Source organism: Chiloscyllium plagiosum, unplaced genomic scaffold (genome assembly GCF_037043375.1).
Source record: "Chiloscyllium plagiosum isolate Xiang-an unplaced genomic scaffold, Cpla_swu_hap1 HiC_scaffold_31, whole genome shotgun sequence".
Classification (NCBI taxonomy): Eukaryota; Metazoa; Chordata; class Chondrichthyes; order Orectolobiformes; family Hemiscylliidae; genus Chiloscyllium; species Chiloscyllium plagiosum.
This window is the reverse complement of record NW_028270169.1, coordinates 78,016,054-78,077,309: the sequence shown is the minus strand read 5'-3', so window position 1 is coordinate 78,077,309 and position 61,256 is coordinate 78,016,054. Positions and strand designations below refer to the sequence as shown.

Here is a 61,256-nt window from a genome sequence, read left to right as displayed (position 1 = left end):
ATCTTCTCTCTCTTCTCCTCTCTCTTCTCTCTCTCACGCACTCTCTCTCTCTTCTCTCTTCTCTCTCTCTCTGCTGTCTCTTTTTTCTCTCTTCTCTCTCACTTCTCTCTCTCTTCTCTCTCTTCTTCTCTCTCTCTTCTCTCTCCTCTCTCTCCTCTCTCTCCTCTCTATTCTTCTCTCCCTTCTTCTCTCCTTCTCTCTCTCTGCACTCTTCTCTCTCTCTTCTTTCTCTATTCTCTCTCTCTTCTCTCTCTCTTCTCTCTCTCTTCTAACTCTCTCTTCTCTCTATCTCTCTCTCCTCTCTTCTCCATCTCTTCTCTCTCTTCTTCTCTCTCTTCTTCTCTCTCTTCTTCTCTCTCTTCTTCTCTCTCTTCTTCTCTCACTCTTCTCTCTCTCTTCTCTCTCTCTTCTCTCTCTTTTCTCTCTCTCTGATATACTCTGTCTCCCTGGTCCTTTCTTCTCCCTCTGACCCAGAGTCTGGGAGTGTTTGATGTTGAGGCTGCGTGGGCGGGTGTGGGGGGTTAGGTGTTGGAGGTGAGGAAAATGAGGCAGAGATGTAATTGTGGGTGGGAGACAGCGATTGCATGAGAAAGAGAGAGAGGGGGAGAGGGAAGAGTGGAGGCTGTTGGAGAAACCGGGGTTGGAGTGTGTGTGTGAGAGAGAGAGAAGGGGATGAGGGAGAGGTTTGAGAAAAAGAGTGTGTGCTGAAAGAGAGAGAGAGAGGGAGAGAATTGAGGAGAAAGAGTAGGAGAGAGGTAACGGGAGGCCAGGTTGGAGTCGGGGTGACAGAGGAAGTTAACCCCAGCTCCTGAGCTCAGTGCACGGTCCTGGTCCCCTTTCTCTGAGGACCAGGACTTGGGGCTGAATCTGTCTCTCTCCAGCTCAGCCTCTCCAACACAAAGACACACAACAACATCGGTCACTCTGATGCTTGGCACGCTTTAATCTACATTTTCATTGTTCACAAATGGCAGTGATGGATACAGTCAGTGGGATGGTGCCTTTTCTCACCGGTCCCTGAGTTGTGAGAAACACTGAAATGTTTCCCTGTAACCTCCCTGTGGGAAAAGGATGGACAAACCAGCGCTACCCTCAGTCTGTTACCATATCGACAGGCTGCCCCATCGCTGGAACACTGAACTGAAATGAGAAAATCCCGGATGGATTGATTAATGAGGGAATTTGATTGATTGATGGTTTTGGGGGAAGGGATATTTCAGCACATTCTTCAGCTGCTGCCTGAACTTAGTCTGGGTCACGGCATAAATCGCGGTGTTTGTGCAGCAACTGAGGAGCTGCAGCATGAAGCCCAATTCCCGCACAAAGGGATGGAGATACACAGAGTCATACCCAATCCACCATATCCGTCTCCATAAAGAATACAGCATTAACATTGACCATAACAGGATGACATTGGCCGAGATCACACACAGTAAAATGATGGGTTTTTTTCGGTTTCTCATTTCAGTGTCAGACTGAGCGTCTCCATTGGTGTGAGCGCGGAGTCTCCTGCGGGCTCTGCTGGTCACTAAAATGTGTCTGACGGTGAGAACATTGAGCAGCAGAATCAGGAGAAATGGGACACACGGGGTTAGAATGTGGTGGAGGGACTCGATTGTGACCCAGACAATGGAGAATCGAACAGCGTCTGTTCCATCACAAAACCAGAAGGGGTTCCACAGCCAATACCGAGCCGTGAGCATAAAATACCAGAACATGTTCTTTAAACAGCTCAGCACAGTCACTGCTCCCAGAACCACAGCCGCCGTTTTCTCACTGCAATATTTACTTTTCAGCTTCTGGCAACAAATGGCCACAAACCGATCAAAGGTGAAAGTGACAGTGAACCAGACAGAGCAGTCAGTGGCTGCATAAAGCAGGACGGCGTGGATATTACACACGGGGACGGAGACCCTCAGGAAATAAAACTGTTCCCGATAAACAATGGGAATGTGTCTCAGGATCAGGTCTAGGATAATGACCAGGAGATCCGCCGCTGCCATGGCCCCCAGGTAACGTCTGACACATGGAGACAATCCACAATCTTTATAAAGCAGGACGTAGATGGTCACTACGTTAACTGTGAGGAAGGAAAACAAACCCATTATCCATCAGCCTGGAGGCAAAGGGTCCCGTTTGATTGGGGACCCAGTGAGATTTCCAAATGTCTCCCTGTATTCATGGATTTATTAAAATAATTGGAACTGGAATAACAAACGGGAAAGTCGGAATTACTGACAAAAATGGGCCATAAACCACAAGAATCCCTCCCTCCCCAAACACACAGAGACACATCCATAAGAACAGATGGTTTCTAGAACATTCCCACACACTCGATCACTCGAGAGCAGACACAGGTCACTCCTTCCCAGTTCCTAATACGGAGGGTGGGAACGTTGCTGTCCTGAAGGATTCTTTCCCAGTTTCCTGAAGACAAACGGAGTTTGGGAATTTCGGTATTTTGGTCTACATTGTGGTCGATCCTGTGTCGTGGAGAAATGTGAACGCAGGGAAAACGTATTCACCCCTTTAACTGCCTGAGGGGCCTTCGGAACAGTGTCTCCTTCTCCCTGGAACGGGATCTCTTCCCTCGGGATCTTATCATTTGTTCAATTCACTGACGTCTGGCCGTTCACAAACAATGTCAGGGACAGAACGTTCCGGGGAACGTCAGGGACAGAATGTTGGGAACAGAACGTTCCGGGGAATGTCAGTTATCGAATGTCAGGGACTGAACGTTCCGGGGAATGTCAGTTATAGAATGTCGGGGACAGAACATTCTGGGGAATGTCAGTTATAGAATGTTGGGGACAGAACATTCCGGGGAATGTCAGTTGTAGAATTTCAGGGACAGAACTTGCCGTGGAACTCCTTGACCTGTCCATCACCTTTCCCCCTACCCACCCCACCAACATGATGTTCTGTGCATGGGCACACTGTAACATTAATGGGGTGAGAGACGGAGGGTCCAATCACAGGAATGGGAATTAAAGGCATTGCCAGATTAGCTGAAAGTGTTAGGTATACTACATTCTCAATCCAACGCACAAAACCAGCCCAGAAACCATCAACACAGAGGAGATATCTGTTTACCGTGGAACACTGTGTAGACCAGGCCAGTGTACTGCTCAGTACAACCCAGCAATCTGTCCAGATTCATCCATTACACTGATCAATGCAATCCAGCGATCGTCCAGAGTGGAGTACTGTGCAGACGACAGCAGTGATTTGATCTATAAACCCAGACCATGTATCTGTCCAGCACTGGGAGCTGTGCAGACCACATCAGTGCATTGATCTATAAACCCGGACTAGATATCTGTCCAGTACTGGGAGCTGTGCAGAACACATCAGTGCATTGATCTATAAACCCGGATTAGATATCTGTCCAATACTGGGAGCTGTGCAGACCACAGCAGGGCACCAATGTGTGAACCTGAAACAAATGTCCATCCAGCATGGGGAGCTGCACAGACCATATCATTGCAGTATCTATAAACCTCAACCAGAATGACTGACCAGCACAGCGACCTGTGCAGTGATTACCCGTGAATTAATTTGCAAACCAGGAACAGTTACCCTCCCAGCATGTAGGGCTGTGTACCCCACCCCAGTGCATTGATCTGTAAACCAGGAGCAGTTACCCTTCTTGCATGCAGGACTGTGTACGCCACCCCAGTGCAATGCTCAGTAACACTGTGTTAGATCACTGCCCAGCGTGGGGAAACTTGCAACCCAGGCTGGAAGTGACAGGATGTGCAGCTCCTATCCATTTACAGCTCCATCTCTCCATTGTTGCCCTGACAAGGGGGTGCTGTGGATGTGAACATCACTGCCAGAGAGAGATGGCGGGGGAATCAGTTTAAATATGACCACATGGGAGGGGTTTGGGAAATAGACAGAGACGGGGAGACTGAGAGACAGTATCATGGAAGGATGTGTTCCCAGGTTGCAGAATGCTGAAATGTAGACACTTCGATCGCATCCTGTAACATGAGCCTGTCTTCCCAGGAAAGATGGGAAAAAGTGATATTGGTGTGAGGTCAGATGATGGAGAGTTTTGGATGAGCATTTGTTCTACAGCTTTGTAAAAGGAGTCTTTCATGAATGGAGCTACACACCATCACCCAGATGCCCCTGGATATTCCGTGATCCCTGACACTGATGTCATCTTTAAAAGCCCAATGGGCAACGATTGAGTTTTCTCTATTTGGAGCTACCCTGCACAGTTTACCCCGAGCATGGCAGATAAGGGACAATTACACCACGGTTTGACAACAGTGGCACGGAGGTCCTGGTGGATGGGCTCTTACAGAGGGGGACCATTCTCTTCCCAGAGGGGGCGACACCACCAGACCCACCGAGCATAGTCTGAGCTCCCCACCCAGCTCAGTGCAGTATCTGCGGTCTGAAGAAATGCCGCAACAATACAGGACAAGCATCAATAACCTTCCCCGCTCTTTCAGGATACGTGTAACCGTATTCTCTTTGCTCCCTCACAGTGACTGTATTTATGTTACAGCACCGACCCCCGAACAAGGCTCATGGTCCAACACTCTCACTGCTGCATGTTGCAACTTCTCTCTCTGTCTCTGTCTCTCTCTCTCTCCCTCTCTCTCCCCCCTCTCTCCACTTCACCCCACACTAATAACACTGTATGGATACAACACTGTGGACTGACTCCATTTGGACACCTCACCATGACCCCCTCCCCACCTACACGAACACTAACAGCAGGACCACCCACTCCCACCCTCACTCCCTCCCCCCACTTCTCCCATTTCAGAAGAAACAGCCTGGAATAGGACAGGAAGGGCCTATCCGGGTGGTGGAGAGCCCGATATCCGTTACCTCACCCCCTCCCTCTGCCATGTGTGGAGGACCCTGGTACGAGCCGGAGAGGACCGTGACGCCTCGTGTGGAGATTCTGAAACATCCACGTCCCACCGACCGAGTAAGAAGCAATGTTCAGTGAAGGGCAATTCTCACTTTAAACCCACTGGCAGCTCCGTTTCCCCCCGGCACAACTTAGAAGCCGTGGCCCTGATGCCATCTCCCTTTTGTGTCGAGCTGGTACAAATTGTATCCCCACGGTCTTGGTGGGCAGGAGGGTGGGCTCACATCACATCGTCACCACCACCTCCCAGGAAAGGAGCACCGAGACTCCCTCCTACACCTCCCCCTGTAAACAGCTCAGATACTGAAACTAATCTGTGATAGTTACTGCTCTCCCCACCTGTCCTGACATCTTCAACAATCTGTGCTCATATACACCCAGCGCTCTCTGGTCCTGCAGCCCCATTGTAATGGCACAGCCTGTTTTAAACTGTCTTTTATTGTCTTTCCTACCAAAGTGTATTATCTCACACTGCTCTGCACTGATCCCCATCTGCCTTACACCTGAACACTACACCAATGTGTGACTGTCCTGTTAGAGTTCCACACTCTCCTCCATAAACTTCACAATTCTTCCAGGTTTGGTGCCATCTACAAACATTGAGATTGCCATAGCTTCACAGTTCCCATGAAACAACTGAAATCCTGCCCCACTCATGAGTGTGAGCAAGTGAAATACTGCTATATTCCCAATACTGCTATGTTTAGTTTAAATTACCAGATGAGCTCTGGTAATTGTTGTGTCCTAACAATTGCTGTGTGTGTATCTGTGTGTCTGTGTGTGGGGCAGGTCTGGCAGTCTCTGTGGTGCTTAAAGTGATGCAATGTCACCCTCTGCTGGCCTTCACACGCCACTGCACAGGCATTGGCAGAGGGTGAAAACCGACAGGGATTCATTCAGAGAGGGAGTGGGAGAGGGCAGCTGCTCACAGCACCATCCAAACTGATGTCTTATCCATGTACTGATCTAAATGTCCTTTAAACGTTGTAGCTGTCCCTGCTTTCACCACTTCCTCTGGAAGTTCATTCCACACCCAAGCCAGCTTCTGTCTGAAATAATTACCGCTCATGACTTTTGTAAATCTTTTTCCTCGCACCTTAAAATATCCCTCAGTTTTGAATCCCCAACTCTAGGGAAAAGACATCAGCCCTTCAGCTTATCTGTACCCCTCATTATTTTGTAAACCTCTGTAAAGTTGCCCCTTAATCTCATCCTCTTCAGTGAAAAGAGTCTCAGCCTATCCAGCCTCTCGTTATCGATCACTTCCTCCATTCCCAGCAACATCCAGATTACTCTCCTCTGAACCCTCTCCAGCTTAATAATATCAAGGTCAATAGCATTAACGTGAAAAGTCAATGCATTTTATAAGTGTAGGGGAGACCGAGACTAGAGGGCATAGCTTTAAGGTGAGAGGGAAACATTTAAAAGTTACCTAAGGGGCAGCTTTTTCACCCAGAGGGTGATGTGCCTATAGAATGAGCGGGCAGGATGACCAGACTGGACACAGTATTCCAGAAGTGGTGTCATCAATGTCCTGTACAACCACAACATGACGTCCCAATTCCAATACTCAAAGGTCTGACCAATAAAGACAAGTGTGTTAAACACCTTCTTAACCACACTATCTGTATGAGATGCAAATTTTAAAGGACTGTGCCTGACGGCCTAGATCTCTGTTCTGCAACACTACCAAAGGCCCTGCTTTTAATTGTATAGGTCCTGCTCTTGTTTGACTTACCAAATCCAATAGCTCGCATTAATCAAACTAAATTCCACTTGCCACTCTTCAACCCAGTGAGTGATGTTACCACGTACTCACCTTCCCCGTTAAATTTTAAAATTCCTTCCCCTCTGCAGGATGCCTTGATTCCGGCCTTGATTTTCACAAAGACCCTGAGCTTGGGTTGCTTTGTGTTGTTCGGGGGATGAGGGCCTGATTGTAGACACAGTCAGTGGGGAGGAGAGGCTGGACAGTAATCAGCTGCCTTGTATCATTTCATGGTTTGAGGAAGAGGGCAGTCACACATGAGAGGTGGGTAATACTGATCCGTATTTTGTGGCCAAAAATTATGGTCTTTCTCTGTCTCTGTCTATTCAAGACCCTTCATTGTGCAGAGTGTGCCTGCAGGATTTCGTTCCCTAATATTGCAGACTACAGATAATAAACGATTAAAGATGGTCATAGTTAAATTTCTAGTGCACGGCACGTGTACTCAACATCCTACAGTTAAGACAAATACCTTGCATTTGTTTAACAACACAAAGTGTTTTGTGTAGTTCAATAATGGTAACCTAATTATAATAAATCCATACAAAGCTGAATGCTGTTACATAAAATTTGTGTATGGTAGTGTAGTGGGTAGTGTCTGTGCCTCTGAGCTAGCGCTCGGCATTTTATTCCAGTACCTGAACTTGTATGGTACTGTTCCTCGCTCTGAACTCGAAGATCTGGATTCAAGTCCTGCCTGTTGCAGAGGTATGTCACATCATGTCAGAACAGGCTGATGAACAAATACACAGGAGAATAATGTTACAGCTTTATGGGTATTGCTGAGTGATGCTCGTGTCCCTACCTCCAGGCACAAAGGTCTAGGTGTAAATCCCACAGAAGTGCCTCATGATACATCTGAACAAACTGATTAAAATGGATTTAGAATTGTGACCAGATGGAGAAGGAAGAGGTGTCAGTATTGCATTTCAGAATTTAGGTCCAGGATGACTGAAAGTACAGCCATTCGTGTTGATTGGGGTCACATTTCCCAGCAGTAGCGGTTTATAATATCCGAATAGTTATGGATAGGGTGAGTAGTCAGGGGTTTTCCTCAGGTTAGGGGCATCCAAAACGAGAGGACATTGGTTGAAAGTGAGAGGGGAAAGGTTTTGATGAGGCCCAAAGGGCACCTTTTCACACAGAGGGTGGTGTGCATATGGAATGAGCTGCCAGAGGAAGTGGTGGAGGCTGGTACAAATACAGCATGTCAAAGGCATCTGGGTACTGACAGGCCTGCCGAGCTTTTCCAGCAATTTCTGCATTTCTTTCAAAATGCATTCATTTTAACACAGGCATTCTGAAAAAATTAAAGATTTTATTTTTTAATAACGCAGAGCCATGTAAACATATTTCAAATTGACCGAGACCATTTTCTGCTAAGGGTATGGCTCTGTGTATGACAGCAGCAATGATGCACCTACGTGGAGCAGGGAATGTGATGGAGACATAGTTTGGACAATGTACAAGGAGACCTCACATGGTCCAGTTTGGGAGAGGATGACATTACTGTGTGATTCAACTCAGAGAGGGATAAAATGTAATCTGCCCGAGAAGGAATGGCCTATTGCACTCTCTCTCCTTCATTGTTCCTCATCACAACAATGTGTGCGAGCTAAAAAAAACCTCTAAAGTCATCGTTACCATTCGTATTTTTATAGAATCCCTGCAGAGTTGAAACAGGCCCTTCGGCCCAACAAGTCCACACCAAACTTCCCAACCCATTCCCCTATATTTACCCCTGACTAATGCACCTAACCTAGAAATCCCTGGACACTATACTCAATTTAGTATGATCAAATCACCGAACCTACACAGTTTGAGCTGTGGGAGGAAACAGGATCACCCATTAGAAGCTCACACAGACAAGGGGAGAATGTGCAAACTCCACAGAGACAGTCACCCAAGGTTCGAATCGAACCCAAGTCCATGGTGCTGTGAGACAGCAGTGCTAACCACCGTGCTTCCCTTTGGGTGATCCCTGACCAGAATTCACTGGAATCGACTCACTGCCTAAAGCAAAGGGAATTCAGCCAAATCCAAGTCTCCCAAGATGGAACCCCATTGCTAGCAGCTATGTGAGTGCAATATCTTCAGAATCACAATAACGTTTTGGACAATCTCAATTTTTACTTTCGTCATGAATTCCAGTAAGATCTGGACAAAGTTTTTTCATGTTAAAAATGCAGAGATTTTGTTAACCTGTTTGTTTGTGTGTGTGTATGTGAGTCGCAGTGTTCTAAACAGGAAAATATCGATTATATATTTGCAATACCCAAACACTTTTCCATTCATCTTTCCATCATAGCTTGAGTAACATTGCTGTGGATCATAAACGTGTTAAAGAAACAAGCCTGAGTTGTTGCTAAAACTGACCCTGACCCAGTCTGAGATGGATATCATCGACCATATCACCAACCTGGTTCCATTTGATATTTTTTGTGAACAGTGGAGGAGTGGGACTAAAAAGGAAACAGTGACCCCAAAGCCAGGGAACTATAGACCGGTGAGCCTGATGTCAGTGGTGGGTAAGTTGTTGGAGGGGATTCTGAAGGACAGGATTGACATACATTTGGGAAGGCAAGGGCTGATCAGGATAGTCAACGTGGCTTTCTGCATGGGAAATCATGGGTCATTAATTTGGTTTAGTGTTATGAAGTTGTGACAAAGAAGATTGATGAAGGCTGTGTGTTAGATATTGTCTACTTGGACCTCAGCCAGGTGTTCATAACATTCTGATTAGCAGACAGATTAGTAAGGTTCAGTCACTTGGGATACAGGGGAATCTAGTCACAATTGGCTTGAAGGAAGAGGGGTATTTTTCAGATTGGAGGCTTCCGAGAAGCAGTGTGCTGCAAGAATCAACACTGAGTTCACTACATTTTATCATTTATATCAATGATTTGGATGTCAACACTGGGGCCATAGTTAGTAAGTTTACAGATTACATCAGAAAGGTGGTCTAGAAGATTATCTCAGAGTACAACGAGACCACAATTAGATGGGGCAAAGAAGCAATGCGTGAGAGATGAAGTTTAATTTAGATAAATACGAGGTTTTGCAGTTTGGGAAGGTAAATCATGGAGAAATTATATACTTAATGGTAAGGTCATATACTTCACCCAGACATGGCTCACAACTCCTCTGGTCTCCCTGACTGCAACATTCAGTAATTTGCACATTCATGAAAATAACACCCCCTAACATTCCAATAACAGAATGTGAGAACATCAGAAACAGGGGCAGGTCGTTCATTCCCCAAGCCTGCCTTTCCTTTCACTAAAATTATGGCTGATCTGCTCTTGGTCTCAAATCCTCTTTCATTCCCAATTCTTCATCGCCCTCAACTCTCTGTCAGGTCAATATCCATCTACCCCCTCTTCAAATCCTTTCAGTCACCTAGCTCCCCGAACAGTCTTGAGAGCAGAAATCCTGATATTCAATCCCAACTGTTTGAAGAAAACACTTGCTGCTCCTATACCATGGCTTATTGATGTGAACAAAAGAGGCTGATACAAGGGTTCAGGTAAAAATGACTGACCCCGATATCAAGGCAGTGTTTGCCTTCTGTTGACATCAAGAAGTTCATTCAGCAGCTCACGCTGGTTTCACAGGAATATGAGGAAGCCATTCAGCCAATTGACATTATTGGAGAAGAACAGGGACAGCCCATTCAGTGCCTCCCGCCTATTACTCAGGAAGGGAAGGAGTCCAGTGTGATGGACCACGCCAGAGCCCTTCGAAAATATTTGAGGGCGGTAGCCTAGACTCTAATATTTTTATATTTAAAAGGAAACGTATACTGTCTGTTCCAGATGCAACGTGAATGGTCAAACTACTTGGTGTGAAGCAAAACACCATTTATTTAAACACGGAAGATAAAATGAAACCAAAGAAAGAGGGAATTAGAATAATTTAATTTTATTGGACAATTTAACAGAATAATAGATCTAGGAACTATTACTGATGAACTGTTCCAGTATAGGGAAATCCCATAAACACAGCCCATGGCAAAAAGGAATATTTAGACACAGATAGTCACAAACGTTTCTCCAATCCAGGAATTTAAAACAACATCAAGAGAAAATTCAGAGAGAGTAGTAGCCAGGAGATAGTCACTGAAGATTCCAACTCTGTGTAGACCCCAATAGTTTCTGATGTTACTGAGAAACCAAAGCCCAGAGATCCTAATCTGTCAGAGCTGGCCACACCCATTCAGGCTGCATTAAAATAAACCTAAGCCCTCCCTAGCTGTTACTCAAGTGGTCTTAACTAGCCAGCTTGGTAACTATCGCTCAATCTCTCTCTTTAAAGAAACCAGGACAAATAACCTCTTAAAGCTGCAGCATTGTCATACTTGCCAGCATATCGAACCAGGGGTAACCCAGTCAGGCCCTTGGCACTTTCCAATGGGACGAGGAAGAAGCCAGTCAGTCTGTTGAGTCACTGACACAACAATAGGATGAGGCCATTCAGCCCCTTGAGCCACTTATACAGGAACAGCAGGAGGCCATTCCCCCTCAACGCACTTACATAGAGACAGAATGAGGTAATTGATGCTGATTCCTGATGAATGGCTTATGCCCGAAACATCAATTCTCCTGCTTCTCGGATGCTGCCTGACCTGCTGTGTTTTTCCAGCAATCACTTCTCTACTCCAATCTCCAGCATCGGCAGTCCTCGCTGTCTCCTAATTGATGCTCTAACGTGATGAGTAAGTGGAGCAGAGGCTGCACAGATAGACTACTCTACGTTGTTCCTCTTGGCTCTGTTGCTTAGGATACACAAATGGGACTTTAACATGGTTTTCTAGTGGTGGGCAGGGAAGCCATCTGTCTTGTGTGAAGTCTCAAGAAGGCATCTTTCATCTCCGAGAAGACAGCCTGGTGTTGTCTATGTAGGGTGGAAGCTGGTGGGAATGGCTACCTGTTTCAGATGGAAAGTGTTGTGGCTGCTGTTGGGGATTGTGAATAACCTGACGTTCAGTACAGGGTTCGCACGCCGACTGCACAATAACGTGGGGAGAGTTAATTTAGGCATATAAACTATTAGCAAAGTCACAATACACTGATGAATGGACTCTCTAAGTTCAAATAATGATGATATTATTCATGTTGATCTTGTCTAGTGCTTGTCCTGTTCAGTGTAACCTGTATGCCTTACTCTGTCCAAGCCTATTTCCACCCTATGACCTGTCTGACCATGCTAACTATGACCTGCCTTCAATGCTCATAAATAAAGTGTTTCCCTGTACTGAGATACACGTGACAATATATCAAACCAATTAATCCTGTGTAAAATATGGAATTTCTCTCCCTGCCAATGTCTCTTTTGGAAATAAGTGATCGCTGCCACTCCTCGTGTTTCAGCATCACCATTTCTTCGTCTCTCACAGCTCTACAGATTAAACACTCAGCTTATTCACTCTATCCTCATGTTACCATCACCCGTGTCTGTGGTCAGGAGATCATTCTTTACAAAGGAGATCAACTCTGTAGAGAGTGCCCCAAATGCTCTCTCAGCAAGGCTCTACAACAACAGGAAGATGGCTTTATTTATGTACTCGAATCATCTTACAGTGAAGGACAGCATACCATTGACTGCACCATTACTTACACAGGGTTTGATTCAAAGCAGAAGCGCATAGACTTGTGAGTGGGCGATCCTGCTTCCCAAATTTGTTAGAGTTCTTTGATGAAGTGACCAAGAAAGTTGACGAGGGCAGAGCGGCAGGCGTAGTCTCCATGGATTTCAGTAAGACTTTGATAAGGTTCCACATGGCAGGCTGGTCAGGAAGGTGACGTGGAATGCTGGGGGGACTGACCAATTGGATACACAGTTGGCTTAATGGTAGGAAGCAGAGGGTTTAGTGGAAGGATGTTTGTCAGACTGGAGGCTTGGTCCATTGCTGTTTGTTATCTCTGATTTGGTTGAGAATATACAAGGCATGATTAGTAAGTTTGCAGATGACTATAAAGTAATTGGGAGCATGATCATGAAGAAGTTTATCAGAAATTGCAGCAGGACCTTAATCAGGTGGGGACGTGGGCCGAGAAATGACAAATGGAATTTAATATAGATGTGTGAGGTCTTGCATTTTGGAAACACAAAACAAGGTAGGAGTTTCATGGTGAATGGAAGGGTCTTAAGTGGTGCAGTGGGCAGAGAGACCTTGGTGTTTAGGTGTACACGGTTCTCTATGAGTGGAGTCAAACGTAAACAGGGCAGTGAAGAAGGCTTTTGGCACATTGCCTTCATCAGGCAGGATATTAAGTATACAAGTTGGGAATTTATTTTGCAGTTACCCAGGACTTTGTAAAGGCTACACTTGGAGTATTGTGTTCAGTTTTGTCACCTTGTTATAGGGAGGATGTTTTTAAATTAAAAAGAGTGCAGAAGAAATTTACAAAGGCGTTGCCAGGACCCAATGGTCTGAGTTACAGGGAGAGGTTGGACAAGCTAGGAAATTTTCTTTAGCGTGTAGGAGACTGAGAGAGTCCTTATAGAGCTGTATAAGATTACGAGGACTCTGGATAGGGTGAATACTCTCAGTCTTTTTCCAAAGTGTAGAGAATCGACGACTGGATGGGATCAGTTTATGGTTAAAGGGGAAGGAATAAAAGGGAACCTGAGGGGCCATTTCTTTACACAGAGGATGGTACGTGGATGAGCTGCAAGCAGGTGGGGTTGTCGGGGGGGGGGGGTACATTAACAACATTTGAAAAAGCATTTGGATAAACATGTGGATAGGAAAGGACTGGAAGGATATGGGCCAAATGTAGGGAATTGGGGTTAGCGTGGATGGACATTTACAAGGTGGAGTCGAAACCCCTCTGTTAATTAAAACCAAACACCCAGAAAAGCTCGCCTCACCTTGTAATCTGTTAAAATATAAGTGACACAGATCTCCTACATTCCACTATTTAAACAAAAAATGTCAAGTTTTTTTTTAACTTTAATAGTGAAAACTAAACAACAACTATTCACAAATACAAGTCCCTCTTGTCTTAGCTACTTACTATCAGACTCTGTAAAAATATGCTAGTCCAACAACCCACATATTAAACATTACAATCTCAAGACCACACAGAATCCACCTTCCCCGCTATGTTCACTCTTCCAGCTGCTGATCTCCCTGGGTCATGTTTTTTTTATTGCAAGTAGCTTTAAAACGGACATGTATCTTTGATAGAAAATGTTTGAGATGGCCAGTTAGCACTCCTGCTCTACAGCAGTTACTCTGCTGTTGGGTGGCAGGAGCTATCACTCTAGTTTCAAAATGCTGGGTTTATATATTTTCCAGGTGTCCAAACAATAATATTCAAACTCTGTTGGCTTCTGGTATCCTGAGCGTTATTTAAACTCTTTGGCTGTATTTGAATTGTTGTCAAACAGCAACCAAATCTCAGGTATTCATTTCCCAGCTAATGGTGACATGTGGAACAGGCTGACCTTTAGCAGGCATCTGTGGTTGTACTTTCTATTCAGCAAAACCCATTCTGTCTGAAAGTGACTGGACATGCTTTCGGCTTCATAAGACCTCCCCCCTTCAGAAAAAAACAACATGGACCAGCAGAAAGAAAAGATGGCTTCATTTCTTTTCCTCTAATTCTTAATCCCATTATTATGAATTACGAAAGTTTTATTCTCAGCTATACCATACATATTAATTCTGCACACATATATAACACTGCAATAAGTCAAATCTTATCCAAACTTTTTCTTTTAAATCTGCGATAACACATCTTTTAGGACCTACAGGATGTACATTTTGTAAATTTAAAGTCGGTAAGATAAGACTCCAATTAAATATTCTCATATTCTGGCCTTTAAATATTCAAAAAATGCGAGGGTTTGTCGTTATCCCCAACCATCTCTGACAATTTGTTTGTCATGCATATACATTAAAATATTGTCAGGCCAGTGCGAAACTTCATCATTCTTTTTCAATAATGGAGATTTTGTATTTTTTTTGTGGTGAATATTGAGTTTTTTCGACAAGTAGCCAATTGGCCATTCAATTCCATCATCATCTTTCTGCATCAATACATCTCCGACCCCTATATCCCGAGCATCAAACACAATTTTCAAAGGGTTTCAAAATATTTGGTATAGCTATAACTGGTGCGGTGATTAATCCTGCTTTAAAATTCTCAAAAGCCTCTTGGCATTGTTCTGTCCACCACAATTCTGTGTTCTTCTTTAATAAATCCGTCAGTGGTGCCAATACGCTGCTGAAGTTTGCAACAAATCTCCGATAGAATCCACTCAGTTCCAAACATCGAAGCACCTCTTACTTCGAGGATGGTTGTGGAAATTCCTCAAAGCCCTTAGTTTTTATGTTCCATGGGGTCAACCTTCCATGGCCAATGTAATGTCCCAAGAACGTCACCTCTGCCTTCGCGAATTCTGTTTTCTTTAAGTTTATTACCAAGTTTGTTTCTTGTAATCGTTCAACATGCTCTGCCAAATGTAACACGTGAGCTTTCACTCATTTGCTAAAGATCACTACATCATACAGATAAACTGCACAATTTGCCCATCTGGTCACAACTCTGTTCCTGAGTCTTCAATGTATCTCGAGCATTATTCATTCACACGACATTCTCTAACATTTTTTATCATATCCGGTATCTTTGCCAAATAGTTTAACTGATTCAACGTTTTTTTTTATTTGAAAGGGGCCACTAAACCTGGCTTTGAAGGGGTTTTCTACCACTGGTAGCAATACTAATACTTCATCCCCACGGGAAATCGTCAAAGTTTCAGAGTTTTTAATCTGCCACCTGCATTACTCTATACTGTGCCTCTTCAGGTGCTGTTTAGCTAAATCACCTACACCATCTAATTTCTCCCTCATCTCAGATACATAATCCAAGTGTGAGATCTCCAACTTCGGTCCTGTCAATTTATATATAATTAATTTCAAAGGACCTCTCACTTCATGTACTAATATTAACTCAAAGGAAGTAAAGTGAGTAGTTTTGTTTGGGGCATCTCTAATGACAAACAATATAATGAGACGTCTTTATTCCAATCATTCAGGTAATTCTGACAGTACGCTGTTAATATTGTCTTCAGCATCTGATGCCAACTTTCCAAGGCCCCCTGGGATTAGGGATGCGATGCACTTGACTTAAACTGTTGTATGCCAAAGCTATCCATGACTTCCTTAAACAGCTGAGCGGTAAAATGAGATTCTTGGTCTGACTGAATCACACTGTGTAGCCCATAGCGAGTAAAGACAGCTAACAACTCCTCTACATCCCTTTTTGCCTTAATGAAATTATCCCTGGAAATCAGGTAGACATATCCATAATGATCAGCTGATATTGGTTTCCACTTTTATTTCAGAAAGGGGGGCTACACAACTAATCATAACCCACATGAAAGGTTCTTCGAATACAGGAATTGGCAACAACGGTGCTGGTTTTATTACTGCCAGTGACGTACCTACCATTTGGCATGGATGACATGTACAACAAAAACTAACCACGTCCTTGTGCATTCCAGACACTAGAAATGCTTTAGCCGAGTCTTCCGTGCATCAACTCCTTTGGCTTTTTCCTTTGGTTTTCCTTCCTGTTGTAACGTATGACAGTGGGATCTTGTTACTACATAGTCTGGAAAAATCCCTGGGTATTTTTATTTTAATTCCCCAGTTCCCTGACCTTACTTTTGCTTCTCCACAACAAGGGGTGCCTCTCCTATCTTGGATCCGGCTAAATCATTCTCAAGAACAAACTGTATTTCTGGAAATGAAAATCTCTCACTCACTCTCACTGTTACTTCCCTAATCTTGATTTGGCACTCCACCTAATGTTACACAAGGAAATGCTTAATTTCTGTCCCCATTTCACAAATTATCAGGCTGTTGAGTGACATGTCAGAAAGAGTGAAAATACTTCCATCTCTTTCTATTCGAGGCCGAGGGAAATTGAGGACTGCAGATGCTGGAGACCAAAGATGAAAAGTGTGGGCTGGAAAAGCATAGCAGATCGGCAGCATCCGAGGGGCAGGAGAGTTGACATTTCAGGCATTAGTCCTTCATCAGGAAAGTGGGATGCAAGGAAGGGGGAAGGGGCTGAGAATTAAATACGAGGGTGGGGGTGGAGCTGGGTGGAAGGTAGCTTGGAAGGCGATAGGTAGATGTAGGTGAGGTCTGATGGTGATAGGTCGGAGAGGAGGGTGAAGTGGATAGGTGGTAGGACAGCTGGAACCGTCAAACTATACAGCATCAACGTTGACTTCACCAATTTCCAAATCGCCCCTCCCCAACCTCATCCCAGATCCAACCGTTCAAATTAGCACTGCCCTCTTGAGCTGTTCTAACTGTCCATCTTCCTTCCCATCTTTTCACTCCACCCTCCCCTCTGACATATCACTAACACTCCCACCTACATCTTCCCGTCACGCTCCCAGTGACCCTCCTGCCAGCCCAGCTCCTACCCTTCTATTTATCTTTCAGCCCTCTTGTCCACCCGCCACATTCCTGACGATGAGTTTATGCCTGATATGTCGATTAACCTGGTCTTCGGATGCTGCCTGATCTGCTGGGCCTTTCCGGCTCCTTGCTTCTCAACTATTAGATACTGATCAGATCCCATTTCTTGCAAAATTATAGCTTCTTGTCTTCCCCCCACCCCATTTTTTCTTAGTAAGGTTTACCTACAGAGGCAAATTCTTTATAGCGATCAGGCACTGACTCCATACACAGCCCCTGCAGCTCCTCGGCTCTACTTAGGGTCTCCTGTACCAGGTTCACTAATACCACTGGCTTAAACGCTTTTACAGCATCTTTTCCCAAAGTGTCTTCCAGCACGGTGTGTCCCAGTTTCCTGCAGTGAAAACAGTTTTCCCAGTGCCCTTCTTAAACCATCGGTACTGTAATTTTATGTGTTCCACTGCGTTATAGTGAGACTTGAGGCCTTTCACTTCCTTTCAACCACTTTGTGCTTTTCTCCACCCGTGTTAAACCATTGCCAGTGTGCTTTTCTCTATGTTTTGTAGTGTAGGATCTCCCCTTCTCCCAATTTCTTTCCCTCACAGGATGAAAATCCTCTCAGAAGCTAAATTTCATCTCATGCACCAATGCATACTTAACTGCCATTCCTGCTGCGCTTCTCACTTCGTGAACTTCCTGCTCATTCACATGAAATCTTACCATCTCTGGAAGTGAGTCTTTAAACTTGTCCAACAGAATAATCTCCCATCGGGCCTCACAGGTCTTATCCATTTTTACGGCCTGCACCTATTTATCAAAATGACTGTGATTAATTCTTTGCAACTCAATATAAGTCTGACCTGGTTCCGTCTCTATATTTCTGAACCGCTGTCTATATTCTTCTAGCACCAATTCATAAGCACTCAAAATGGCCTGTTTGACATCTGCATAATCTCTTGCTCCCTCATATGACAGAACTGCACATACCTCTCAAGCTGTACCAACCATCTTAGTCTGAACTAGCATTGCCCACAGGTTCACTGGACACGCCATCTGCCCAGCCAATTTTGCAAATGAAATAAAAAGGTTTTGGCATTTTTCTCACCGAAATATGGCAATGTATTAACACAGATGTATACATCCCAACGTTCTCCCTTCATCTTAATCCTGCTAATTTAACTTTCTTATCTAATTCCAAACTTCTGAATTTCAAATTCTCCCTCTCTTCCTTTTACCCCTCTTTCTCTTTCTATATCTTCTCCCTCTCGTTTTGTCTCTCTTTATCTTCTAACTCCAGTTACCCCGCTTGCAATTTACGTTTTTTTTCCAATTCGACTGCAGTTTCCTGCTTCTCCGATACACCAAAGTACTTGACCAACTCAATTATGATTACAATTTTCCTTATGTCTCTGGTGAAACCCAATTCTAATCTACATGTTAATTCTGAAAGTGTGCCCTTCCTTTGTCTTTCTACACTTTCTTAGCAAATTTGTGAATCATCTTCAAACCTCAGAACCTCCTTAGTAATGTTAAAAACCATTTCTTTTGATTTAACCAACCACAAGGAAACAAAATTAAATGAATTTTGTCACCTGTTTTATTTGAAGATCTAGGTCACTAACTGCCAAGTGATGGAATCTACTGGGACCTTTTATAGCCAAAATCTGTTCAAATCCCATACGACAAGCCCTCAAACCGTTATGATGTCGGTGTCTAATCCTTCTGTTAATTAAGACCACCCACACAGAAAAGCTCACCTCGCCTCGTAATCTGTTAAAAGATGAATGACAGAGAAGTCCCAAATTCCACTATTAAGAGAAAGATAGCCATTTACAAGTATGTAAGTGAGCTCGCTGAGCTTGAAGGTTTGTTTTCAGATGTTTCATCACCATGACTAGGTAACATCATCAGGGAGAGTGTCTGGTGACGCATTGGTGGTATGTCCCACCTCTCTATTTATAGGTCTTGGTTTCTTAAGGTGCATGATGTTATTTCCAGTTTTTTTTTTCAAGGGAAGGTAGACAGGATCTAAATTGATGTGTTTATTGATGGACTTCTGGCTAGAATGTCATGCCTCTCAGAAGTCTCGTGCCTGGCTTTGTCCTAGGAAGTGTGTGTTGTCACAGTCAACGTGGTGTCCTTCTTTGTGATAGTGGGTCATGTCCTTTGATGGCCAGTTGGTGTTCATATGTCCTACTTGCACGACAACAGGACAGTTTGAAATGGAGGAAAAATTATTTTATATCCACTGTTTAATCAGTGTGTGTTCAGATAGGAAGATTGTTCATATGTGTACAGCACATTCTGAATGAACAATGGAGACACAGTTAATGAAAAATGATGCACATGATGTATAAAATTGATAAAATATTAAAACATGATTTGATCCTCATCTGAAGTGATAACTTCCCTTTCTCTCAACGTTCCCCCTTTTTTGGGATTCCCAACTCTAGTCTCATTCTTATCAGGATGTGTGTTATAAATTCTTGCTTCTCGTGTCCCAACTTATTTTAGTTAATCCCCTTTCTACCGGGAATTCAATACATTGGCCTGCTGGGTTATTTCCAAAGTTAGTGTCTGTCATATTATTGGAGGAAAGGTTCTGGCATCAGACCCAGCATTTGAACATATTACTCTGCTGTACGTGCACTAACAAAGGACCACAACACACAGGCATTGCCAAGCATTGAGGGATATACAGTTACTTCTTTCGATAATGCAGTTTTCTCATTTTCCACATCTGCATATCTATATCCTCTCTCTCTCGTTCTCCCTTTGCATCTAGGTAAGAAATCCATCAATTATTCTTCGTGGCCCATCTCTCAAAATTCCTCCTTCCAGTTTATATCTAATGTTCTCTTCAAGATGTAATGTGGTTATAATTAAGCAATGTAACTACAAAGACATGCAGAAGGAGCTGTCCAAAGTTAATTGGAAGGGGAGCTGAGCAGGAAAGGCCATGGAGCAGCAGTGGCAGGAGTTTCTGGGGATAATTCGGAAGATAATACCAGAAATGCAACCCCAAGAAGATGAAATATACTCATGGGAGGACAAGGCAGCCATGAGTGATAAGGCCTCAGACCAAAAGAGAAAACATACAATGTGGTGAAGATAATTGGGAATCCAGCGAATTCCTTGGCTCTGAAACTACATAAGGCTTGCATCACTGACACTACAGGGTCCAAGGAAGTTCCTGTGGAGTGAAGAGTGAGGCTTTTGCTCAGAAGTCTTTGACAAGGAGGTTGAGTGAAGTGATTACGCCACAGTTGAAGAGGGTGAAGACATGACTGCCCAGCTGGTTCAGTGCGCTACGTGCTTGATGTGGGAGGTCAATGACTCTGGTGTGTCTGTCTCGTATATGTGTGGAAAATGTGTGCACGTTCAGCTACTGACCGAGCATGTTGCAGCACAGACGAAAGAACTCGAGGACCTTAGGCTCATCTGAGAGAACGAGATCTTTCTGGGCAAGACCTTCAGTGAGGTTATTACACCGATCATACCAGAAGAGAGCAGAAGAGAGCAGACTATGAGGAAGGCAGAGAGGAGACAGGTGCAAGAGACTCCGGGGGAAGTACCTGTCAGGAACAAGTTGAATCTTTTGGAAACAGTAGAGACAGATGACACTGCCAGTCCGCCAGGCGGCCAGGTCTGTCAATCAAAGGTTGGCGTGGAGACAGAGCTGTGGTAATAGGGGACTCCACAGTGAGAGGAACTGATGGGGTTTTGTGTCAGCAGGTGGGACTTAAGGATAGTGTGTTGCCTTCCTGGTGCCAGGGTGAAAGACATCACAGACAGAGTGCAGGAAATCCTCAAGGACGAAGGTGAAGAGCCAAACGTGGTGGTACATGTTGGCACAAATGATGTTGGGAAGAAGAGGAGGAACATACTGCAGCGGGACTTCGGAGAACTAGGAAGAAGGCTGAAAAGCAGGATGTCCAGGGTGGTTATCTCCGAATTGTTTCCAGTTCCTCAGTCTGATGAGGCCAGAAACAGGGAGATAATAGACTTGAACGTGTGGCTGGGGAACTGGTGCAGGAAGCAAGGATTTAAATTCTTGGATCACTGGGGTATGTTTTGTGGTAAGCATAAATTATACAAGAGAGATAGTTTGCACCTTAATAGGTTGGAGACCAGCATTTTGGCAGGCAGGTTTGCTACTGCAACACAGCTGCGTTTAAACTAAGTGGGGGGGGGGGGGGTGGGGGGGTGGGTGGAGGGGACAAACTGGATGTTTAAGAAGGAAATTGAAGGGAAAGTTAGAACAAGGGAAGTCAAGAAAGATAACTGTATCAATGAAGCAGGAAACGCAAAAAGGGATCATACTGTAAGGTTGCGTGAAATAGGAGTTGATGAGAAGAGTGAGGGCAGTAACAAATTAAAAAAAAACTTTAAATATGAATGCACAAAGTATGAAAAATAAGATGGATGAGCTTGAGGCTCTTTTGAAAATTGGCAGATACCATATTCTAGTGATAACTGAGACGTGGCTTCAAGTGGACAGTGCTTGCAAAATGAATATTCAAGGCTAGACGTGCTATCGTAAGGACAGACTGACGGGCAGAGGGGGTGGGATGGCCCTGTTGGTAAGAGGTGACATTCAGTCCCTTGTGCGGGGGAAACCTCGAGTCAGGGGATGTAGAGTCAGTGTGGATAGAGCTGAGAAATTCTAAGCGTAAAAAGATCCTCTTGGGAGTTATCTACAGGCCCCCAAACAGTAGTCTGGATGTCGGATATAAGTGAAATCAGGAGCTGAAAATTGGTCTGTCACAAAGATATTGCTACAGTTGTTATTGGGGATTTCAACATGCAGGTAGACCGGGAGAATCAGGATTGTATTGGACCCCAAGAAAGAGACTTTGTGGAGTGTCTCAGAGATGGATTCTTAGAACAGCTGGTGCTGGAGCCGACCAGGGAGAAGGCAATGCTGGATCTGTTATTGTGCAACGAACCAGAACTGGTCCGGAACTTCGAAATGAAGGAGCCATTGGGAAGTAGTTGCCATAATCCAATAAGTTTCAATCTGCAATTTGAGAGGGAGAGAGTACAATCGGAAGTGATAATATTTCTGTTGAATAAAGGGAATAATGGAGCTATGAGGGAGGAGCTGACCAAAGTTCAATGGTGGAATACCTTAGCAGGAATGACAGTGGAGGAACAATGGCAGATACGTCAGTGTATAATGCAGAAGATGCTGGATCAGTTCATTCCAAAAAGGAAGAAAGATCCTAGGAGGAGTCATGGGTGGCCGTGGCTGACGAGGGAAGTTAAGAAACATATAAAGTTAAAACAGAAAAAGTATAACTCAGCAAAGATAAGTGGGAAAACTGAGGACTCGGAAGCTTTTAAAGAACAACAGAGGATTACTAAGAAGGAAATATGCGGAGAAAAAAAAATGAGGTACGAAGTTAACTGGTCAAAAATATAAAGGGGGATAGTAAAAGCTTTTTTAGGTATGTGAAAGGCAAAAAACAAAATGGTTAAGACTAAAATTTGGCCATTGAAGACAGAAACAGGGGAATATATTACGGGGAACAAAGAAATGGCAGAAGAATTGAATTGGTACTTCGGATCTGTGTTCACTGGGCAAGACACAAACAATCCCTGAGGTAACAGTGGCTGAAGGACCTGAACTGAAGGGAATTTATATTTGCCAGGAATTGGTGTTGGAGAGACTGTTAGGTCTGAAGGTTGATAAGTCCCCGGGGCCTGATGGTCTAGAACCCGGGTACTGAAGGAGGTGGCTCGAGAAATCGTGGATGCGTTGGTAATTGTTTTCCAGAGTTCGATAGATTAGGGATCAGTTCCTGAGGATTGAAGGGTGACGAATGTTGGACCACTTTTTAAGAAAGGTGGGAGAGAGAAAGCAGGAAATTATAAACCAGTCAGTCTGACATCAATCGTGGGAAAGATGCTGGAGTCGATTATAAAGGATGAAATTACGACACATCTGGATAGTAGTAACAGTATAGGTCAGAGTCAGCATGGATGTATGAAGGGGAAATCATGTTTGTCTAATCTTCTGGATTTTTTTGAGGATGTAACTCTGAAGATGGACATGGGAGATCCAGTAGATGTAGTGCACTTGGACTTTCAGAAAGCTTTTGATGACGTCCCACATAGGAGGTTAGTGAGCAAAATTAGGGCGCATGGTATTGGGGGCAAAGTACTAACTTGGACTGAAAGTTGGTTGGCTGACAGGAAACAAAGAGTAGTGATAAACAGCTCTATTTTGGAATGGCAGGCAGTGATCAGTGGATATCGCAGGGATCAGTGCTGGGACCGCAGCTTTTTACAATATATATTAATGATATAGAAGATGGTATTAGTAATAACATTAGCAAATTTGCTGATGATACTAAACTGGGTGGCAGGGTGAAATGTGCGGAGGATGTTAGGAGATTACAGGGTGACCTGAACAGGTTAGTTGAGTGGGCAGATGCATGGCAGATGCAGTTTAATTTGGATAAATGTATGGTTATCCACTTTGGTGGCAAGAACAGTAAGGCAGACTACTACCTCAATGGAATCAACTTAGGTAAAGGGGCAGTACAAAGAGACCTGGGTGTTCTTGTACACCAATCAATGAAGGTAAGCATGCAGGTACAGCAGGTAGTGAAGAAGGCTAATACATTGCTGGCCTTCATAAAAAGAGGGATTGAGTATAAAAGCAAAGAGGTTCTTCTGCAGCTGTACAGGGCCCTGGTGAGACCACACATGGAGTATTGTGTGCAGTTCTGGTCTCCAAATTTGAGGAAATACATTTGGGCTATTAAGGGAGTGCAGCGTAGGTTCACAAGGTCAATTCCTGGAATGCGGGACTACCTTACGCTGAAAGTCTGGAGCGACTGGGCTCGTATACTCTTGAGTTTAGAAGACTGAGAGGGGATCTGATTGAGACATGTAAGATTATTAAAGGATTGGACACTCTGGAGGCAGGACACAGCTTAAAAATATGGGGTAGACCATTTAGGACAGAGATGAGGAGAAACCTCTTCACCCAGAGAGTGGTGGCTGTGTGAAATGCTCTGCCCCAGAGGGCAGTGGCGGCCCAGTCTCCAGATTCATTTAAGAAAGAGTTGGATAGAGTTCTTAGGGATAGTGGAATCAAGGGTTATGGAGATAAGGCAGGAACAGGATACTGTTTCGGAATGATCAGCCATGATCATATTGAATGGTGGTGCAGGCTCGAAGGGCAGAATGGCATACTCCTGCACCTATGGTCTATTGTCTACAGAGATCTTAATCATGGTCAGGGAGAGAAACAGAGGAAACACATTCACTTTAAACACAGAAGATGGCATTTCTCAAGGAAAAAGATTCAGGTGAATTAAACATTTGAATTAAACATTTACATTAAGATCAGTTAAATATTTTTATGGCAAGTGTCAGATTGGAAGCAAGACCCGGGGAGACAGACCCTCAGCAGGATGAGAATTTGAAAATGGAACTATTTCCACATCAGAAACCAGGTTAGGTCACTGAGTGTAGGGCTGATGGGTGAATGGGTCTCAGTGAGAATTGGGGAACAGGCAGCAGAATTGCATTGTAGATATTGCTGCTCGAAACTGCGTATTTATGTAGTGCTGTAGACCACAGCAGCTGGAGAAGCAGACCTGCATTCAACCACAACCTGTAACTTTTTGCCAGGATGACACCTCAGTCTGTCATTACCATCAACACCATCTATGGCTCGGTGACGAGTGTGGGTGAACATATCAGAGTCAGAATCACATGAACCTTAACCTGATGCTAACTCATTAAAGCTACCGGACTTTGTGCGCGATAAGCGGCTGTCCGGCCCCATCTCCGGCACTTTTATTTCCCTTCCCAGGAACAAAGACACGGAGGAGTCTGTCCAAAACTTTTCATTCAACTTTGCAAAGTCGGGTGCTGTTCCCGCAGGTACACACACACAAGCATAGTAATCTCCACGCATTATATACACGTAAATGTGGGCTGGGTCTCCTACTGCTGTCTTGACCAATGAGTGCTAGGGTTCCCCACTGTTTTCCTTATTTGGGTTCTGGTGCCTGCGATTATTTTGTTATTCACTTGGCCAATCAGTGTTCGAGCTCCCCGTTCTTTCCTTTTATGGATGATGTTGTACGACTGTGGTTAAGGGCGGTCTCTCAACTATCGAGGAAAGCTGTTACAATTGTTTCATTCATAAAAACATGGGGGAGGTCCAGCAACAGTTTCGAGTGTCTGCTTGTGTTTACTATAAGGTAGAAAAGACTAAAATGCAGCTAACCGTTTAAAAATTACACTACCCCCGACAACTTGACCAACAGATCTGAACGAAGCCCAGCAGTTCTGCCACAGTCAGTCATAAGTGGTGATGGACAATTAAACAAATGACTGGAGGAGAGGGTTCCACAAACATCCCCATCCTAAATAATGGAACAGACCTGCACATCAGTGTAAAAGAGAAGGATGTTTTATCTGCACCATCCTCTGCCAGAAGTGTTGAGTCGATGATACACCTCACCCTCATCATGATGCCAACAAAATCACAGATGGCAGTCTTCAGCCAATTTGATTCGCTGCATGTGACATGAAGAAACAGCTGAACACAGTAGTTACGACACAGACAATGGGTCCTGACCCCATTCCTGCAATGGGACTGCAGACTTGTGCTGCACAACAAGCCGTGTCCCTGGGGAAGCTGTTTCATTCCAGCTCCAAACCTGACATCTCCCTGGCAATGTGGAAAATTATTCAGCTGTATCCTGTCCACTAAGACGGGAAATATTACAAACTGACCAATTACTACCCCCTCAGTCCCATCATAACAACCAAATTGGTGGGAGTTCTTTTTGACAGAGATGTCAAGCAGCACAGATGTAACCTGTTCAGTGTGGTTTCCGATAGATCCCCATGTGGAGATGGTGCTGTGGAAATGTCACTGGATTATTAATCCAGACCAGGCTAATACTCTGGCAGCGGGTGGAAGTTAAAAGCAATTAATAAAATATCGAGATCTAAAATCTGGTGTCAGTAACAGTGACCTTGAAGCCAATATGGATTGTAAACAGAATTTCCTTCTCCAATGTACTTTTAGGAAGTGAATCTCCCATGATTTCCTGGGCTGGCCTAAAACTGACTCCAAAGACCCTGACATGTGATAAACATTTCAATGGTCTCTGAAACGGTCAATTAAGGCACTCATTTGTATCAAACTACTCCGAGGTCTGAAAGGATGAAACCGGACAGAACACCTGGCCTCGGCATCAGTGTCGGAAAGGGAATGGGAACACAGTCCTGTCGACCCTGCAGATTCGCCCTTCCTAACATCTGAGAGCTTGTGACAACATTTACCGAGCTTTCCCACAGACTGCACAGAAACATTGGGAAAGGAGTAGGTCATACAACACTTTGAGCCTCCCCATTCTAGTTCATGAAATAAATCTCCGCAATGCACTTGCCCCACAAGATATACATATCCGTTAATGTGAGTAACCATGGGAAGCTATAAAATAGGCGGTGCAGTAGTACGTTTGGTCCATCGAGTTTGCTACCCAACTCAATATAATGATGGTTGACCTTTCATTTCCACACCGTGCTCCTGCTCTCCCACCATCCCTTTACTGTCTCTAAATCCTTATTTATAATTAGTGTCTTGGTTTCCAGGTGCGAGCGACTTCCCCAGGTTCACCAGTCAGTGAGAGCAGACATTTATTCTCATCTCAATGCAGAGTGACCTGCCTGTACCAGCCAGGGGAATTATCATCCCTGCTTCCAATCTGTCTCACCCTGTCAGACTTTTGTATATTTCACTGATTTCTCCACTCATTTTCCTAAACCCCATGGAAAACTGGCTCAGTCACCACAAACTCTGCTCCCACAACAAGCTCGCCATCCCAGATATCAGTCTGGTCATCCTTCACTGCTCTCTGCCATTGTCAGGTTTGTCCTTTATTAGGTATGGAGATGAGAACTGTCCACAATACTGCACAATGTTTGAGATGATGTCTCACCAAGTCCCTGTACAGCTACAGTAAGACACCATTTCTCCTGGACTCACATCCCCCTGAAATGAAGGTCAGCACACCATTTATCTTCTTTCCTGTTTTCTTTCCTGCAATATTGCTTTCAGTGACTGGTGTACAAGGAGATCCAGATCCTTTTCAATGTTATAGCTCCCCACTTGCTGATTGTATATTCACTGGGCAGCGTGCCAATGCCATGCCCAGTACTGACTTCTGGTTGCAGGACTCACTGAGCTGAAGGGGCCTCAGAGGTTCATGCAGAAGGAAACAACAAAAAGGAGCATACGTCCCTTTGTAAATCAACATGTTTCAACCAATCCTTTTCAAATGGTCGGCTGCCAATTTATCGTTTCCACCAAAGGGCACACCGTCACATCTATCCACATTGTTCTCTCTCTGTCACGTATTTACCCATTCACTCCACTTGTCTTAGTCTTCTCGGTGCTTTTTACATCCTCCTCACCCACTCACAATCCCACATCCGTTAGTGCTGTCAGCAGGCTGGGATATATTGTATCTGATTCCAGCAACCCAATGTTTAATGGGTATTGTGAACAGCTGGGCCCCAAGCACCGATCCCTGCGACACCTCAGCAACCTTCCTCTGTTAATTTCTATTTATTTATTTCGTGAATCTGGGTGTCACTGGCTGGGCCAGCATTTATTACCTGACCCTAGATGCCCTTGAGAAGGTGGTGGTGAGCTGCTTTGTTGAACACTGCAGTCCACCTGCTGCTGTTGACCTCCAATGCCATTAGGGAGGGAATTCCGGGATTCTGACCCAGCGACTGTGAAGGAGCGGTGATGTATTTCCAAGTCAGGATGGTGAATGGCTTGGAGGGAACCTAAAGATGATAGTACTTCCATACATCTGCAGCCCTTGTCCTTCTAGATAGACGTGGTCGTGTTTTGGGAAGATGGTCTCTGAGGATCTTTGATGAATCATTTCACTGCAGCATATAGATAGTAAAACACTGCTGCTGCTGCTGAGCGTTGATGGTGGAGCATTGTGGATATAGGGACAATCAAACTGGCTGCTTTGTCCTGGATGGTATAAAGCTTCTTGAGTGTTGTTGGGGCTGCACTCATCAAGGCAAATTGGGAGTCTTCTATCACACTTCTGACTTATGCATTGTAGATGAAGGACAGACTTTTGGAAGTCAGGATGTGAGTTAGTCGCCACAGTATTCCTAGCTCCTGACTTGCTCTTGTAGTTATTGTGTTTATGTGGTGAGACCAGTGAGTTTCTGAGAAATGATTACTCACCAGGACTTTGATACTGGGGGATTCAGTGATAGTAACACCATTGAATGCCAAGGGGCAGGTTAGATTGTATTTTATTGGTGATGGTCATGGTCTAGCATTTGTGTGGCCTGAATATTACTTGCCATTTGTCAGCCTGGATACTGTCCAGATCTTGTCGTAATTGAGCATGGACTGCTTCAGTATCTGACGAGCCACAAATGTTGCAGAACATTATACAATAATTGGCGAACATCACCACTTCTGACCTTAAAATGGAAGGAAGGTCATTGATGAAGCAGCCCTGAAGAAGTTTTCGGCCACTGCTCGAGGGACTCCTGCAGACTTGGAGCTGAGTTGACTGACCTTTATCAAAAATGACCATCTTCCTACGTGTCAGATACGATTCTAACCAGCGGGGAGTTTGCCTCTGATACCCATTGATTCCAGTTTTGTTAAGACCCCTTGATACTACACTTGGTAGAAGGCAGCCTTGACTTAAAGGGCTGTCACTCTCACCCCACCTCTGTAATTAAGCTCTTTTGTCCATGATTGAACCACGGTAATGAGGTCAGGAGCTGAGTGGCCCTGCTGGAGCCCAAACTGGTCGTCATTGAGCAGGTTATTGCTGAGCAGGTGCTGCTTAAAAGCACTGAGATCTTCCACCACTTTACTGATGATCGAGAATAGTCTGATGAAGTGGTAATTGGCCAGATTGGATTTGTTTTGCTTTTTATATACAGGAGATACTTTGGTAATTTTCTACATAATCGGGGAAAGCCATTGTTGTAACTGTATTGAAACAGTGTGGCTAGGGGAGTGGCAACTTATGGAGTACAAGTGTTCAGTACTATTGCCAGAATATTGTCAGATTATAGACCCTATGGAGGATCCAGTATCTCCAATCATTTCTGGATATCGCGTGGACTGAATCAAATTGGCTGATGACTGGTAACTGAATCGCTGTGGACAACTGGAGGATCATCCACTCAGCATTTCTGACTGAAGATTGCTGCGAATGCATCAGCCTTATCTTATACACTGCAGTGTTGGGCTCTTTCATCATGGAGGAAGGGGTTATTTGTGGAATCTCTTCCTCCAGTGAATTGTTTAATTGTCCCCAATGTTTCTCGACTAGATGTGGGACGACTGCAGATCTTAGATCTGAACCGTTGCTTGTGGGATCACTTAGCTCTGTCTATCATTTCCTGCTTATGCTGTTTGGCGCACAAGTAGTCCTGTTTGGTGGCTTCACCAGGCTGACACCTCATTGTCAGGTATGTCTGGTGCTGCTCCTGCCATCCTGCACACTCCATTGAACCAATGTTGATCCTCTGGATTGATGGTAATTGTTGCGAGGGGGATATGCCGGGCCATGAGGTTATGTGGGAGTACAATTCCACTGCTATTGATGACCCACAGCACCTTATGGACACCCAGATTTGAGCTGCTAGATCTGTTCGAAGTCTGCCCGAATAAGCACCGTGATAGGACCTGCCAAATTGGTGGAGGTTATTCTCAATGTGCAGGTGTGACTTTATCTCCACAATGACGATGCTGTGGTCACTCTTACCGATACTGTCATGGACAGATACTTCTGCAACTGGCAGATTAGTAAGGCTGTGGTCAAGTATGTATTTTCCTCTTGTTGGTTCCTTCACCAGCTGCAGCCAGTTATATCCTTTAGGACCCGGCTAGCTCGATCAGTAATGCTGTAGCTGAGAGACTGTTGGTGGTGAACATTGAAATCCCCCACCCAGAGTACATCCTGCGTACGTGCTACCCTCAGTGCTTCCTCCAAGTATTGGTCAGCATGGTGGAGTACTGAGTCATCAGTTGAGAGAGGCTGGTACATGGTAATCAGCAGGAGGTTTCCTTTCCCATGTGCAAACTAATGCCATGAGACTTCATGGGATACGGAGTCACTGTTAAGGACTCCAAGAGCATTTCCCTTCCAACTGTATCCCACTGTGCCGCCACTTCTGCTGTGTCCGTCCTGCTGATGAGACAGGAGATATCTGGGGAAGGTAATGGGGAGTCTGGGACATAGTCATACTCACCGAATCATACATTTCAGAAAATGTCAGGCTATTACTTGTCGAGTCTGTTTATTTCGATTCACTGTTTCCTGCCAGCTGACCCATTCTAGAAACATGTCCATATATTAGCCCCAATCCACTCAGATTTGATTTTGCAAATTGGGCTTGGAGCTTTACCAACATTTTTCTAAAAATCAAAATGTTTTACATCCATTGCTTCTCTTTCATTTGTCTCCCAGTTTGTTTCTCAAACATAATTCCCACTTCATAAATCTATGTTGGTGTTGTCTATGACCATTACTTTCAGCCACAATAATTTCTGCTAAACCATTTACTTGCGATGTTCTATGTTCTATGTACTCTACCACTTTCCTACACCAGACTTGGTTTTCCTTGTATTGTTAGAAAGTTTTGTGAAGACAGAACTGAAGTAGTGGCTTCATAGTTCTGCCATTTCCCTGTTCCCCATTCTCCATTCTCTGGTTTCAAACTGTAAGGAAGCTGCATTTGTTTTCTCATATTTCTCGCATTGACATAATTTAACAGGCTAATACAGTTCACACTTATAACCCTTATGAATATAACTCTTCAGAAATCCATCAATTCCTGCCTTAAACTGCTCAATAATTGACCTTCCACACCATATACTCACAGGGTCATAGACTCTGTGCCAACAGACATGCAGCAGGATCTATACTAGTCCCACTTTCCTACATCAGGCCCATAGCCTGGAATGTTATGACACTTCCAAGTGCTCGTCCAAGTACTTTTTAACGATTGTGAGGTGATCATTCCCCTCTCAGGAAGTAATCCCCGAACCCCAGACCTCGAGGTGAAAAAATGTTTAAATCATCTCTGAACCTCAAACTCTTCACTTTAGATTACATTACAGTGTGGAAACAGGCCCTTCGGCCCAACAAGTCCACACCGACCCGCCGAAGCGCAACCCACCTATACCCCTAACCTAACACTACGGGCAATTTAGTATGACCAATTCACCTAACCTGCACATCTTTAGACTGTGGGAGGAAACCCACGCAGCCACGGGGAGAATGTGTAAACTCCACACAGTCAGTCACCTGAGGCGGGAATTGAAACCGGGTCTCTGGCGCTGTGAGGCAGCAGTGCTAACCACCGTGCCGCCCACACTTTAAAAATGTGCTCCTTTGTACTTGAGCCTCTCACTAAAAGGAACAGCTGCTGCCAATCCACCCTGTTCGTGTCGCTTATAAACTTATCCTTCTGAATCACTGACTCCTCAGCTTTCGCTGCTCCAGAGTAAACAACCCGAGTTTATCCAGCCTCTCTCCATAGCTGATATGATCCATTCCAGGGAACATCCTGGTGAATCACCTCTGCAGCCTCTCCAGTACAAACACATCCTTCCTGGAATGTGGTTCCCGGAGCTACATACAGTACTCCATTTTTGCCGAACCAAAGCCCTGTATTGCTCTTATAATCTACACCCTGATTAGGAAACGCTACACCCAAGGTCCAATTCTGAACTAGTTCATTAACCTGTTCAGAAGAAAGTGAGGAATACAGATGCTGGAGATCAGAGCTTAAAAAATGTGTTGCTGGAAAAGCGCAGCAGGTCAGGCAGCATCAAAGGAGCAGGAGAATCAACGTTTTGGGCATAAGCCTTCTTCAGGAATCTGCCCGAAACATTGATTTTCCTGTTTCTTTGATGCTGCCTGACCTGCTGCGCTTTTCCAGCAACACATTTTTAAGCATTAACCTGTCCAGTCACATTCAGGGATGTGTGGAGAAGCACATTCTGAGGTTCCCAGTGTGCTGCCATTCATTGAGTCCTCCCCTGCCTGGTTCCATCTCCCAAAGTGCATCACCTCATATTTATCAGGGTTACATTCCATCTGCCATTGATTTGCCCATCTGACCATCCCATCTGCATCTTCCTGTAAACTTAAGGCCTTCCCCCTCACTGCTAACCACCCAGCCAATCTTTATGTCAAACGTACACTTACTTATTACACCTCCCCCACTCTCCACCTAGCCCCCTCCACATTCAGATCTATATTTTGTTATGAATAACACAAACAATAAGGGACACAGCACTGATCTCTGTGGGACACCAGGGAACACTGGTCTCCAGTCACACAAACAGCCTTCTCCCACCACCCTCTGTCGCCTGCTCCTAAGACAATTTCCGTTGTAACTTGCCAAGTTACCCATCATATTGTGAGATTTTACTTTATTTTTCAGTTTCCCCGGTGGAAATTTGTGAATGGCCTTCCTACAAAACTAAATAATCTACCTCCTCAAACTAATTCAATCAAATCCATTGGATGTGACTTCTCCTGATAACGTCATGATGATTATCCCTGATCAAACCTTGCAACTCTGATTGGAGTTCGATTTTCTCCTTACATATTTTATCCAGTAGTTTCCTTAACAGTGATCTAATACTCGCTCGTCTATAGTTCCCTGGTCTATCTCTCCCACCCTTACTGTGAAGTGGAATTGTATTATCAGTTGTCTAGTTCTCTGGTACCTCCCTAATGGTCAGAATCTAATTAAAATATTCAGTCAGTGTCTTTCCTCCTTTGACCCCAACAGCCGCCTGTAATACAACTCATTCAGACATGGAGATTGGTCCAAATTTGGACAGAACAAAGCCTCAAATCCCTGCTCGTATTTTACATCAATCTGTTCAAGAGCTTCCCAGTCCATCTTTTTGAATTCTCTACCTGCATCCTCCTCTCCCAAGCAAAATAGATGGGAAGGTCTCATGTAACAATCCATCAATGTTCTCCAGCTTGACACACAGATTGCCCCTTTGGTGTCTAATGGACACTAACTGTTTGCTGATTATTCTCTTCTACTTGTCCGTGTAGAATATCGTGGGATTCTCCCTTATCTCGCCTACTTGTACTTCTCCATGTCCTTCTGTTATTCAGTCCTTTCGATGTTTCTACGATTCACTACAATCACCTATCATCTTTTGAAACTCGAGATTACAGGCTGAGGTTCCCAGTCAGACAATCTTGCCATTTTACGGATTAATCTGGATAATACCTTTTGCTGTTCCTCTGTAGTCAATATGTTCTTTCTGAGATTGGGACTCCGAACGGCACACAATACTCTAACTTTAGTCTCATGAACACTCGATGCAACTGGTGCACGACATCCTCTATCTTCCAATTACATTCACATGAATGTAAACCGAATTTTTACTTTCCCATTTGCATATGTTCTTCCCAATACCTCTCGCTTTAATTTTTATTATTAACTTGCTGTGTGAGTTCTTTAAAAAAAAGCTCAGGAATATCCAACTATACGTTCTACATTGGTTGTTCATTGCCTATGTCCACAAGAATTATCTTCAAACCATTCCAAAACTATGTTTGTCACTTCTGGTTTTCCTTTCATCGGTACATTCTCACACTCCCCAGTTATGTTATTACCTTCTATATATCTCGTAGCATGTTCTTTGTAATCGAGTCCAACAGATACTTAACTGTGGATGACAAGATAACTGGTCTGTAGGTCACCACTCTCCACCTTCAGCCTTTCTTAAACTATTGGATAATATTTATAACCTTTGCCTTATGCAGTTTGGCTAAATGCCTTTCGGGAATGTGTCGGAAAATAAAGTGAAAATCCTCGATGCAATCAACATGTCTATTGTTGCTTCCTCTGAAATTCTTGTATGATGTGCATCTAGTCTGTCAGATTTATAAATACTCAATCCAGCTTTCTTTTCAAAGATAAGAATGATCTTAGACTTTAATTACACAAGTCCCAGGGTCACTTGGTATTTCTGGGAGAATTTCTGGACATTCTTACATGAAGATAGACACAAAGAAACTGTTTCTTTTCCCTGCAATTTATCTGTTCTCTGCAATAAATTATCCTGAACGCGCACCAACTGTTCCACATTTGACCTTGCTTTTATTTTTTTCATACATTGATAGACGCTTTTTAGCAGTCTTTATATTTTTCTTTCGTTTGCACGCTTTTTCTCATTTTGATTTTCTTCTCAGTTTCTTGGTCATCCTTTGCTGGGTCCTACATTTCTCTGAATCCACTGGCTGACTGCAACACTTGGCATTTTTCTAAGCTACCTCCTTTTATCTAATAGGTAGATGAAGGTGGGGTTGAAAGTGATAGTCGGAGAGGAGGGTGAACCAGATTGATAGGGAGAAAGGTGGACACATAGGAACATTCAAAAGAGCGGTGCTAACTTGGAAGTTTGGAGTAGGATAAGGTGGGATTAGAGGAAATGGAGAAATCCACTATGAGCCCCTGCGTTTGGAAGGTCCCAAGACAGAAGATGAGGCTTTCATCCTCCAGGCTTCTGGTGGCTTGGGTTTGGCGATAGAGCAGGCCCAGTGCCCTCATGTCCTTGGCAGAGTGGGAAGGGGATTTAAAGTGTTCAGCCAAAAGGCGATGGAGTTGTTCAGTCTGGCTGTCCCAGAGATGTTCGCTGAAATGATCCACAAGTTGACCTCCTGCCTCACCAATGTAGAGAAGACCACATTGGGTTTAATGATTGCAGCAGATGAGGCGTTCTGTCTCCCTTAATCACCTATCACTTTCAACCTCACCTTCATCTACCTATCGCAATCCCAGCTACCTCCCCCGTCGCACCCCCTTCTCATTTATCTCTCAGCCCCCTTGGCCCATATGCTTCTTTCCTGATGAAGGGCTTAAGCTCGAAACATCGATTTATCTACTCTTAGTATGCTGCCTGACAGTGCTTTCCCAGCACCACACTCTTCGACTCTGATCTCCAGCATCTGTAGTCCCCATTTTCTCTTCACACCTTGTTGGCTTGCATGACTCAGATTTATAACGGTTACTTCAAATAAAACAAAAACTGCCGTGTACTCAAACAGCATAAAAGAAAACCAATACATTGTGGTCACTGTTCCAAAAAGGTCCTTTCCAGTTTCAATTAGCTCTTCTGATCACTCAACACCAATTCCTAAATAACCTGATCTCGAGCTCAGTGCTCGACATAATGTTAACGCAAACGATTTCACACGGGCTCATGAAATACATTTTTCCCAGCATTAGCATTCCATTGGGTTAACACAGTTTAGATATAATGTAAATATTACATTATTACTGCAGTAGCCACAAACGTATATATTTCATTTCCTGTTTTATAACATGTCCAGCATTTGTATTGCAGCTTTCACTTTGATATATAACAGCTTTCACTTTGATATATAACTCCCATCAATGTTTGCTGCTCCTTGCTGTTTTTGCGCTCCACCTTGCTAGATTAGATTAGATTACATTACATTACAGTGTGGAAACAGGCTCTTCAGCCCAACAAGTCCACACTGCCCCGCCGAAGCGAAACCCACCCATACCCCTACATTTACCCCTTACCTAACACTACGGGCAATTTAGCATGGCCAATTCACCTGACCTACACATCGTTGGACTGTGGGAGGAAACCGGAGCACCCGGAGGAAACCCACGCAGACACGGGGAGAACGTATAAACTCCACACAGTCAATCGCCTGAGTCGGGAATTGAACCCGGGTCTCGGGGGCTGTGAGGCAGCAGTGCTAACCACTGTGCCACCGTGCCGCCCACAAGATACATTGGAATGTGAGCGACGTGGGCTCTGGGGAGATGAATGGTAGAGATCATCTCACCACATCATTTATGATCTTCTCAAACTTTAATTTCTCCAGATCTCCCATTTTGCTGATGGAGTAGAGAAGGACAATGATCTTCCAATGATGCTCTGTATTCCCCCAGAGAGCTGAGACAGCTTTGAGCTGGGTGGGAACCTTAAAGCAGGCTGGTAAAGTGTTGCTGCTGCTGTACAGGGTCTTAGTGAGATCACATCTGGAGTAGTGTGTACAGATTTAATCTCTTCAATGAAGAACGGATGTTTTAAATTGGACGCAGTGCAGAGATGGTACCCTCAACTCATTCCTGCAATGAAGGTGCTAACTTATAATGAAAGGATGATCAGGTTGACCCAGTAGGCATTGGAGTTTACAAGAATTGAAGATGATCTTATTTGAACATAAAAGACAGAAGGATTCAACATGTGAAGTGAATTACACAGATAGTGGAGGAATCCATTCCGTTCTCCAGCCTGTTACACAGGAACAACAGGAGGATATTCAGGCCTTCAAACCTGTTCCACCAAAACAGGATGAGGCTATTCAGCCCCTGGAGCCTGATATACACTGACAGAAGGAGGTCAATCAGCCACTCGAGCCTATGCTGCACCAGTATCCTGTTAAACAGCAACAGGATCAGTCCATTCAGCCTCCTCATGTCTGTAACATAGGAACTGGAAGAGGTCACACATTGGCTGGAGATTGTTACACTGGGATAACAGGAGGCCATTCAGACCCACCGAGCCTATTGCAAGGGAATTGGATATGATAAAAACTACCTGAGACTTATTTCATGAGAAAGGAAGAGGTAATTTAGACACGTGTCTGTTGTATGGGAACAAGATAAGACCAATCAATCCCTCGGTCCCATCTCCAGGATACATGAGGAGACCGTTCAGTATATCCACCTGTTATGGCGAAGTATGAGAAGACCCATCAGCCCCTCAATGTTACCCAGCAACAGGAAGATTCCAGAATCTCCCAATCCTCTAAAGCATCAACAGAATGAGGTAATTCTGGCCTTGGAGATGGCAACATGAGAACACCAGAAAGACTTCAGCCCATCGATATTGTACACCAGCAGGATGATGACTCCATTCAGTCACACATGGATCTTACACAGCAATTGGAGCAGATCTCTTAAAGCCTTGTCCCCATTAAACAGGAATTCAAAGTAAACGTAAAGGTTTTCGAAAGGGAAGAACTTGTAATAATGGCATACATTAGGGACTAAAGTGCAACAATAAACTATTGTAATTTAAGGCAAATTATTAGAATCCATTGTTCAGGACATTTGCAAACTTAAACCACAATTCGTCAGAGTCAACATGGTTTTATGAAGGCTAAATCGTGTTTCAATTATTTGGTTGAGTTATTTGAAGATGTCACAAACAAGGTGGATCATGGGAATCCTGGAGATAGAACATATCTCGTCTTCCTGAAGGCATCGGATATGTCGCTTCTCCAAAGAGTAAGTGGTAAGATGAGACAACATGGGTCTAGGAGTAATTAGTTCGCTTGGATGGAGGATTGGTTATCCAACAAAATGGAGTCAGATGGAATAGGTATGTCATATTCTTCTGGCAAATGCAATTTGTGGGGTGCCATTGATTTCAGTTCTCATGCCTCAACCATTTGCGATCGATGTTATTACTGTACTCGGTTGATGGGATAGAAAATACAATGTCACATTTTCAGATGACACTAACATTGGTGGGAAATTACTTCGGAATGATGATGCAAGAGATTTTAAAACTATATGGATAGGTTGGGTGAACGGGCCAACATTTGGCAAGGAAAATTAAAGAATAAATATGGGGCTATTCAAGTTGGCCAGTGTGATAGAAAGACAAATTATTATCTAAATGGAGAGAAAGTTCAAAGTGCTTCGGTGCAGAGGGATCTGGGTGTCTGTTTGCATATCATAGAAAACCTGCCTGCGGGTACTGCTCGTAATGAGAACTGCAAGCATAATTTCAGTGGTTATGTATAAAAGGATAGAGTAGAAAGGTAGGGAGTGTTGGTGTAGCTATGCAAGGCATTAGTGAGGCTGCAACTGGAGTACAGTTTGGGTGTCCTGCAGAATGAGGTATTTCCATTGGAGGCAATTCAGAAGAGCTTCATTAGATTGATTCCATATTTGAAGTGTTTGTCTTATGAAGAGTAATTGAACAGATATACAGGTACTGAGTTTGGTGATGTCGCTGTGGTAAGCAAGAGATTAAATTACCAAGAGAAGGTGGAAAGCCTGCAAATAGATTCAGAGAGGTAAAGGCAATAGATAATAGTTTGGCAGGTGGAATTTAACATGATATAACCTGTCATTTAATTTACAGGAATAATGGAAAGCAATATGTTACTGAAATGGAGAGGGATTACGGGACTTAATGATACTGTGTACTGTGGGGGTTCACTCAGACCCGTTCAGACATGGGAGGTTTTGCTCCATCCCTGATCGTCTGCTCCCAGACGCTGCAAGTGACCCGATTGTTCTCCGTACACATGGAATACTTTGATGTGGTTGATTGGTGGTGGCGATGGTGTTTTGAAACGTGCATCAAGGGGACGGCCTTTATCCAAGATATATTCATTCCTTTCTACGTGGAGACCCGATGACGATGGGAATGGCTGACTGCTTCTGAATGAAGAGGCCATGACTGCTGCCAGGACAGTGGGTATTCACCAATATGATGCACTGTGATGGGCACACTGTAACATTAGTAGAGAGAGAACTCCTTCAGTTCCTCTACCTCTCCCCATTGACATGGATACCCTGCAGATGCCGTGTACACCATCGGGAATTCCACTATACTGGATACACCCGGCAGCTCCCTGCTGAAGGAGAAACAATCTATATACCTCATCCACCATATATATACTCCTTCACCGACTGGTGACATTGATGTTGAGATACTGGGAAATGATGGCTATGTCACCTAGTCCTGCCTGAAAAGTTCTGGATCATAGAAGCTGAATGAAACAGTGACCCTAACAGCCACTGGCAGCACCATCCTCCCCCGGGTGTGAAGCTGCAGGTCGTGTTGAAGGAGGTGACACCGCTCTGTGACCAGCTCCTTGTTCAGTCAGGGCCCCTTACACTCTGCTCCTGAGTCAAGTGTAGCTTGGGAAGCTGTTCCTGGAAAACCCGATGTGGATACAGCAGATCCCTTTCACCACACACACTCACTCCGTGGTTTCAGAGCTTCCCCTCTCTGCAGCCTCTGCTCCATTTGTTGTTCATGTTGCAGGCTCAGATGCTGAAAATACAGTCCTCATGCTCCATCTCGAGTTGGGTCACTAAATCCTCAGGTTTCCCTGAATGTCTGAGGCAGCTCAATGCACAACCTCCAGCAAACCATCCCCAGCCACCCCACTAAATTTTTAATAACAGTCAGTCATAAACCCCTCGGCTACAAGTGTTGTGAACCAGACCAGATCCCCGCAAAATATTGTAAGAAGGCTGCTTAGACCCAAACCTTTCCTTATTTTGAATATAGATGCGAAGTGTGCTTTCCAGATATGTTGTGACTGGTCAAACTACTCGACATTAAGCAAAATATAATCTATTCAAATACTTTAGTTAAAATACAATCAAAGGAAAGAAAAATTCGGGATGCCTTATATGTTGGAACACTTACACAAACAATAGACACCATACCTTCTTGGTTTACACCGCTTGGCACAAAGATATATTCAAATGTATTTAGATGCTTACAGCAGTTTTCCAATCCAGGAGGAAACGGCATCAACAGAGATCTCAGGGAGAAAAGCAGCTAGGGATCATGTATTGACACTTCCAACACTTCTGGGATGCCCAGCAGCTTCTTAATGCTGCAGCTCAAAACAAAGCGAGAAACCCTGGTCTGGGAGAGCTGGCCACTGCCCTTCCATTGTTATCAATGTTTTAATGAAACCTAAAGGCTTTCTCACTTATTTACTTAAACTGTTTTCAGACAGTAGTTCTGCATCTTTGCCTTTAAAACCTCTCTTCAAAAAAATAACCCAAGAGAAAATCACCTTTTTACAGTGATAGTATACACACAACTCCACCATCAATAAAATGATCCATCGATATACAGAAATGGCTTCATTTTAGACCGCCTAATCTTCCACTATTAGTAGACTGGAATGAACATATATTACATTGACTCTGAGCATACAAATGTTCACAACTAGATTCGATTTCATTCATTTTACTCCTGCCACAGAATGCCTTTGTCTCTCTTCATCCAAGTCTCTACAATGTGTCAAAACTTAGGTTTTCTCGCCCTGTCAACTGTATAATTTCAAATTGAAAGGCAGCAATAATAAGCTCAATCGAAACAGACTCGTATTATTCTCCCCAAACCTCTCCAAAAACTTTAAGGGGTCACGATCAGTGGAAAAAAAATGTCTCTTGTATGTTATTCACAATTTAAATGCTGAAATGTTGTAACGCCAACGTCAAGCTCAAGGCCCCCTTCCCCATTGTGGAATAAATCTGTTGATGTTTCCACCGGACAGTCCAACGACACGTTACATAATGGATCACTTCTCATCTCTCCAATACTCCTTCTGAATGACATAATTCCTCATGTCTCAGCATGAAAGAATTATATGCTTCTGTGCCTCTTAATGCTGTAACCTCTTTGCCGGCTTCTCCTGGCCTATGCCAATAAATCTTACTCTCACAGGGATATGGTTTAAGAAGATCTTGCACATTCTTCTCAATCCCTCACAGAAACCAAACTTGGATTTCTGAACTAAATCATCATCAGCTGCCATTTCAGCTTCTAATCTTGGCATTTTAACTCTCTGCTCTTCCACACGAGTTCTAACGACTGCAGGAAGTGAATTGTTGAGCTTCTCCAAAATAAGAATCTCTCTAAGAGTGTCATTGGTTTGCTCAGTTTTTAATACCTTTACCCACCTTTCAAAATTATTATTTTTTGATTCTTTCAAAGTTAATGTGTGTTTAACCAGGGACACTTTTTTTAGATTCCTGAAACGTAGTCTGTTGGCTTCTGGCACGAGCTCGCATGCACTTCAGATGGTTTTCTACATCTCCTCATACTCCTCAGATACCTCCTCCGATAGGGATACAAATATCTATCAGCTTTGTTTGGATCAACTAAATCCACATGGTCACTGGGCACTGCATTTGTTTAGCCACTTTCTCAAATGAAATTAAAAAGGCTCCCCCATCCTTCTCATCAAATTTAGATAATGCCTGGATGTATCTAAACATATCGACATCAGGCCTTTAGGTACTATAGGGTTGCTCATCCTCACTAACCTCCTCATCCAGCCTACTGTCTACCTTCATCACCGCCTTCCATGTCCACTTTCCATTCCTAACTTTTGAAGTTGAAACTCTCTGCTTTTCTTCTCTCTTTTTCTCTCTTTCTTCTTCATTTCCTTTTCTTTTATTTCTACTTTTCATCATAATTCAAACTGTTTCAATTCCTTCTCATGTTCAAGCTGCCTCATTTGAAATTGAATTCGAGCCATTTCTAAAGAGTCTGATGGTGGTTCCACCAAATGTAGTTGCTGAGCTACAGCTGTAATTATCTCTCATTTTCTCACAGACAATCGCAACCCCAACGCCAGCTTGTCTGTCAATTCCTACAGCTTTGCCTTCATTATCTTTTGTAAAACTTTACTTCTTCCACACACAGAGAACTCTTAGTGACTGAAATATTCTTTATACATAAAACACTGTTTAAACCAACCGAATTCAACATCTGGAACCAAAGACACTGACAACTACCATACGCGTTCTTTGAGCCCAATAGCCTCCTGGTGCGTACATTCCAGTGCCTGCATGAGCTTATTCTGGATGCTCTGATTTCCTCACACAACCCAAAGACGTGCATGTCAGCTGAATTGGCCATGCTTTCAGGGTTTCATGCTTTTCATAGTTTTCAGGGATGTGTGGGTTAGATGCCTGAGTGAGGGTAAATGTGTAATAATAGTGTAGAGGAATGGGTCTGGATAGGTTACTCCTCGGAGGGTCGGATGTAGACTTGTTGGGTCAAATAACCTGTTTGCACGCTGTAGGGATTGTAATTCTAAACGCAATTACCGATTTAGAACCAGACAAGAGACCCCAGTTTGCTATAGACCAACTAGACTGCATCAAACTATTTTAAGAAGGTAGCTTGGATGCCAACCTTTCCTTAATAACAAGATAGATGGGAATTGGATGTCCCAGATGTGATTCCACTCGTCAAACCACTCACCATTAGGCAAAACACACTATATTTAAACACTCTAATGAAAATCCATACAAAATGAAGAGGAAATTAGAATAACTTAGCTATTGGAAACCTTAACTGAATTATGGACACAGAACCTGCTACAAATGAACTGTTCCAATATACTAACATCCCTAAACAGACCCCTTGGCAAAAATGAGCATTCAGACATACATTCTTGCATACAGTTCTCCAGTCCAGGAGGAAACTGTATCAAGTGAGGTTTCAGAGAGAATAACAGCTAGGGATAATTTATTAAAACTACCAACCCTTCTGGGACCCAAGCACCTGGTAACTGTTACAGCTACAAGGAAAACACTATCAATCCTGGTCTGTGCCAGCTGGCCATTGTTACTACTATTTATTAAAAAAAACATAAAAGCCTCATACGTTTTTGAGTTGAGCCGTTTTCAGTAGGCACTTTGGCCTTTAAGACCTCTTACTAAAAAAAGGAGAAAGTAACATTTTCTTTAAAAAAAAGTGAAAGCATTGCCACATAATTTAAATGACTGTTCCTTGACTCAAGGGGCTTCCTCGTGTTACTAACAGCAAGATCACCTGAGAGGGGCAAACACAGGTACAGTCCAAGTTACAAGGATGTGTCTCATAACTTCTGAAACACGCCTGTCCATGGACCATCACATGGGACATACCGGGAAGTGAACAACAGCTTGTCACACACCATTTCATTGCTTCTGAGCTACACAATGCCAGCAATCGATATACCAGGGAGCCAAAACCCGAGGTCAGGGAAAGATACAGAGGGACAGAGAGATTCACATTCAAGACAGAAACAGACAGTTAATTAACTGAAAAGATGTTGTGGAAATATAGGGAAAAAGACATGGCAGTGGGATTAACTGGAGAAGTGAGACCTTCGAAAGTAAAATTACAAGAAAGAGAACATTGCATAAAGGCATTGTCAGATCAGCGGAAACTCATTGTTTGAGAAGGAACGCACATGGAGGAAACTATTTTAAATACAAACAACTGGCAGGCTTTTTGTTAATCAACAGAGAGAACGAGAGAAGTTTCATGGACAGATGAAGTGTTTGAGAATGTTAAAATAAAGGCATGCCAGACACAACAGCAATATATATCGGCGTGCACATGGATGGGAGTTTGGTGTGAGTTCGAATGACAGATGGATGGGAGTTTGGTGTGAGTTCGAATGACAGATGGATGGGAGTTTGGTGTGAGTTCGAATCAGATTTGCTTCGGCAGGTTTGAAGCCGGGAGTGTCAGTAGCAAATTATTGACTTCATTAAGACTGTATTTCATAGCTCAAGTTTCAAAAAGCAGATGGAATAAACCAGCGAGATATATTCAGGAGTGGTGAATATTTCAAGTTAGAAATGTCCAGGGAATGGTGTGAAGAAAGAGCTCATAGTCAAAGGGATCACCCACAGTTATGACTTGTCTGCTTCAGCTGCAGATATTGGCCAGGGATGGGATGGAAACAGTGGAAGGAAGTGAAGTTTGTAACCAGAACAGTAGAGAGTGACCTCCATGCTGTTAATATTTAAATAACAAAGGCCATGATACAATAAGTTGTAGTTCTACGCTGGAGCTGAGTAGGTCAACATAGAGACCCATGAGTAACACTGTCAGAGCAGAGAGGGAGACAGTAATTAAACACGTTCATTGATGTAGTTAGTAGTGGTCTGTCGAGTGAATATCTGGATTGAGAGTTTCAGCAGGAAAATAATAGCGACAAGAAGTGTAGACTATATGAAAGAACAGTAATACAGTCATAGCTGGTTTATAGAAAAAAAAATCTGGACAGTGACATTTACCAGGAACACCAACGATAGTCTGGAAGGGATAATAAATATATTGAATAATGAGAAGAGCGTAATAGATCCGCAATGATAATGGCCACCAACAAAATGCAGAAAGATACCAAACATAATCGGATAAACTTCTGTCTATTGTTGGAACATGCCAGTCCAATGATCCCAGATTCTGATCCATTTTTGGAACATTCCAGTCTAATGTTCTCAAATTCTGATCCATTGTTGGAACATTCCAGTCTAATGTTCTCAGATTCTGATCTCTACTCCCCCTCTCTCTGGATCTGCTGCTCCCTATCAGTGCTCTCGGTGATGCTCCCGCTCATGTTATGGCATAACACATTGAACGGCGCCCATTTATCATTAAAACCCTCCACTGGGATAATTGGAATTTATGGAGATTGGCATGAATCACAGTCACTTAACAAACACTGGGAAACAGAGCAATGGGATGAATGGGCACCGCACAACAATCAACAGACAGGAGTGTTCCCGCCCAGTTGGGGAACACTTCAGTGGTCCAGGATCTTCAACCTCGGACCTTCTGGTGACCATCTTCCAAGGCGGACTTCCGGACACGTAGCAGCGAAAAGTGGCCGAGCAGAGGCTGACAGCTAATTTCGGTACCCATAGGGAGGGCCTCAACCGGGATCTTGGGTTCATGTCACATTACAGGTGACCACCATTGCACTATACACACACAGACACAGACACCACTACACGCACATATACACAGGCACTCCTATACACAAACATACACACGGGCACACATATACACAGACACGCACACAGACACTCCCACATACCCTTACAGGCACACACACTCACACAGGCATCCGCTCAGAGATTTAGACCACTCTACACTCATGCACACACATATACGCTCTCTCTTACAGACACTCACAGCCCCCACCCAGACACGCACACTGACTACCACACTCACATATGTACCCCTCACAGACTTAAGACACTCTACACCACTATACACATATACACTCCCTCTCACACTCACAACCCTCAACCCAGAAAAACACCCATACACAAACACACAAACAGACGACTTTCATGCACACATATGTTTTGTGGGGTGTATTTGGACTTGCCGAGTTACATTGTACTTTGCTCAAAAATTGCATGAATTCATGTAAAACTCTGAGTTCAAAAACTGCATGATTTCATGTAAACTCTATATTCTCACTTTTCAAATTAGAATCAATCTAAACATCATCGCATAGACAAGAGAACACAGGGGGCTAACACCTTCAATATATTGTCTAGGTAACAGTCAATACGACAGTTAACCTGAGAATGCAACTTTTTTTAAAAAAAGGGTATTGTGATTTACACAAGAAATAAGTGAAACTATTCGAACAGTCAAAAGACTGAACAGACAATCAAGGTATTTTTCAATGTATAATTTCAGTTACATTACACTGTAAATTTTTGCTATAAATTCTGTGCCTTAGAATTGTACCCTCCACTATCACCTGATGAAGGAGCAGCGCTCCGAAAGCTCCTGTGCTTCCAATTAAACCTGCTGGACTATAACCTGGTGTTGTGTGATTTTTAACTTTGTACACCCCCAGTCCAACACCGGCATCTCCAAATCATGACTGAACAAACAGCTCAGTTAACCAGTTCCACACATCACTTTTCATATCAGTATAAAAGGGAACATTTACTGGGTTTGGATGGAATGGGTGAGGGTTGCTGAGGGATAGACCATAAATCTTTAAAATCTTTTTGTACTTTGTATATGACAGTATTAACAGAACACTGCAGTTATCTATATATGTTCCACTCTGTTTATGAAAAGAGGCAGTTATAAAATGACAGATCTGTTGCATAAAAAAAGTCGAGTGGGCAAGTTTCAAGATACCTTAACACAAAGGTATTGACCAGTGTGAGGCTCCTCCTGGTTTAAGTGCCCTAATATCAAATCCTTTCATAACCTTGAGACAGAGCATTGAGATTGCTGCTCAGCAACAGGCCGAAGCAATTCTGTCCCTGTGGGCCTCTGACAGAGGGAGAAGAGAAGGCCATTTAGCCCATATTCGGCTGGTTCTACTTGAAAAGGTGGAAATCTAGAATATTGGTACATTTTGCCAACAGAATCATTCAACACAAAGAGATGTGTCGCTGCAGCTGTATGAGGTGTTACTGAGAGGGCACCTGGAGTACATTGTGTTGGTTGTGTTTCTGTAACTGAGAAGGGATAGACCTCCATCAGATACAGTTTAATGGCTGCTCGTAATCCACGGGTTGCTGTGGCATTTAATGTCTCGGGTCTGTTACATAGGAACAGGAGGAATCCATTCAGCCTTTCCAGTCTATTACAGAGGGCCACGAGGGGACCATTCAGCCTCTCTAGCCTGTTAGGAAGGGGCAGGAAGTGTTTATTTAACTTTCAAGCCTGTTACGCAAAATATTAGTTTTAAATTAGTTTTGGAATAGGAAAGACCCGATGTAAACATTAAAGTTCAAACTTTGAATAAGGCCAATTTTGAAAGTGTTAGGCGAGCCCTGTGACAGGCTGATTGGAATACCCTATTCACAGGTAAAGGGATGGTTGGAAAATGCAAGGCCATCAAAATTTGGTTTCAGAGAGTCCAGAGCCAATGTGTTTCTGTTAGTGAGAGGGACAAGGCTGGTGGGTGCAGAGAGTGCTGAATGGCTAGATATATTGATGCTCTGGTCAAGGTAAGGAAGGAGGCATATGTCAGGTTAACAGAGCTGAGATCAAGTGAATCCTGAGAGGAGTTTTAGGGCAGTACGTGTATAGTCAACGGGGAAATCAAGCCAGAAAAATGTGGACGTGAGATTGCTTTAGAAATAGGGTTAATGAGGCATTGAAGAAATTCTACAAATCCTTCAATGGCAAAAGATTAACTCGGAAGAGAATAGGGAACCTTAAAGATCAGTAAGGCTACCAATGTGTGGAACCACAGGAGATGGGTGGGATACGAAACAAGTATTTTTTCTCAGTATTTAATATCGAGGAGTTACAAGAGCGAGAGAATGAAAAAAATATGTAGTGATATCTTGAAAAGTGTTTATATTACAAGGAGGTGTTGGACATTTTAAAACACATAAAGGTGAACAAATCTCCGGGACCTGATCAGTTGTATCCCAGACGTTTGTGGGAAGCTAGGAAAGAGATGGCTCAGCATTTTGCTGATATATTTGTAACATTTATTTCCACAGGTGAGGTGTCAAAAGACTGGAGGACTGCTAATGTTGTGTCATTACTTAAGAAAGTAAGGAAAAAGCAGGTAACTATAGATCGCTGAGCCTCACGTCAATTGTTGGAGGGGATTTTGAGGGAAAGGATGCATATGCATTTGGAAAAATAAGGACTGAAGAGGACTTTGTACATTGGAGATCACGTCTCACTGACTCGGTAGAATTTTTTGAGGAAGTGATGAAGATGATTGATGAAGGCAGGACAGTGGATGTTGTCTTCATGGAATTCAGTAAGAAAACAAAACTGTTCTAGGTAGCCTGGTTAACAAGGTTAGACTGGAATCCAGGGAGGGCTCCCCATTTAGATCCAATTTTTTCTTGAATATTGGAGTCAGGACGTGACAGTGGATATTTGTTCATTAAACTTGGAGACCTGTGACCAGTGGCGTGCTGCAAATATCAATAGTGGGTCCACTGCCTTTTGTCACTTATACAAATCATTTGCATTTGAGTATATGAAGTATGGTCAGTAAGTTTGATGATAATTCCAAATTTGTTGGTGTAGTCGACAGTGAAGAATGATCTCTCAGACTATAATGGGACTTTGCTTAGGTGAACCGAGGAGTGGCAGATGGGGTTTATTTTAGATAAATGTAAGATGTTGCACTTTAGCAAGATAAATTAAGGCAAGACATATAGGTAGGGTCCTGTCAAAAGCTGCCAATCAAGGAGAACTCCATAGAAATGATCGGATCGCTACAGTGAGGAAACAGCCTATTCAGCCCATCAATGCCACACCGAAACTCGAAACAGTATCCCATTGGATAAACCCCGACCCTATCACTCTGAGCCTGCATTTCCCATGGCTAATCCTACACATCCCTGGGTACTTTAGCGTGGCCAATCTACCCTTATCTGTATATCTTTATGCTGCCGGAGGAAAACATGACATCCGGAGGAAACTCATGCAGACACGGGGAGAATGTGCAAACTCGACACAGGCCGTCATTCAAGGATGGAGTTAAACCCAGCTCGCTGCGCTCTGAAGCAGCAATGCCAATCACTGAGCTACTGTGTCACCTGGTGGTGCAGGTTCTCCGTTCCTTGAAAGTGCCATCACAGGAAGACAGCGCAGTGAAGAAGGCACTTGGTGATCTTCCCTTTATTGGTGCGGACTTTGTGTCTAAACATTTTCATGACATGTTGCACCTGTCCAGGACATTGGTTTGGCCACTTTTGTAATACTGCCTTTAATTCTGGTCTCCCTGCTGTCGGAAAGATGTTGTCAAACTTGAAAGGGTGCAGAAGAGATTTAAAAGAATGTTGCGGGTGTTGGAGGGTTAGAGTTACAAGGAGAGTTTGAATAGGCTGGGACTATATTCAAGTGTTGAGGCTGAGGGGGAACCTTAAAGGAGTTTATACAATCAGGAGGGGCACAGATAAGGCAAACAGTCAACGTCTTTTCACAGGATAGGTGAGTCCATAATTAGAATACAAAGGTTTAAGGTGAGAGGAGAAAGATTTAAAAAGGGACATGAGGGACAACATTTTCACACAGAGACTGCTGTGTGTATGGATTGAACAGCCAAAAGAGGTGGTGGAGGCAGGTACAGTTACACCATTTAAAATGCAGTTGGACGGATGCATGCATTGGAAGTGTTTAGAGGGAGATGGGCCAAGTGCTGTCAAGGGGGACGAGATTTATTTAGGATATTTGGTCGGTATTGATGATCAGACCGAAAGGTCTTTTTCTGTGCTGTACATGTCCGAGACTCTATTGCCTCTTGAGTGTATAACACAGGAACAGGAGGAGGCTATTCAGCTTCTGAATTCTGTCAGTCAGCTTGTTTGCTCAATTGCTGAGAGTAAAATACAAAAATACATCATTCAGATTTTGATAGTGTTTTACAGAAACAGGAGAAAGGCTTTTAGTCAAGGGAAGCAATTCGGCCCTCAGCTCCATTCCCCAGGAGCATCATGTCAGCACACAGCTATTGGAGCCTGTCAGTCAGTAGTAGGAGGAGGACGTCTACTTTCGCAAACCTTGGATCAGGAGGCAGTCACTCAGCTGCCCAAGGTTGGGACACAGGAACAAGAGGCAGTCATTCAACTACTTGAGACTGGGACACAGAGACTGGAGGGAGTCCCTCAGAGCTCGAAACTGGGACACAGGGAAATCTGGAGGTTAGTGAGGCCCCAGCGTACTGTTATGCAAGGACAGCAGGACGTGACTCACTCCCCACCAGTATGGGACACTGGTAGAGAAGGGGAGTTTGCTTGGAACAAACAGAAATATATGAAAAAGTTGCATTCGTGGTCCATTCAATCCTGCCCCAACATTCACAAAGACCACGGCTGATCTGATTATGATTCCCTCATTCCATTTTACGGATACTCCCCTCTCTGCAGCCTCTGCTCCATTTGCTGGTCATGTTGCAGACTCAGGTGATGTAACAACACTCCACATGACTCATTCAGAAGGATGGGTCTAACTGGATAATATTTGAAGGTCCAATCACAAGAATGAAAACACAAAATCAAGGTATTGTCAGATGTTTAGTACTCTCACATTCACAATCCAACTCGCATAGCCATGCATTACATATTCAGGATGGAGCACTGTGTAAATCTGGCTAGTGCACTGCTGTATGCAACCCAGCTATGTCCACAGTGAAACTCTATGCAGCCCACACCAACGCTTGATCTATAATCCTGGACTAAATGTTCAGTGTGGGGAGCTTTTCAGTCCGCACTGTTCATTCATATATAAACCCAGGCTGTTGCATTGTTCGGTAACACTGAATTAGATCACTGCCCAGTGCGGAGAAACATGTAACCAATGCTGAAAGTGACAGGATGTGCAGCTACAATCCATTTGCAGCTCCATATCTCCACTGTGCCTTGACAATGGATGCTGTGAATGTGAAAGTCACTGCAAGGAAGAGATGTAAATAGAAACAATTTAAATACAAATAGTTCTGATTAAGGCGAATATCACTCTAGTATTTAAAGATGAAATAACTGAGATAATATCCAATAAGGTTTTGTGAACGGTGCAAAGAAGTAAGAGGGGGATGGTGATGTTATAGTGGTTGCAATATAGGCCTCCAAATAATCAATGGGAATTAGAGGAACAAATATGCAGGGAGACTGGCGAGACTTGCAGGAGCAATAGGGTTGTCATTATAGGTGATTTTAATTTTCTTCACATAGACTGGGACTTCCAGATGGTTATGACCTTTTATGGAAAGTAATTTGTTAAGTGTGTTCAGGAAAGTTTCCACAAGCAATATATCGAGGCTTCTACTGGGGAAGGGACAAACTCGACTTACTTTTGGGAAATAGGGTAGGATAGGTGACGGAGGTAAAGTGGGGGAGCATTTTGGGAAAAGTGACTAGAGCTGTATTAATTTTAAAATAGTTATGGTAGGGACAAAATTGGTCCACGGATTCAGTTCTAAGTTGGGGCAAGGTGTATTTTGTTGGAATTAGACAAGGGATTGCAGAGGATGATTGGAGTAGTTTGTTTCCAGGTAAAAGGATCTCGGGCAAGTGGGAGAGCTTCAAAAGTGAGATAGCTCGAGTTGAAGGTCTACATGTTCCTGTGAGGGTGAAGGGAAAGTGAAGCTGGAAGATATAACCCTGGATGCCAAGAGATCTTGAATCTCTGACCACCAAAAAAAGGAGGCGTGGCTCACGTACAAGCAGCTGGGACCAAGGGAATCCCTGGAGTGACACAGGGGATACAGGAGTTTAGTGAAGAAGGAAATCAGCAAGGCGAAACGAGGGTATGAGATAGCCTTGGCTGAGCAGGTTAATGTGAATCCAAATTCAGTATAGTAAAGAAAAAGAACAACTAGAGAGAGAATAGGACTTCTTACAATCCAAAATGGGCACGCATGTGTAAAACCTCAAGAGATGCTTGAGTTCCTCAATTCACCTTCTGTTTTTATCATGAAGAAAGACATGAAGACCTGTGACCTTTGGGAGGTTAATTGTCATATCTTGGTACAGTCCATATCACATTAGAGGTGCTGATGGACATATTAGAAATCATAAAGTCAGATAAGTCTCTTGGTCCTGACCAGATATATCCAAGAGCACTGCAAGAGGCGAGATAAAACAGTTAAGGGGCCAAGGACCCGGAAGACTGGGCGGTAACAAATGTGCCCTTATTCAAGAAGGGCTGCAAATAAATGCCTGGGAAATTTAGACCAGTAGGCTTCACATCTGTTTTCGGTAAACCGCTTGAGAAGGTTCTGAGATAAAAGATATGCATGCATTTGGAAAGACAGAGTTTGACTTGGAGCAGTCAGCACAGCTTTGTGCATGGCAGATCATGCCTTACAAATTTTGTTCGAGTTTTTGAGGAAGTGACCAGGAAGGTTGACAAGGGCAGGGTGGTGGACATCGTCTATATGGATTTCAGTAAGGCCTTTGATAAGGTTCCACATGGGAGGCAGCTCTGGAAGCTTAGATTGCATGGACTCTAATGTAAACTGGCAAATTTGCGACACAATTGATTTGATGTTATGAAGCAAATGGCTATGGTGAATGTATGGTTGTCGGACTGGAGGCCTGTGACTAGTGGAGTGCCTCAGTGGTCGGTCCTGAGCCCATTGCTGTTCGTTATCTTATACCAATGATTTGGACCAGAGTGCACAACGCAAGGTTAGTAAGTTTGCAGATGATTCTAAATTAGGAGGCATCATTTACAGTGAGGAACATTATCAGAAATTGCAACATTACGTTGATCAGCTGGGGAAGTGGGCTGAGAAATAAGAAATGGAGTTTAATATAGGTAAGTGTGACGTCTTGCATTTTGGAAAGTCAAATCCAGGTAGGAGTTTAATGATGAATGAGAGAGTCTTAAGGAGTGTAGTGGAACAAAAGGACGTTGGAGATCAGGTGCACGGTTGTCTGAAATTTGAGTCACAGATACACAGGACAATGAAGAAGGCTGTTGGCACATTGGCCTACATCAGCACATTGAGTTTAGAAGTTGGGACGTTATGTTGCAGTTGTACAGGATGTTGTTATGGCTGCAGTTGGAGTATTGTGTTCAGTTTTGTTCACCTTGCTCTGGAAAGGATATTATTGAACGAGAAAGAGTGTAGAAGAAATTTACAATGATGTTTCCTGGCGAAAGGCTCTAAGTTATAGGCAGAGGTTGGACAGGTTAGAACTTATTTCTTTACAGCGTAGGAACTGAGAGTGTTCTTGTAGAAGTGTAACTCTTATAAAATCATGAGAGTCGTGCAGGTGGTGAATATTTCAAATATTTTCCCAAGGTTGTGGAATCGAGGACTAGAGGACATCCATTAATGTTTGGAAAGGAAAAAATATATATTAAAAAGGAACCTGAGGGGCAACTTTATGAGACAGAGTGTGATACGCATATGGACTGAGCTGCCAGTGGAAGTGATTGAGGTGAGTACAATAACAACATTGAAAAGGCATTTGGACAAATACACAGATGCGTAAGGATTAGAGGGATACAGAGCAAGGACAGGGGAATGGGGTGAGTGTGGATGGACATTTTGGTTGGCATGGACCAGCTGGGCCAAATGGCCAGTCATACTGGAAGTCTCATGCAGTATGACTGTACATGAGTGTGTTTTGGAGTGAAGGCAGAGTGGGGGAGACTGAGAAAGATATGTTCACAGGTTTCAGAATGCTGAAATGAAGATTTTTCGATAGTATCATGCAACACATGTCAGTATTACGAAGAATTATGAGTGAAAGGGATATTGCTGTACGTTCAGGCGATGGAGAGTTTTGGATGAGCATTTGTTCTGTAGCTTTGTAACTGGGAGTGAGCACAGCAGAGTCTTCGCCTCACTGGGCTGAATCTAACAAAAAAACTGTCGCAGTGACATTTTCATTGAGTGTGACAGAGGGGTTGTCTGCATGAGACAGAGCTAGTTTCCTGGTGCTATCTTCCCAAATTCATCTCATTAACTACCCACCCCACTCTATGGTGTCCCTCTCATACAATGCCAGACTGATTCTCCCAACCATCACGACTGGAGGTACTCACCATCGCCTGGAGCCCCTGGATATTCATTGATCCCTGACACTGGGGTCATCTTTAAAACGCCAATGGTCACAAGGTTGAGCTTTCTCAGTTTGGAACTGCCCTGCACAGTTTGCCATGAGCATGCCAGATAAGGGGCAATTACACCACGGTTTCTTTACAGGGGCACGGAGGTCCTGGTGGATGGGCTAGTACAGAGGGGAACCAATCTCTTCCCAGAGGGATCACACCACCAGACCCACCGAGCCTGGTCTGAGCTCACCACCCACCTCAGTGCAGTATCTGTGGTTTGAAGAAATGTCCAGCAAAACAGGACAAGCATCAATAATCTTCCCCACTCTGTCAGGATAAGGGTCACCGTATTCTCTCTGCTCCCTCACACTCACTGTGTATCTGTTATAGCACGGACCCCCGAACAAGGCTCATGCTCCACCAATCTCACTACTGCATGCAGCACCTTCCCTCTGTTTCTCTCTTGCATTTCTAATGTCCCCCACACAGTTATAGAATATTCTGGAGAATGCCAATTATGGAATGTTTCAGATAATGTTCCAACTTATTCCCAGTTTCAGTAAAGCGACAGTTCCCCAGTTCCTAAGAGGATGGAGTAGAGATGTACGTTTTTCCAATCACACACAGTTAAAATTCATGATGAGGCCATTCGGTACTTTAAACATGCTCCAACATTCAATACGTTTGGGGGTGATGTGATGGTTTTCTCAGCTCCATGTTACAGGAACTTTCAGTCATTCAACCCCCAGCTTCCTGTTAGCAAGCAGATGATTCTCAGAAGCTTTTTACCCCGTGTTTCTTCTAGCATGTGTTCCGAAGGCATTTTCCCAAGGGGACGGACTCTCCTAACAATATATTTCATCTGCTTTATAAATTCTTACAATAGTCAGGATGCTTTCCACAGACCAATCAAAAACATGTACTTATTTTATGGTTATCGATATCCAATCACAATTAGTCATTATGGTTATTTCACTTGTCTCACCTTATTGTCTTCAGCCAAAGACAGCTTCCAAACACTTTTCTCATAGTAAAATACAATTTCTAGCAGAGAACGTTTTTATCCTCAGCCGTTATCATGACCGTTATCTCAAATATACTTTTTTTCTTGTCATGAAAGTTTCTCTTGCTCTTTGTCTGTGACTGATTCTGTGTGTGACAGTTACACAGTCTCCCACTCAGTTGGCTGGATGGTTGGTTTGTGATACAGAGGTAGGCCACCAGCGCAGGTTCAATTCCCCGCACTGACTGAGGTTACCATGAAGGGGATGCTTTCTCAACCTCACCCCATCACCTGAGGTGTGGTGACATTCAGCGTAAACCACCATGAGTGGTCTATCTAATGAGAGTTCTTTGGGACTCTATTCTATCAAAAGTTACCATTTTAATTTTTTAATTTTTTTTTTACTGAAAAACAGATCCTTATTATTAAATTAAACCAATAACAAAACAACTCAAATAACTGAACAAAATTACACCCATGTGCATGCACATACAAAACAAGTTAAAGTCTCTTAATGGACAGAAGAAAAAACAAAAACAAACAATAAATAGTAAATAAATAATACGGCTCAGAATAACAAAACGATAGCTCTTGTTCTTCGAGAGCATTAACTGATACACATTCATATGTTCACAATTCTTCATATTAGATTAATTAGACAATATCGTCATGGCTATATAAAATCCCTTTTTTCGATTGGCAGATCAGCCTGTATCGCGATAATCCAGAAAGGGTTGCCATATCTTATATAAATCTTCGCTTTTTGGTGCACCATACTGGTGAGAAAGTCCAAAGGGATATTCTCCATGACGAGCTTACGACGACCCAACAGACCCGGGGGGGTTTCAGAAGTCCAACACAACAGAATATTTTTCCTGGCACAGGAAGTATGGGGGAGGTACTAAACGAGTATTTTGCATCATTATTTACTGGAGAAAAGGATATGGAAGATATAAGATGTCGGGAAACAGATAGTGACACCTTGCAAAATGTCCATATTACAGAGGAGGAAGTGCTGGATGTCTTAAAACGGGTAAAGATGGATAAATCCCCAGTACCTGATCAGGTATACCCTAGAACTCTGTGGGAAGCTAGAGAAGTGATTGCTGGGCCTCATGCTGAGATATTTGTAATATGGATAGTCACTGGTGAGGTGCTGGAAGACAGGATGTTGGCTAACGTAGTGCCACTGTTTAACAAGGGTGGTAAGGACAAGCCAGGGAACTATAGACCAGTGAGCCTGACTTTGATGGTGGGCAAGTTGTTGGAGGGAATCCTGAGGGACAGGATGTGCATGCATTTGGAAAGGCAAGGACTGATTAGGGATAGTCAACATGGCTTTGTGCATGGGAAATCATGTCTTACAAACTTGATTGAGTTTTTTGAGGAAGTAACAAAGAGGATTGATGAGGGCAGAGGGGTAGATGTTATCTATATGGACTTCAGTAAAGGTTTCGACAAGGTTCCCAATGGGAGACTGATTAGCCAGGTTAGATCTCATGTAATACAGGAAGAACTAGACATTTGGATACAGAACTGGCTCAAAGGTAGAAGACAGAGGGTGATGGTGGAGGGTTGTTTTTCAGACTGGAGGCCTGTGACCAGTGGAATGCCACAAGGATCGGTGCTGGATTCACTACTTTTTGTCATTTACATGAATGATTTGGATGCGACCATAAGAGGTACAGTTAGTAAGTTTGCAGATGACACCAAAATTGGAGGTACAGTGGACAGTGAAATGGGTTACCTCAGATTGCAACAGGATCTCGACCAGATAGGCCAATGGGCTGAGAAGTGGCAGATGGAGTTTAATTGAGATAAATGCGAGGTGCAGCATTTTCGGAAAGCAAATTTAGCACGACTTATACACTTAATGGTCAGGTCCCAGGGAGTGTTGCTGAACAAAGAGACCTTGGAGTGCAGGTTCATAGCTCCTTGAAAGTGGAGTCGCAGGTAGATAGGATAGTGAAGAAGGCGTTTGGTATGCTTTCCTTTATTGGTCAGAGTATTGAGTGCAGGAGTTGAAAGATCATGTTGCAGCTGTACAGGACATTGGTTAGGCCACAGTTGGAATATTGCGTGCAATTCTGCTCTCCTTCCTAATGGAAAGATGTTGTGAAATTTGAAAGGGTTCAGAAAAGACTTACAAGGAGGTTGCCAGGGTTAGAGGATTTGAGCTATAGAGAGAGGCTGAATAGGCTGGGGCTGTTTTCGCTGGAGCATCTGATGCTGAGGGGTGACATTATAGAGGTTTTCAAAATTATTAGGGCCATGGATAGGGTAAATAGGTAAAGTCTTTTTCCTGGGGTCAGGGAGTCCAGAAGTGGAGGGTATAGTTTTAGGGTGAGAGGGGAAAGATACAAAAGATCCCTATGGGGCAACTATTTCACACAGAGGATGGTACGTGTATGGAATGAGCTGCCAGGTGAAGTGGTAGAGGCTGGTGCAAGTAGAACACTTAAGAGGCATTTGGATGAGTATATGAATAGGAAGGGTTTGGAGTGTTATGGGCCGGGTGCTGGAAGGTGGGACTAGATTGGTTTGGGATATGTGATCAGCATGGATGGGTTGGATTGAAGGGTGTGTTTCCATGCTGTACATCTCTATGACTCTATTACTTGTATTAATCTCTGTTTTTGTGCACCATACTGGTGAGAACGTCCAAATGGATATTCTCCATGATGAGCTTACAAAGACCCAACAGGCCCTCGGAGTTTCAGACATCCAACACAACAGAATATTTTTTTCCTAGCACAGAAAGTAAGGATGTAATTTTTTTTTCCCATGTGCATCTGCGTAAGATAATCTGGGCAGGCGCAGGAAAAGAGAAACCGTGTCCACCTCCAATTTGGTCCCCAAGACCCACTCTAGCACACCCAACACAGTGATCCAATATATACGAAGCCTTCAACAGGACCACATGCAATGAGTAAGAGTGCCTCTAGTCATTCTGCATTTAGGACATGCTGAAGATAATCCCACACTGAATTTTGTGAGAAAATCCGGTGACAGAAGAATTTTCAACTGCATGGAATGGGTCCCATTACAGATCAAAATCCTTCGAGCATTTTCACAAACATCCTCCCATGTCTCCAAAGAGATCTATACCCCCCAACTCTCTCGCCCAGACGTCACGAAGCTGTACAGTCTTGTCTGAGGGGACACTCTGCAACAAATGATAAAGGGTACTAACAAAGAGTGTATCCTTAGCAATATGCACCCACTTCTCTGTATTGGATCTGGATGAGTCTGTTAAAAGTGTGTGTTTTTAAAATCAAATCTCTAATCTGGAAAAAAAACATAAGAAGTCCCTACCAGGTAGTCCATATTTACGAGTTATTTGATCAAATGGTATCATTGTTTCTCCCTCACGTAACACGTGGTCGCTCAGTGGTTTGCACTGCTGACTCACCGCACCAGGATCACGGATTTGGATCCAGTCTTGGGTGACTGGCTGTGTGGAGTTAGTATGTTCTCAACTGTGTCTGCGTAGGTTTCCTCGCACAGTCATAAAGATGTGCAGGTTAGATGAATCGGCAACTGATAAATCGCTCATAGTGTTCCAGGATCTGTAAGTTCAGACATCAGTCAGGATAAATATAGGATGGTAGGGGAATGGGTTTGGTGGGTTACTCTTCAGAGTTCCAAGGGCTTGTATCCACACTGTAGGGATTCTACCAATTCTAAATCACCCAAGCAAGGTACCCCCTCGCTGTCCACAGTTTAAACCTGGAATCCATTTTCCCCAGTTGACAACCTGGTATACCAATTTAAGGGGTAAGAAACGTGGTTTTGGCTGTATTGCCCTCGATCTGACGCATTGTCCTTAAAGTTTTAACAGTATTGATAATCATTATTTATTAACAATCCTCCACAAATGTTGTCATTTTATCTAAGAACAACAGATTAATAAGGGTTCACTTTGTCTGAGAGGGCTCAATGTCTAGCCGTATTGACGCCGAGTCCTCAGCGGCCCAGGCACTAACATAGGATGATAAAAGAGCTTAATTGATAGCTTTTAATTGGGGAGATCAACTCCCCACAATCTGTGGAGCAGTTGCAATTTTGTTACCTTGATAAAGAATCGCTTATGGTACCAAATATAAAAGCTAAAAGAGCCATTGTGTTTCTAAAATATCTGTCTGGGAAACATCAAAGAAAGCATTCACACGGGTGGTAGGAAATGAGGAAGGACATTCATTTTAATAACAGCTATCCGACCTCGACAGGAGATTGTAAATGCCTCCCAACTTGGTTTAATTTTGTCAAATAAATGGTCACAGTTCATGTTAAAAAAAAAATGATCAAAGACAGATATAATGAAGATACTGAAACAGGGAAACCACCCCAGTGACCATTTAAAAGGAAATCAAGATTTGCCCTCAGTATCAGTTATTTCCCTAAGAACTTCCATAGGTATGGCCTCCAACTTTGTAAAATTAATCTTATCGCCCAGAAAGGCAACAAGTGAATTAACGCATTGCATCACATGAACTACCGAAATTACGGGATTTGACAAAAACATAAGACAATCATCTGCATACAATGTAATTGTGAGAAACAAAGCTCACTCAGTTCAATAATTTCAGTCCGAGACAAGATCTGATTCAGTAGTGTCATTTATTTTACCCTTGCAAGAGAGTGCGATGTCCACTGTCTACAAGGCAGTGACACACACACACACTGAATTCAATGAATACACGATATTTATGTAATTTGGTTCCTTTTTTATCCCATTGCTCCTCCCCGTTTACATCTTCCACTTCTCTAAGACCGGCACCCATTACTCCTGTTTATCTCTTGCCTTATCGGGCCTTGTCTGTACCAAAATGCTTATTTCTGGCCGCACAAGGCCGTTTGACCACATCCCGCTGTGGCCCATTGTTAGGTATATCCTTTCTTCACCATTATCTACTCCCTCCATCTGTGCTTTCCCCAACCATACTGATCTTTATGACCTTTTAATTGGGGTTTGTTCCTGTGTTTCTGTAAAAGTGGGAAACAGAAGCTTATAACTACTGCTTGTGCAAGTAGTTAACCCACATCCTCACAGCACCTTATCTATTTGTCTGTAACATCTACCATTGTTTTGCAGTCACGTTTCATTCTTGCATACAATTTTAGCTAATACAAAAACAATTATGCATTTCCTCCACAAAGTTTGCATCTAGTTGACTCAGCTCTTGACTGAAAAAATTACACACTGGTTTGAGTTCATTTACCTTGCATAAGTAATTATAATTGCAGAAATAACACTACTTTACCTATATCCCCACAGTAATCTTACATGACTTCTGTCCTACTTCTGGCGCAGATATGTTGACATCCTTACGGATGGCGGCCAGTGGCTCAATCCCCAACGTAAACTACAATGATGAAAGATGTCAACTTTGTCGGCTGCCTGGAGAAACATTAATATTACTGGTTGGCACACCATTAGTGAGAACTGCAGCCAGAGAATCGCGGTAAATGACCCTCACTCACTTGATAAAAACTTTGCGTAGACCAAACCGTTCTAATGTACAGAAGAGATCCAGCCACTCAACCCAATAAAATGCCTTCCCTCATCTCAAGTGATCAATAATCCCTGGGCAGATTGTTTTTGAGACTCTTGGATCATATTGATTAAATTCTTAACATTGTAGGAAGATCTGCGGCCCTTTATAAAGCCTGTTGGTCCTCTTTGGCAACGGAAGGCAGCAAAGTTTCCAGCCTTAATGCACGGGTCTCAGAATGGATTTTGAAACCAACATTTAAAAGTGAGATTGGCGTGTAAGAAGCACAATCCTCCAGGGTCTTCCTTTCTTCATCATCAGAGAGATATGAGCCTCTCCTAAGGATCGAGGGAGGGATTCCTGACTGTATGAGTGACAGAACATCAGCCCTGACAATAGGTTTATACATTATTTTAAAAATTCACTCGGAAATCCGTCAGGACCGTGTGCCTTTACATTCTAAAGCTGCTTCACACCCTCCTGCGCTGACAATGGTGCATTAAGGCAAAACACTTGTTCGGGGTTACGCCTGGAAGACCCAGGTTCTTGAAAAATGACTCCATCTTAATCCATCTATCCTCAAAATGTTCAGTCTGAAATAATTTGGAGAAAAATCTCGGACAGGCTGCATTAATCTTTTCGGAATCAAAGGTAAGGATCCCAGTACCTTCCCTAAGTCAGGTAATGGCTTGAGAGGGTCGCTCGTTTTCCTGGCAAGATAGGCTAAATACCTGCCTGGCTTATCACCATGTTCAAACAGCCTTTGTTTTGCAAAAGTAAGTTCCTTCTTGGCTGTGTGTGTGAGCGTGGAATTCACAGTAGACCGAAGCGTTGTGATCCTCTGCAGCTTAGCCACTGAGGGACTATCACAGTATGCCATCTCGGCTGCCCTCAGCTGTGCCTCAAGCCAGCGTTCCTGCTCCCCCTTCTGCTGCATCCTAAGGAATAATTATTCCTTTGGCATAAGCCTTAGCAATTTCCCATAGAATGGATGGCTACTGGTTGAATCTGAATTAATGGCTAAGAAAGATCTGAATACATTGCAGAAATACTCAATGAACTAACTAGCCTTAAGAATAAAGGGATAGATTCACCAGTGTCTCGAATCTGTCATATTGCCCTTCATCTTAATCAATAAGTATACTGCTTCATGGTCAGAAATGGTAATATTCCCAATTGTGCAGGATGCCACCAAATCTAAGATTGCTGCAGGGATGGGGAAGATATCAACCCTCGTGTGACATTTCTGCAGGTTAAAGAAGAAAATAAAATCCCTACTTGTGAGGTAGATCTGCCTCCAGACATCCACCAGCTCTAGCTCTGCACACAAATCCACCAATTGGTTACATTATAACGAGGGTATTGTGGGACCTTTGGACATTCTGTCCACTGTGGGGTACGTAAGGCAGTTGAAAGCGTCTATAATAATGTGGCACGAGGCATGATAACTTAATTTGGAAAATGCATCTACCACGGTTTTAAGAGGGCGCGCCGGGAGGCAATAAAC

General features: G+C 43.5%; 1 protein-coding gene across 1 annotated transcript; it reads right to left on the bottom strand.

Annotated features, from left to right (window-relative positions):
• Nucleotides 1–1,169: 1,169 nt before the first annotated feature.
• LOC148142080 (putative G protein-coupled receptor 139) lies at nt 1,170–53,291 on the bottom strand. The gene is made up of 3 exons (XM_087977043.1): nt 53,243–53,291; nt 44,023–44,340; nt 1,170–2,080 (listed from the first exon to the last, which is right to left on the bottom strand). The coding sequence occupies exons 1-3, from the start codon at nt 53,289–53,291 to the stop codon at nt 1,170–1,172; spliced, it is 1,278 nt and encodes a 425-aa protein (XP_087833169.1).
• Nucleotides 53,292–61,256: the final 7,965 nt, after the last annotated feature.

Excerpts from the sequence above, each read along its gene's own strand:
- LOC148142080 (XM_087977043.1), bottom strand. The coding sequence starts at position 53,291 with ATGACCCCAGTGTCAGGGATCAATGAATATCCAGGGGCTCCAGGCGAT. Across the intron at positions 44,341-53,242 it reads TCCAGGGGCTCCAGGCGATG|CGGGAGCATCACCGAGAGCA; the intron begins GTGAGTACCTCC and ends CCATAACATGAG. Across the intron at positions 2,081-44,022 it reads GACTATCGTTGGTGTTCCTG|TTAACGTAGTGACCATCTAC; the intron begins GTAAATGTCACT and ends CCTTCCTCACAG.